This window comes from Erythrolamprus reginae, chromosome 3, assembly GCF_031021105.1.
Source record: "Erythrolamprus reginae isolate rEryReg1 chromosome 3, rEryReg1.hap1, whole genome shotgun sequence".
Lineage (NCBI taxonomy): Eukaryota > Metazoa > Chordata > Lepidosauria > Squamata > Dipsadidae > Erythrolamprus > Erythrolamprus reginae.
The window spans coordinates 22,019,630-22,091,718 of record NC_091952.1 but is presented as its reverse complement, the minus strand read 5'-3'; the positions used below and the strand labels follow the sequence as shown (position 1 = coordinate 22,091,718).

The 72,089-nt window shown below is 40.6% G+C and overlaps 1 protein-coding gene across 1 annotated transcript; it reads right to left on the bottom strand.

Moving 5' to 3' along the window:
* Nucleotides 1–27,849: 27,849 nt before the first annotated feature.
* CYP24A1 (cytochrome P450 family 24 subfamily A member 1) lies at nt 27,850–60,682 on the bottom strand. The gene is made up of 12 exons (XM_070748801.1): nt 60,152–60,682; nt 59,036–59,226; nt 57,146–57,239; nt 53,030–53,126; nt 49,516–49,607; nt 47,089–47,200; nt 46,063–46,208; nt 39,416–39,582; nt 37,606–37,684; nt 33,948–34,139; nt 30,896–31,007; nt 27,850–29,672 (listed from the first exon to the last, which is right to left on the bottom strand). The coding sequence occupies exons 1-11, from the start codon at nt 60,407–60,409 to the stop codon at nt 30,897–30,899; spliced, it is 1,539 nt and encodes a 512-aa protein (XP_070604902.1). The 5' UTR covers nt 60,410–60,682; the 3' UTR covers nt 27,850–29,672; nt 30,896.
* Nucleotides 60,683–72,089: the final 11,407 nt, after the last annotated feature.

Here is a 72,089-nt window from a genome sequence, read left to right as displayed (position 1 = left end):
CATTAACTACTCAGTTACAAAAGTCGTATTTCCTGCGGTCGAGTTTAAAGCAGTTTACTTTAAGTTTGTATCTGTTGTGTGCTCGTGCATTGTTGTGGTTGAAGCTGAATTAGTCATTGACAGGAAGGACATTTTAGCAGATTATTTTATGGGCTATGCTTAGGTCATGTTTAAGGCAACATAGTTCTAAGCTTTCTAAACCTAGGATTATAAGTCTAGTTGCGTAGGGTATTCTGTTCCGAGTGGAGGAGTGGAGGGCTATTATAGTAAAGTATCTCTGGACATTTTCTAGAGTGTTTATGTCCGAATTGTGGTGTGGGTTCCAGACAGATGAGTTGTATTCAAGGATTGGTCTAGCAAATGTTTTGTATGCTCTGGTTAGTAGTGTGAGATTACTGGAGCAGAAGCTACGTAGGATTAGGTTAACAACTCTTGAAGCCTTTTTAGCAATATTGTTGCAATGAGTTTTGGCATTTAGTCATTTGATACAAATATTCCAAGGTCTTTTATAGAATGAGGGTTCTCTGTAAGGTCTTGTTTACTCAGCTTGTATTTGGTGTTCTGATTCTTTTTGCCAATGTGTAGGACAGAGCATTTTTTGATTGAGGTTTGGAGTTGCCAGATGTTTGACCATTCAGACACAAAGTCAAGGTCTTTTTGGAGGGTAGCTGTGGTTTGGAGCTAGGGTAAGTAAGAGGAGCTCATCAGGTCTTGAACTCAAACTGTCAGTTTTATAGCTGACAAGCTCAGCGTCTTAAATTACTGAGCCATTATGCTCTCTAATATAAGGTTACAATTAGCAGAATATTGGAAATCTGAAATTGCATTTTTCCCACTAGTCGTTACCTTTATAATTCTTTTGCATGCTAAACTGCCTCTGATCTGACCATTCCCTCGTCTGTGAGTTTTCATACTGCCATCAAAGGACATTCCCTCTTACCATTATATCTGGCGTGGCTTGTTCAGATATGTTGAGACTAAATATTTTTAAAGAACTTAAACCAGAAGAATTCCTGGAAGTAGTTACCGAAAAAGAACTCCAGCTTTTCCAAAAAGTTGAATACTAACATAGATGGATGGATGTGACCTTATGGAGATTACATTTTTGTATTTTTTGAAAGGTTCCTCATTGAGGTTACTCATTGAGGTTACTCATCAAAGCCTCTTAAGTAAATTTAGTGATCATGGGATAAGAGGCCAGATTTTTTTATGGATTGATAATTGTTTTAAAACAGATAATAAATGAGGAGAGATAAATATACAATGTTCTTTATGGATGGAAGTTAAATCTTCCAAAGAACTGTTTGGATTAATGTCTTATACACAAATTCTTGAACTGATTGTTCTTCCGTTCTATAAATTGTTACTTTAAAGGGCTAGAAGTTGTTATCTTTATAATCGGATGAGGAATAAACAAAAAGTGACTATTCTCCCAAATGTTTAATGTTTCCATGGTGTAGAAAACATGGTCGGAAATAAGGATAGAAGAACCAACTGTTTAATTGTTTATTTCTTTGAATTATAGTCTGCTTCGATCACAATTCAGAGAACATTCCACTTGATTAGCTGTTAACAGAATCCAGGGACATCTGGAAATTGGGTCAATTAAAACTTTTATGGAGAATGTATTAAATGACCTAGAAGGCAGTTTGCTTGTGTAACAGGTCTGTGAAATCCTTCAAAATCCCCCAGATTTTAGTAACTGAGAATATGTTACTAAACATATTTCTCTTGCTCCCAGCAATTATAGTATGAATCATGCAGGCATTGGAAGTAATTTATCCCTCAGCAAGTGGGTAAAATGACAGTGATTAACTCTAATGAGGAAATGTAACATGGGGATTGCTGTTCTTGAGCAGTTATTGATCCAAGAGTGACTTGCATTGACTTGTAACCTGACCTGCTTCAAGTGGTTAAGTGGGAATTGGCCACATACGATAGGCAGGATGCGAGAATTATGTCATAAACATGGGAGATGATCTTTTAAGTATGACTGTTTTGGCTGTTTTATATGGCAAGAGGCTGCTCCACTAAAATAGCAGCACTATAGCATGGTAAATATGCCTGCTCTTTAAACTCTGGTTATATTACATGTCAACAGAACCCTAATTGAATTAAGTAGCACACTTCATTTGCCAAAGATTGGTTTCTTGTTGATATCAGGATGTATTTTCAAAATGGATGAAGGTTGACGATAAATTTCTCCTGTCACCAGACTGAAAACAACAGCAGCAATCACAATTTTAAAAAATATAGTTCTAAATATTAACTATTCTATTGTCACTTTGGCATGATGCTCTATGTTGGCCATAACAGCCTTTGGCAGAGTTGAAGACGACCAAGGTTATAGTTTAAACATTATTGCTTGTCTGTAATATTTGCTCAGATTCTAATCAATATATATCAACCTATATCTCATATATCTTCTCTTCTATCCCTTCTATCTTTTCTATCTCTCCTATCTCTTATATCTTTTCTTCTATTCTCCCTAGTTATATTTTACTCCTATATTTTCTCTTCTATACTCTCTTTGATACATTCTACTCAAATATATCCTCTATAACCTTCATTGTGTATTATTGTGTATTGGACAAAACAAACAAATAAAATAAATAAAATAAGGAACCTTAGAGATCAAATGGGGAGAAATTTCAAGCAAATAATTGGCAGATTAATACCACACACACGTTTCAACCATACCTTGTTTTGTAATCATCAGCTGACTTCAGTGAATTTCTTGTAATCAATTAATTACAACAAATTAAAATTTCCCATTTATTTGCCTGTTGACCATACTGGGATGATGCATCAGGAATCATATTCCAAAAAGTGGACTGAGCCATTCTAAATTCAAATTTTAGATAGATTTGATCTAATGAGTACAAACAAGATTAACAAGGATGATTAGGAGACTGGAGGCTAAAATGTATAAAAAAAGTTGCTGCAATTTTGGTATGTCTTGTCTAATGAAAACAAGGACTAGGGGTGATATGATAGCAGTGCTCCAATATCTAAGGGGCTGCCACAAAGAAGAAGGAATGAACTCAATCTGTATAGTCTGGAGGACAGAAGGAAAAGGGGGGACATGATCGAAACATTTAAATATATTAAAGGGTTAAATAAGGTCCAGGAGGGAAGTGTTTTTAATAGGAAAGTGAACACAAGAACAAGGGGACACAATCTCAAGTTAGTTGGGGGAAAGATCAAAAGCAACATGAGAAAATATTATTTTACTGAAAGAGTAGTAGATCCTTGGAACAAACTTCCAGCAGACGTGGTAGATAAATCCACAGTAACTGAATTTAAACATGCCTGGGATAAACATATATCCATCCTAAGATAAAATACAGAAAATAGTATAAGGGCAGACTAGATGGACCATGAGGTCTTTTTCTGCCGTCAGACTTCTATGTTTCTATGTTTCTAAGGAGTCAAGTTAATCTCCAAAGCACCTGAGGACATGGCAAGCAATACATGGAAACTAATCAAGGAGAGAAGCAACCTAGAACAAAGGAGAAAATTCCCTACAGAACAATTAATCAGTGGAGTGACATACCTCCAGAAATTGTGGGTGCTCCAACACTTGATGCTAACCAGTGAGTAAACGACAATCTTTAGGGAGAATATACCAAACTCATTTTTCATTCAATTAATGCCACAGAAAGAAGAAAAGTTCATAAATAAGCAGAATGAAGAATGAAAGTTAATTCTTTCCTTTAGTATAGGATCTCTTATTCCCCTTAAAACCAAAGTTAGGTTGAAATTGAGAATATTGAATTCAGTGGGTTTACTTCCAAGTAGAGAATATATTAATTTCTGTTGCATGGAGACTTAGCTCTAAGTTAAATAAGTTTTGGAACTGCCCAGATGTAACTCAAGTTTGTTAAATAAATGGTATTTGTTTTACTCTGTTCTTGTACTTTAATGGCCAAAGCCAAACATTCCTGTGCTTTTTACTCACCAGAAAGCAAACAAATAATTTAACATATTGCAATAAATCACGGTCTTCCTTGACTCAGGAATGAATCACAGCATGAAAGTAACATAATCCCAATTTCACTTTTTTCCCCTCCAGAATGAACTCAATGACTTTGTAGTATTTCAATTAAATACTTCAACTGTAAACATTTCAACATTCTGTTTCTTTCTCATTATTCTCTATTGCACTCTGAGTATATTGACATTCCCTTTGAATCAATAGACATAGGCACATTCAATCAATAAAATCTTTAATTCTTAATTTCCTACAGAATACTTGTACACATAGTTCACATTTCCACAGAAATGTTAGCAATTTCTTATGAACCACTTGATGGATTTATAATTTGATTAGCTATTCATCTGAATCCATCTTTCCTTTCTATTTCACCCGAATAAGAACATGTAATATTTCATGATCACACATCAAAGCATTGCTCAGATTCAATCCTAATGTTATAATTTTTATATAAGGACTCTGATGACTCTTTAGTAAATGACTTTTTCATATAGCCAATATTTCACAAGCAGTGCTTAGTGGTAAATTGCTTGAGTTTTTCTAAGATCACTATGCAATTTCTGGTAGAAAATTTGGTGAAACTGTCCCCAGGTTGGTGTCCTCCAAGTGTGACTAGAATAGAATAGAATAGGGTAGGGTAGGGTAGGGTAGGGTAGAGTAGAGTAGAGTAGAGTAGAGTAGAGTAGAGTAGAGTAGAGTAGAGTAGAATAGAACAGAACAGAACAGAACAGAATATAATAGAATAGAATAGAATAGAATTATTTATTAGCCAAGTGTGATTGGACACACAAGGAATTTGTCTTGGTGCATGTTCTGTCTGGGTGCCCCCAGACTTCAACACCAACTGGAAAAAACAGCCAGACATGCTGGTAAAAACAAAGGCACTTTATAGTTTGAAAAATAAGCACAGAGAAAAACCTGTTCTTCCCAACAGGCAGGCTATGAGACTTCACAGCAGAGTCCTGACGGCCAGACAATACAGCAGACTTCTTGCTGGCACACCCACCACTGTAGAGAATAAGACCCACACCTTTCCCCCCCAAGGTTTCAGTATTCAAAGTCACAAACCAGAATTCCAAGACGCCAAAGATCACAGCCAGGTCCCAGGACTCCCAAAGATAATACTCCACAAGCCGGGAAGGGTGGGTCTGCCTTTTCAGCCTTTCCAGAGAGCACCACACCCAAACCCAGCTGTTGCCTCTTTAGTGCTGAAAGTACCTGGCTAATTGTCCCCTTCGTTGTGTTGCTCTTCTCTGCCGGAGATCGATGATTGCTTGTGCATTTTCATCTAAGGAATCCAGGCTGCTCGCTGGGGAGAGCTCCCCCTCGGGGGACTCCGGCTGTCCTCCCTCTCCCTCAGCCAAGATTCCTCCTCCCCGTCTGCCTGAACCTCCTGTTCCTCATCCTCCCCCTCTGAGCAGGAAGCCGGCAGAGGATCAGCCGTTCCCTGAGGGGCCTCAGACGGAATCACAACAGGTGCATATGCTCTCAGTGTACATAAAAGAAAATATAATGTCTCAGATGGTCCAATCATTGACCACACAAGTCAGAAGGACATCCGGGGGATGGCAAGTCTGAGAAGCCAGACCTAAGACTTTTAGAAACTGCAATACTTATAAACAATCTAAGAATAGGCAGGTCATAATCATAATCTAAAAATACACGGCACTTCTTACTCAATGAAACAAGAATTATCTATTGAATGTAGATTAATTTATCATTGCATTATTTTGTGAATCTGATTGTTTACTCCTCTTTTTTAAACTCCCCCATTCATCAATACATTTTGCTTTGCAGAATTGATCAGCTTATATACACTATATTGTTGTATACCCAAATATGGGAGGAAACATACTGCTTCATTTTGCCTTTCAGGGCTTGCGATACAGGTCCTCCATGGAAGGCAGGTTGGTAGCAATTGTTTTTTTCTGAAGTTCTAATTATCCGTTGATGTCTGTGTCTACCTTAATATAGTTGATTTTATACACTTGGAAAATTAGATCCCATTGCTAGTTCCCAAAGAACCTGTGAATGAAAATAAAAATGGATCTTCTTGTTTTTCATCCTTCAAGCTATCCAGGGAATTATATAACATTTGCCAATTGTGCAACATTTTCTTATTGAGCTGGAAAATCTAGCGTGCTTCTTGATTTAGCCCTTAATGATTAAAATGCTCTTTGTGCTGTGCCAACTTCTTGTACATTCATTATGGGTGAGGTTGCTTTTGTCTGCCAACAATTGTTTAATAACAGGCTTAAGGTGACCAATTAGTGGAGAGCAATAAAGCAGCATGATTTTTTAATGAACTGCAAGATAGCTCATGCTTGGCTTTTTGGAGTGCCCTTTTGAAGGTTTATCCTGTTCTTTCAAATTTAGAGAATGGATTCGTATAATAGGTACTATTTAATGCTCCTGTGGGGCATCCAAAGAGAAGGCGGACTGTAGAGGAAAAAGAGGACGGGTTGCAAGAACTGAAGAACTGTGGAATCCAAACAAAAGTTTATCACTTTTTATGTATGTATGTATGTATGTATGTATGTATGTATGTATGTATGTATGTATGTATGTATTCATTCATTCATTCATTCATTCATTCATTCATTCATTCATTCATTCATTCATTCTGCTTGGCTGCATAGCTAGAGGTGAAACAAGCAGGAAGAGGGAGATTCTGATCCCCTTATATAGAGCGCTGGTGAGACCACATTTGGAATACTGTGTTCAGTTCTGGTGACCTCACCTACAAAAAGATATTGACAAAATTGAACGGGTCCAAAGACGGGCTACAAGAATGGTGGAAGGTCTTAAGCATAAAACATATCAGGAAAGACTTAATGAACTCAATCTGTATAGTCTGGAGGACAGAAGGAAAAGGGGGGACATGATCGAAACATTTAAATATGTTAAAGGGTTCAATAAGGTCCAGGAGGGAAGTGTTTTTAATAGGAAAGTGAACACAAGAACAAGGGGACACAATCTGAAGTTAGTTGGAGGAAAGATCAAAAACAACGTGAGAAAATATTATTTCACTGAAAGAGTAGTAGATTCTTGGAACAAACTTCCAGCAGACGTGGTTGGTAAATCCACAGTAACAGAATTTAAACATGCCTGGGATAAACATATATCCATTGTAAGATAAAATACAGGAAATAGTATAAGGGCAGACTAGATGGACCATGAGGTCTTTTTCTGCCATCAGTCTTCTATGTTTCTATTCATTCATTCATTCATTCATTTTTTAATGCCGCCCTTCTCCTTAGACTCAATTCGAATCTCAGGGGGAGTTGATTCAAGAGGGCCGGGGCCGCCACAGAGAAGGCTCTTCCCCTGGGGCCCACCAGACAACATTGTTTAGTCGACGGGACCCAGAGAAGGCCAACTCTGTGGGACCTAATCGGCCGCTGGGATTTGTGCAGCAGAAGGCAGTCCCGTAGGTATTATCTATTTTGCAGATGGAGGCTGCACTTACCGCCCCCTAACGGTATGCTCTCCAGGATTGGCAGGGGTGCATGGGGGCCCAGCTGGTGTGTGCGTGCCCGTTGATGCATGATTTGGCTTCTGTGGCATGCAGAGCAAGTGAAATCTCACACAAGGACATTTTGAGAGATTTTGCCAGTGTTTGGCAATTTCTTTGGTTGCTTCCGTGCTTGCACAGAAGCAAAAAACCACCATGAGAGCATCGCCATGCCAGATTTTGCTTGCTGCACATGCACAGAATCTCATGCTGGCACGTGCGCACACATGTCGGGAGCGCGGAGGTGTGTGCACATCTCAATTTTCTCCACCGGAACCTCGATCCCAGCCATACCGGCTTCAACCCATTACTGCTATTTTGATTGGTGATGGTTCTTCAGTATCTTAAGCAAGAGACTTTCGTGGTCTTCTCGTAACACTGAAACAGAAATCTTTTGCATTGGCTTAAACCTGGTGCATTTAGGTCCTTCGTTATTCATGGCTATAAATTTTGTATACTACTGAATAAAAACAGGAACAGGTTTTAAAAGTTTTTAAAAACTTTTTAAAAAGTTCGGGTTCGGCATGCCGAACACTGCAAAGTTGGGCACGAGCCCAAACTTTGCAAGTTCAGTTCGCCCAACACTAGTTGTGGGTGGTCCACTTGGTTACAGGTCAGCCTTACAATTCCCAAGAGTTTGGGGCAAAATATCTAAAGATGCAACCTGGCAACTTTTTAGACCATAGCGAATTCTTTTCCCAGAAGGATTCATTCAGACTTTGTTTGGCATGAGAAATCATACAATAAAGGAAGGTCGGGATAAAACACCAACATTTCATATATACTGTATTTCAACGATTCATATCTAATGAGAAGAACCAATTCTTTACTGGAGGGCCTATTTAATTGCTTGAGGCAATGATATGCAAGAAGAAAGTTGCATTCTTTGTGCTTTTGTTGTACGCAGATCCTGGAGCAAGGCCGGGAAACCAAATGGTCTTGGCAAGGATGAGGGAAGTAGATGAAGTCAGGACAATGGATAAAATGAATGGATGGGATTTTGGATCTTACTGGAATAGCTCTGGAAAATCAGGATGTTTCCGGGGACTGACTGAAATAGTAGACATTTGTCCACGTGGCCACAAAGAATAGACCCAACTTAATGATAACTCACTAATTATATCAAGACAGACTTAGGCTTAGATATTACATAGTATATTTGTCTGGAAATGTTGACCAACTAGTGAGTCAAAAAAGGATGTTCATCTCTTTATACTTATGATTTATACACTTGCATCTCTGTGCAAGTATATAAATCACAATATACTACCTTTGTGGCAACCACAACTCCAATTTAAAGTGTAGTGAAACTCTTATTTTCACCATTTTGTCTGATTGACATTTCCAGGCTTCTTCTTTTTTAAAAAAATTATTTATATTTTATATAATTTTAAATATTTATTAGAAGGGTCTGAAATGGACTTCTGACAATTTGAGATAGATGATCCATTCATCAATCAGATGCTTGCTTATTTATTTATTTATTTATTTATTTATTTATTTATTCATTCATTCATTCATTCATTCATTCATTCATTCATTCATTCATTCATTCATTTATTTATTGGATTTGTATGCCGCCCCTCTCCGAAGACTCGGGGCAGCTAACAGCAATAATAAGACAGCATATAATAATAATCCAATACTAAAAACAATTAAAAACCCATTATAATAAAAACCAAACAGACATACAGACATACCATGCATAAATTGTAATGGCCTAGCGGGAAAGAGTATCTCAGTTCCCCCATGCCTGGTGGCAGAGGTGAGTTTTAAGTAGCTTACGAAAGGCAAGGAGGGTGGGGGCAATTCTAATCTCTGGGGGGAGTTGGTTCCAGAGGGCCGGGGCCACCACAGAGAAGGCTCTTCCCCTGGGTCCCGCCAAGCGGCATTGTTTAGTTAACGGGACCCGGAGAACACCCACTCTGTAGGACCTAACTGGTCACTGGGATTCGTGCTGCAGAAGGCGGTCCCGGAGATAATCTGGTCCGGTGCCATGATCTAACATACTCCATCTGCTCCATTTTTATCCATGTTACTCTCTTTAATTTAGCAGTTTAATGTCAAGATGTTCCAACTTGTCAGCAGGCATATGTCCAAGAACATAGGTTTTCCAGATAAGAATCCACATTCCTTTCTTTTAATGTTCTGAGTATGTCTTCAAGCAATACTTTTAGATTTAACAAGTGAAACTATTTGTGGTAGAAGTGCTGCGATCGCTAGAGCTGAAAAATGAGAAATGAGTTCTGAAGTTGATCATAGGTTTTCAATCTACCCAGGAATGACCTGTAGGCCAAATATATTTATCATATATTTTTGTATTTATCAGGAGATGAATGGGGGAGGGGAGCAGGAAGTCAATGCATGTGCCATTATATAATCTACTCACTGTACAATGATGTAACAAATTATTTTAACACAATCTTATTTAAAAAACTTGTGGAATGAAGAATGAATGGGTGGCTTGTTTGGTCTTTTTAACCGGAAGATTTCACATTGACACCAACAATGCACAGAGATGCCAGGGCAATATGCATTCTAATAAAAGCTTCGGGTATGCATTTATTCACTGCCTGTCTCTCCATGGTGCTATTCCAGGTGGCTTAAAATAATCAAATTGCAATTTTAATGTGAACAAGAGGAGTATATCTATGTCTATGTCTATGTCTATGTCTATGTCTATGTCTATGTCTATGTCTATGTCTATGTCTATGTCTATGTCTATCCATCTATGCGTCTATGTATTTATCTACCTACCCATCCCTCCCTCCCTCCCTGTATCTATATCTATATCTATATCTATATCTATATCTATATCTATATCTATATCTATATCTATATCTATATCTATATCTATATCTATATCTATATCTATATCTATATCTATATCTATATCTATATCTATATCTATCTATCTATCTATCTATCTATCTATCTATCTATCTATCTATCTATCTATCTATCTCTATCTATCTCTATCTATCTCTATCTATCTCTATCTCTATCTCTATCTCTATCTATATCTATATCTATATCTATATCTCTAATCTATATCTATATCCATCCATCCATCTATAAATTTGTTTGTGTGTGTGTGTGTGTGTGTGTGTGTGTAAGACTGACATCTGCACAATATTTCATTTTTTGTGTGTGGAATGGAGATTAATGTGTATGAAAGACGAGCTACAAGATCTCTAAATATAAATCAATTCAGTTGAATCCTTGCTGTTTCTTTGTGCTGCCCTGCCTATTAAATGCATGCTTTATTTTCTCAAAGGGACATGCTTCTACATTTCAGATTTTCAGATAACTGGGGGGGGGGGGGTTGGGGGGGAGGCAGAATCTTAGTGAATTCTGGGTCAATTTAATTTCTGAGGATGGAACCATTCTTCCAATTGTCAGCTCAGGGAAATAAGGGGAGTGCATGTGTAATCAAAACAAGTTGACACAGATTAGTTACTTATTAATATTCTTTAAACTACCTCTTCCTCCTCCTGGTTCTATTAGTACTCAAGGCTATTAGAAAGTGTTAAAACAACAGTGTCTTCTTTCCTCCTGCATATTAAAAACATATTTACAGGGCAAGGTTCTGCTTTTTATTGCCTGGAGTATTTTACTCCGATGACAAATGATAAACAGCATTATTTGTTGAGGAGGAGCACAGTCACATTTTAAGATTTTGTACTGAACCCACAAAGTTCAGTATGATAACAGATTAGGCAAGTAGCTCAATTTTCTTTAATTGCTATAAAAGTTCAGTTCTAGATAATGATTAAAATGATTAAAGCGTTTATGAGTAAAAACATACCATTTAATTATTTCCTATTTTAAAGTAATTAAGGATCATACTAAGGTACTAGAAAAAGAAGGACAATTAAAAACAATTTTCAATAAATAGTGCATAAACTTACTACCCTCTCTGCATCCTCCCCATGGGGGCAGAAGCCCATTACTGCCCTAAGGTAACCAAAATTAATGCTCAATAGCTCTTCGTACAGTTGGGTATACAAAGCATCATTGGTGTTCTATTAAACCAAGGCTTTTTTAACCCTTCTGTTCTGTTCGGGCCTGTGAGACCCGAAATCAAAGTTTGAGACCCTGTAAAAAAGTTTCCCTGCATATCTGAAATTTGAAATTTCATGACTTTTCATCATCTCAGGGGTTCTCTCTATGAGAATTTTTTTTGGGGGGTGGGGGGTTTCTTTCTTGCTGAAAAGAAAAATAGTCCCTAGAGGTCTGTTCCCAGGTCACCCTGACCCGGACTGAAAATTCTTCATTTGAAGTGCTTATGTTTGGTCAATTTGAAAACTTTTTTCACTTGGAAAGTAGTCTGAACATTTCTGCACACAATGATATGAAAACTAAACTGAAAAGAATTATGCATATTGCTTTATTTTGATTATAAAAGGCAGACCCCCCCCTTTATTTGTGAAGTTTTTTTCAATTTATAGATAGTTTAGCTTGCAAAATTTGTTCAATTTTACTAAAGTTGGTGTGGGATTAGTAGTTTGAACATTTCTGAACATAAGAAAAATATAAATGAACTGAAAGAAATGATGGTTATTGGTTTTTTTAAAATAAGAAATAAGGCCTCCCTCCCCCCCTGGCTGCTTGCAACCATTTTCACTTTATATTTTTTTAGGCTCCAAATCCGAAATATTTTTAATATCTTTGTGTAGTAAAGCAGTGTTTCCCACCCTTGGCAACTTGAAGATATCTGGACTTCAATTCCCAGAATTCCCCAGCCAGCATTCGCTGGCTGGGGAATTCTTGAAGTCCAAATATCTTCAAGTTGCCAAGGTTGGGAAACACTGTAGTAAAGCAGATTCTATTTCTGGAGAGAGGCAGTATTGTACAGTGGTGAAGATGCCGGCCCAGAAACCAGGAGACTGGGCATTCTAGTCCTGCTTAGGTATGAAATGGAGTTTCCGGCACTGCGTGTGTGTCGCCATCTTGGTTTTGGCTTTTTTTGGGGGGGGGGGGGGCGTTATTTTTTAGCACTGTGCATGAGTTGTGGCCACGTGGTGCGAGAGGAAGCAAACTGGCAGCGAGGTGAGTTAAAACCCACCCTGTGTTGGTTATGAGCTATAAAGCCCTACATGGCATAGGACCAGATTATCTCCGAGACCGCCTTCTGTCACACGAATCCCAGCGACCGGTGAAGTTCCACAGAGTTGGTCTCCTTAGGGTCCCGTCGACCAAACAATGTCGGCTGGCGGGACCTAAGGAAAGAGCCTTCTCTGTGGGGGCTCCAGCCCTCTGGAATCAGCTCCCCCCAGAGATTCGTACTGCCCCCACCCTCCTCATCTTCCGAAAAAGTTTAAAAACTCATCTTTGCCACCAGGCCTGGGGTTCCTTGGATCTTCCCCCCGACCAATGAATGCTTTAGTTTGACTGTTGAATGAATTTAAGATTGTTTTTAAGGTATAAATTGGATTGTTATTATTGTTTCCTGTTTTTCTGTACATGCTGTGAGCTGCCCCGAGTCCTCAGAGAGGGGCAGCATACAAATCCAATTAAATCTAAATCTAAATCTTGGTATGAAAACTAGCTGGATGACTTAGAATCAGTTACTCTCTCTTAGCTTACTCCATCTCAGAGAATTGTTTTGGGGAAAACAGGAGGAGGAAAAAGTACAAATTGTCCTCAACTTACAAAAAATTAATTGATCACATGACTGACCTGCTTTATGATTATGGTGGGCAGGTCAAAATTATGATAACTGTGATCATAACTTGAGGACTGCCTGTATTATATACATTTGCTGCATTGAGTTATTTATAAATTTATGAAGGCAAGATAAAAATTTACTAACGAACTAATGAATCAACTAATTGCCGGCAGGCTTGGGGTCATTGAAATTTTGACATCTTGCCCCACCCAATGAATGGATGTTGGATGTGTGATGTGTAAATTTGTTTGTTTAGTTTTAACTGCGGTTTTTTGTATACAGTGTTAGAAACATAGAAACATATGAGTTCCGAGACCTCCAGCGAAAGTCGAATTTCCGCAAAGTAGAGATGCGGAAGTAAATACACTATTTTTGGCTATGAACAGTATCTCAAGCCTTCCCTTAACACTTTAAATCCCTAGATTACAATTTCCCATTCCCTTAGCAACCATTTAGATTATTACTCATCATGTTTATTTATTAAAGTTTATTTAAAAAATATTTATTAAAGGCAGATAAAAGTTTGGTGATGACATATGACGTCATCGGGCAGGAAAAAATGTGGTATAGGTGGGAAAAAACGCGAAGTATTTTTTAATTAATATTTTTGAAAAACCGTGGTATAGACTTTTTGCGAAGTTCAAACCTGCGAAAATCAAGGGAACACTGTACTGTTTTTATGTAGATTTCTAACATATTGTAAGCCGCCATGATTCTTAAGAGAAGGGCGACATAGAAATCGAATGAATAAACTAACTAACTAACTAACTAACTAACTAACTAACTAACTAACTAACTAACTAACACAATTGACAACTGTTGAATTGGCTCCCCTCACTCCATGCATCCACATATCGGATCTTCTATTCAGGTTTAGTAAACCCAAATAAGTTGAAAGTGATTTTGCAATTTATTATATTACTATAATCATGCTAACTATAATCTTGACAGATTTTGCTGAATCATATCTCTGAATGTGATTCTGTGCACTCAATAACCTATTGCAATCTTTGGTATTTTTTTAAAGGAGAGGGAATACGTGTTTTATTATCATCTGTGCCAACTGACACAGAGTTTGAGAATAGCTGGGTTTTCCTCTCTGTTTCTCAGGGGACAGCCTTTGGAAAATAGGAAAAACTTAAAAGGAGTTTGAGTTCAATTTCATGATGGTGTTTGAAAAGGATAACGTCCAAGTCTCATTGTCTGGAATTCATCAGAAAATCATGTATCTGGCTCAAATAAGCCTCCAAAGTCAAACAACACCCCCTCCGCCTCCATCCAAGCATCCTGTTGCAGACCAATGTGAGATATGACCTTTCTGGAAATGGTGTAAATCTATTACAACATTGTTTGGCTAAAATTGTTATAGGGAAGAAGATGAGAGGAGGGATGCCTCGAAGACGCTGACGAAGAGTGGGTTGGCTTGCGATCATTAGTCTTTCATCTCTCAATCCAACTCCTGCAATCAGAACAAATTGCCAAGGTTTTTCTTTGTATGAAAAATGTTGAAGTCCGTTTACTGGAAGGGGAGTGAGTTGCCAAAAGTTTGAGATATGGAGGTTGTGCTATCCAGAGGCGAACAGAACCAACTGTCCTGTGGCAAAAACATCATGAATGCCTTCTCTGAGGATGTATCATTGATTCTCCTAGAGCAATTAAATCAGTCATGAAGAATTAATATCTAAATTGCCTTGTTTCCTTATTCCCTCCCCTTTTTTGTTACATTCACACAGTATGTCTAGCTATTACGGACCTAGTAGCTCCATTTGTACAATGTGCTAAGCTTGGTTCATATTAACCTTGGCTTGATCTTGATATTTTGTGACTTAGTAATTTGTGTGAACTCAGGCTCTTTGGTTCATTTTTGATTCAATGAATTGTACAAATCCAAACTCTCTGGATCATTTGTATGGTAGTACAATAGTACATTTGTACAGTAGTACAGTAGAACTGCAGAAAAAACAGTTGCTGCCAACCTGCCTTCCATGGAGGACCTGTATCAAATCAAAAAGAGGTTGGTGAAAATATTTACTGACTCTCACATCCTGGACACAAACTGTTTCAACTCCTACCCTCGAAATGTCGCTACAGAGCACTGCACACCAAGACAACTAAACACAAGAACAGTTTTTCCCCGAACGCCATCACTCTACTAAACAAATAATTCCCTCCACACTGTCAAACTTTTTACTAAGTCTGCACTTCTATTTCTACTAGTTTTTTCTCATCCTTCCTATCATCCTTTTCCTCCCACTTAGGACTGTATGACTGTAACTTGCTGCTTGTATCCTAAGATTTTTATTAATATTGATTGTTTCTTCATTGCTTATTTGACCCCTTTGATAATCATTAAGTATTGTGCCACATGTTTCTTGACAAATCTATATTTTATTTTATGTATACTGAGAGCATATGCACAAAGACAAATTCCTTGTGTGTCCACACACACTTGGCCAATAAAGAATTCTATTCTATTCTATTCTATTCTATTCTATTCTATGCTATGCTATGCTATGCTGTGCTATCCTATGCTATCCTATGCTATCCTATTCTATTCTAGTGCCAATAAAGGGGAATATTTGTAGCTCTGGGTAGAAATTAGGATCCTTGTTGCTGTCTAACCTTGGTTGTTTTCTTCCAAAAATGGCATTACCCAAGCTAGTTGATGCCGTCAGTGCAAGCAAGCTCCTTAAAACCCATCTCTGTTGTCAGGCATGGGGGAATTGAAAATTTTTTCTCCCTTCCCCCTAGACTTATAGAATTTATACATGGTATGTTTGTTGGTATGATTGGTCTCTTAAATTGGGGTTTTTTAGATTACTTTTTAATATTAGATTTGTTACATTGTTTTTTAGTCTTCGGAGAGGGGCGGCATACAAATCTAACTAAACTAAACTAAACTAAACTAAAACATCCAAGCTCAGAGAGCACCAAGGACTCTTCAGATGGTAGGGTTAACTAGGGTCCATCATGGCCGACTACTCTGAGGAGTAGTGAGTAAATATTTGGTTAAAGATATTCCTAGAAAGTGGATGATTAGAACATGGGGAAATATGACCGCAAAAATTAGTTTGGGGTATTTGGTGCTTTACTCAACAAAATTAGGAAATCAATTTGACCTTTTAATTCAGTGCTTGAGCAATTAATGTCAAAAGGAATTAAGCCAAAATAGAGACATGTTGAATCAAGGATCAACAAGGTTGGTAGAATTACTGCTTTTCCAGAAATTTACTTTTACTTATTACTTACCTACCTTACATACTTATTTTCCCCATTTCTTAACCACCCATATCTCTCAGAGATGCATATGAACACATTGTATGAGTAAAGTGTACTAAAGAAAATTTTGTGATATTTTATTACTTAGGTAGACGGAAAAGAAAAAGAAAATAATAAAATAAAACCAATATACTAAAATAAAACTATACGCTAAAAAGAAAATCTGCATATCTATCTATCTATCTATCTGTCTGTCTGTCTGTCTGTCTGTCTGTCTGTCTGTCTGTCTACCTACCTACCTACCTACCTACCTACCTATCTATCTATCTATCTATCTATCTATCTATCTATCTATCTTGGGGATTCACCTGTTCATGCTTCTATCAGCCCATCTTAGTTCTGTCTCTGCCCCCCCCCCAGCAAATAGGTGCATTTCTTTCTAAGACTTTCAGATGCTCCTAATGTATTCTGAAGAATAAAGATGATACTACATTAAATGGTTGTCAACATTCCTTCTCTCTCATCCTCCCTCACTCCCACCTTCCCTCCCCCCTCTCTCTTTCTCTGATTTCCTTTGCCTTTTTTAATTTTCCAGCTCCTGGGATCTATCATTTCTAGTCCTTATTAGTGTATTGCATTTTAAGGAATAATTGGAAATGTTATTTTCAAATGCAGATGAACAATTTTTTTTTTTAAAAAAAAAATCAAAGTAAGGTATTTCTTACATTGAGATTTTTAATTTAATCATTTTAGCAATAATTATGACAAAGTTTATGGTAAAAAACAAAAGTCAGAGAAGGAAGAGATGATCACATGACATCTGGTTATTATTGATTGATTGATTGATTTCTTCAATTTCTATGCCACCCAACTCCTTAAGCACTCTTGGTGGCTCACAGAGAAATATAAAACATCAATAATAGTACTAAAACTTCTAAAAACAGTTTAAAAGCAATTTTCAATACAACAATTAAACCCCTGCATACTGTTCATGGCCGAATTTTGCTGGATACCACCATAGGATCAACAGCCTCATGCTGCTTTCTGCTTTCCAGAAGATCAATAGGGTGAGAGTAATCCAGATCCCAGGAGGTAACTGGTTCCAGAGAGCCGGAGCAGTCACAGAGAAGGCCCTCCCTCATGGACCCGCCAGCCGACACTGTTTAGCTGATGGGACCTGGAGAAAACCAACTCTGTGCACCCTTACCGGTCGCTGAGAGCTACATGGTAGAAGGCGGTCTCAAAGATAGTCTGGCCCTAAGCCATGTAGGGATTTAAAGGTAATGACCAACACTTAACCTTTAAAGTGTATAAAATCATGCATGGGATAGAAAAGGTGGATAGAGATAAAAATATTTTCTCTATCACACAATACTAGGACAAGGGGGTACTGCCTAAAGCTCATAGGTAAGAAAATGAAGACAAATAAAGGGAAATAATTCTTCATCCAGAAGGTCATTGGTTTATGGAATTCACTTCCAGACGAGGTCATGAGAGCTGTCAGCCTGGATAGCTTCAAGGCAGGATTAGACAGATTCATGGATGCCAAGTGTATCGGTGGTTATTGAAACGGATGTCCAAGTGCTGCCTCTATGTTGGTTGAGGCAGGCAGGATTCCCTTGAGTACCATTTGTTGGGGGTCAAGGGGAAGGGAGGGTCTTGCCTTCTCTTTCTGCTCAAGATTCCCATGTACAATTGGTGGGCCACTGTATGACACAGAATGCTGGACTCGATGGGCTTTGGCCTGATTCAGCATGGCTCTTCTTATGTTCTTATGTTGATGACCACATAGTTAGATTTTCTACATCAAAATCTATCTCTAACCTGATCTATCAACTCTTCCAATATGCACTCTGTTCTGCTCTGGCCTACACAGATTGGAGCAAAGGGAGAATCCACAAGCTGAGATTTCAAATCAAACACTTTTATATGAAAAGCAGGATTTGTACAAGCAAATTCAAGTGTTTCAGTCTCTCTTGGAAGCTTTCCCTGTTAAATTGGCTAAGAGATAAAGGTCCAGGCAGCAGCTGAGAGTCAAAGCTAATGACACATTCCTCAGTGAGATAATGTTTCTTCGGTCACACATACACACTCACAACTCTCCAGGTTCCTCACACAGCTGCATCTGCTCGATGAATTTAGAAGAATAATAGCAGGTTTCCAGTGAGGCATTTCTGGAACCCCGAATCTAGGATTGCTACCATTATGAACGTTGGAACACCACACCCCTTTACCCAGAAATCCTCCTTTATATACTGTCTGGGTGTGGACAACTGTTTCCTAGAGATATAACTGCCTAGACTTTCTTTCACAATGTCACCTTCTGAACTTTTTTCCATAAAGATATTCCTGTCTGCTTCGTGATCTTCTGACCCAGGCATCTAATAGGGGCTCCTGATCTCCCATGTCTCCCTCCTCCTCTGACTCAGACATTACCACCATTGGGGTTTCTACAGTCTCTGGAAGTTCCTCACGTTCCAACTCTCCCTTACTCTCACTATCTGACTCAGTTGTCAAAAACACTGGCCTAGGGGTACCAAGATGGACCCGGTTCATCCTCCTCAGAATCTGTGACTAACTGACCCAGCCATGGACAACTCACAACACACCCATCACCACTGTAACTGAGCAATCCATGCTGCTGCTGTTGCCCTTTTCTATCATTTCCTTCCATCTTTCCCAGCATGAAACCTTTCCCTAGAGAAGTTCTTCACATAATAAATCTGAAGTCGGACAATTTGAGCCTGGTCATTTGTATCTTAAGTGAGAGCACTGGGTCGATTTGCTATATTTTCAGTTTGTTTGTTTTCTTGACAGACTCCTTTATCTTTAGCACCAAAATCTTTTCTTCTCTCACTTCCCCTGCCCATTTGTGATAGCATCTCTCAGAAATGCTATTGGACACGAATCCATAGGAACCTTTATTTGGTATCCATGACTACATGGACACAGTGCATACAGATTTGGGAGTTTAAAGTCCATGTTCTAAGGCTATAAAACTGAGAAATAGTTCCCACTTGAATAATCAGCTAAAGTTGGAGTATTGACAAAATTAAGGCAAGACATAACCATTGAGAAGCAAGAGAGAAATGGAAACATAATCTAGAATTACCAGGAAAATGTTTTAGAAATTAAGCTTTAAGGGCAAAGTTTTCTGCTGATTATGTGCTATCAAGTTGGCATTGACTTTTAGTGATTCCATGGTTAGATACCGGATATTTCTCCATGGTGTTCTGTCCCCTATCTGGTCTTTCAGGTCACAATAACCTCAAATGAATAATAGAATATTGATTATCAGTCACAAAGAATGTCCTGCTTGACTTCTTAGATTCTCCAGTTGTATTGCTCATATAATACTTCAACTGTCCTTTGGCCTGATGGGCTAAGCTACTATAAGGTGTTTTTAAAAACAAGCCATGGCTAGTTTTGCAGGCGATCAGGTGGAAGTGCCAACTATTGCAACAGAAGTGGCCATCTTGCTTGGTAAGTAAAATGTTATAAATAGATCCAAAGGGTATAAAAGGTTCAACTCTGCAGTTTTTGGGGCAGAGGTTCAGTCTTGCTATGAGGATCAAAGGTGAGAAAGTAAGGTGAATATTTAAAATGCTCCAGGTTGTAATTCCATCTAGATACATTCTGACTATTTTAATGAGCCTAGCTCTTTGTGTGTGTGTGTATGGGAGGAGGGGTAGGGGGACAGAGAAAGCCTACATTTTGGAATGATTCCATTCCATTCCATTTTGGAATGATTCTCCAGTAAAAATCTAAGCAGCCTTTAAAAAAATTGATCTTCAAGATTTGGTACAGTATATAGTTAAGTTGCTTGGTAGAAATTTTCTTCTGTGAAGTCATTTAGAAGGCAAGTATTGCACCCAACAAGGATTGGAATAACATGCTAACTATTATTACTGGATAGAGAAAGACTAAGTCTTTTCACAAAAGCTTATGGAAGAGGTAGCCCATATCCTATCTATCTTCTGGACTATTACTATCTGCTTTAAAAATGTCCTTTATTTTAAATAAAAGTAAGTATCAGGGATTTTTACAAGAATGTCTTTGGGGTACACAGAAGTCCCATTAGGATGGAAGAAACATTCTTGGCCACTAGATTGGGATCTGATAAACCTTTGGGGCCTACTCATGACTACTACTACTGCTACTGCTACTGCTGCTGCTGCTGCTGCTGCTACTACTACTACTACTACTACTACTACTACTACTACTACTACTTCTCCTCCTCCTTCTTCCTCCTCGTGCAGGGCCTGCTTTCTGGTCTTGACCATTATGATAGCTATTGTTTTTAGAGACAACCAGGAAGCCATTTTGTGAATACAATCTACCACATCCTCTCAAAAGTCTACAAGTTGTTTGTGTGTGGCTTGTTTTTTCTCTAGTCATACCTTAATCGTCACTCTGAATATTAGGCAAGAATCTACTGCAACATTTCTTAGAATCAGCAACTTAGTAGTAGCCATTAAAGCCATCACATCCAGCCCCCTCAGTATATTATTTATTTTATTATTTTATTATTTGGATTTGTATGCCGCCCCTCTCCGAAGACTCGGGGCGGCTCACAACAAGTGAAAAACAATCCAATACAATCCAATTAATTAAAATATTATGAGTTTAAGAAAATCCCCTATACTAACATACACACATACAGGCATACCATATATAACTTCAACGTGCCCAGGGGAGATGTTTAGTTTCCCCATGCCTGACGGCAAAGGTGGGTTTTGAGGAGTTTACGGAAGGCAGGAAGAGTAGGGGCAGTTCTGATCTCCGGGGGGAGTTGGTTCCAGAGGGCCGGTGCCGCCACAGAGAAGGCTCTCCCCCTGGGGCCTGCCAACCGGCATTGTTTAGTTGACGGGACCCGGAGGAGGCCCACTCTGTGGGACCGAATCGGTCGCTGGGATTCGTGCGGCAGAAGGCGGTCTCGGAGATATTCTGGTCCAGTGCCATGAAGGGCTTTAAAGGTCATAACCAACACTTTGAATTGTGACCGGAAACTGATCGGCAGCCAATGCAGACTGCGGAGTGATGGTGAAACATGGGCATACCTGGGTAAGCCCATGACTGCTCTCGCAGCTGCATTCTGCACGATCTGAAGTTTCCGAACACTTTTCAAAGGTAGCCCCATGTAGAGAGCATTACAGTAGTCGAACCTCGAGGTGATGAGGGCATGAGTGACTCTGAGTAATGAGTCCCGGTCCAGATAGGGCCGCAACTGGTGCACCAGGCGAACCTGGGCAAACGCCCCCCTCGCCACAGCTGAAAGGTGGTTCTCTAATGTGAGCTGTGGATCGAGGAGGACGCCCAAGTTGCGGACCCTCTCTGAGGGGGTCAATGATTCCCCCCCCAGGGTAATGGACGGACAGATGGGATTGTCCTTGGGAGGCAAAACCCACAGCCACTCCGTCTTATCCGGGTTGAGCCTGAGTCTGTTGACACCCATCCAGGCCCCAACAGCCTCCAGGCACCGGCACATCACTTCCACCGCTTCGTTGACTGGGCATGGGGTGGAGATGTAAAGCTGGGTATCATCAGCATATTGATGATACCTCACCCCATGTCCTTGGATGATCTCACCCAGCGGTTTCATGTAGATGTTAAATAGCAAGGGGGAGAGGACCGACCCCTGAGGCACCCCACAAGGGAGAGACCTCGGAGTCGACCTCTGACCCCCCACTAACACCGACTGCGACCGGCCAGAGAGGTAGGAGGAGAACCACTGAAGCACAGTGCCTCCCACCCCCAACCCCTCCAACCGGTGCAGAAGGATACCATGGTCGATGGTATCGAAAGACGCTGAGAGATCGAGGAGCACCAGGACAGAGGATAAACCCCTGTCCCGGGCCCGCCAGAGATCATCCATCAACGCGACCAAAGCGGTTTCCGTGCTGTAACCGGGCCTGAAGCCCGACTGCTGGGGACCTAGATAATCGGCTTCTTCCAAGGACCGCTGGAGCTGGAGTGCCACCACCTTCTCGACAACCTTCCCCATGAAGGGAAGGTTGGAGACTGGACGGTAGTTGTTGAGTACTGCTGGGTCCAGGGAAGGCTTCTTGAGGAGGGGGCGCACAAGCGCTTCTTTATAGAGTGATGGAAAAACTCCCCTCCCCAAGGAAGTGTTGGTAATCTCCTGGGCCCAGCTCCGTGTCACCTCCCTGCTGGCCGAGACCAACCAGGAGGGACACGGATCCAGTAAACAGGTGGCGGAACTCACAGCTCCAATGGCCTTGTCCACTTCATCAGGTGTCACCAGAATTCATATAAGAATTCAAATGAAAACATAATTGATAAATGGCTACCCAGTGTCTGCTCGAATACACTCAGTATGGGGAATTCATCAACCATCTGGAAAATTGGTCCCTCTCCCAAATTATTTTTACTTTCAGAAAGCTTTTTTTAAAAAATCGCCAACATTCGGTGGGAATCTGCTTTCTTGTAATTTATTTATTTTTATTTCATATCTTATACAGTGATCCCCCGGTTATTGCGTCCCCGACCATTGCGAACAGGCTAATTTGCGATTTTTCAACCTGGAAGTCAAAACACCATCTGCGCATGCGTGCCCTTTTTTCTATGGGCACGCATGCGTAGATGGCGCCGGGCAGATCAGCTGCTGGGCGGCTTCCCTGGGTCTTCCCCCTCTTGCTGGCTGGAGGGCGAGCGGCGGGCATCAGCAAGGAGTTTCCCCACCACCCACGCAAACTCCTCGCTGCCGCCCGCCCTTCGCCCGCCCACGCCGTTCATTCTCGCCGCTTCCCAGCTGAGTCCTGAAGTGAATTCACTTCAGGACTCAGCTGGGAAGCGCGAGCGAGCGGCGCCAGCAAACGGCTTGTCTGCCGCCTGCCTGCCCGCTAGCGAGGAGCCGAAGATTGGGGGCGGCGCGGCTGTTTTAAAACATCGCCGCCAGCATGGGGGGCTTGCCAGCACTCCCCGGACCCCCAACCTGGGTTTGGGGGGCTGCTAGGAAGCCCCCCATGCTGGCGGCAATGTTTTAAAACAGCCACGCAGCTTCCCAATGAGTCCCGAAGACAAACGCGGAAGTTCGCCTTTGACGTTTGTCTTCGGGACTCAGTTGGGAAGCCGCGTGGCTGTTTTAAAACATCGCCGCCGGCATGGGGGGCTTCCTAGCAGCCCCCCAAACCCGGGTTGGGGGTCCGGGGGGTGCTGGCAAGCCCCCCATGCCGGCGGCGATGTTTTAAAACAGCCGCGCCGCCCCCAATCTTCGGCTCCTTGCTAGCACTGCGGAAGTAAAAACACCATCTGCGCATGCGCAGATGGTGTTTTTACTTCCGCAGCGCTACTTCGCGAAAACCCGCTCGTTGCGGGGGGTCCTGGAACGGAACCCTCGCAATGATCGGGGGATCACTGTACTCCTATATGTTTGAGCCTATATCCTATATTTTGGTTTTCTTTTTACAACCCTGCAATCTCTTTTATTGGGGTGGATTCAGGGCAATTGGACAGAGCTAAACATGTGATGTGAAACTTTTCAACACCACTGATAACACACACACTCTCCAAAAAGACCTGGACTTTGTCTCAGATTGGTCTAACACCTGGCAACTTCAAATATCAACCAACAAATGCTCTACCCTCCACATCGGCAAAAAGAATCCAAACCGCACATACGAACTGAATAAACAATCACTCACTGCTAACCCACACTCAGTAAAATACCTTGGAATACTAATATCGAATGACCTAAGTGCTAAAGCCCACTGCAACTATATCGCCAAAAAAGCTTCTAGAGTTATTAACCTGATCCTACGCAGCTTCTGCTCAGGCAATCTCACACTACTCACAAGAGCCTACAAAACTTTTGCCAGACCCATCTTAGACTACTGCTCATCTGTCCGGAACCCATACCACATCTCAGACATCAACACCCTTGAAAATGTCCAAAGATATTTCACCAGAAGAGCCCTTCACTCCTCCACTCGAAACAGAATATCCTACGAAAATAGACAAAAAATCCTGGGCCTAGAAAGCCTAGAACTACGGCGCCTAAAACACGATTTGAGTATTGCCCACAAGATCATATGCTGCAATGTCCTACCGGTCAATGACTACTTCAGCTTCAACTGCAACAACACAAGAGCATGCAACAGATTCAAACTTAATACGAACCGCTCCAAACTTGACTGTAAAAAATATGATTTCAACAATCGAGTTATTGAAGCATGGAACTCATTACCGGACTCAATTGTGTCAACCCCTAACCCCCAACACTTCTCCCTTAGACTCTCCATGATTGACCTCTTCAGGTTCCTAAGAGGCCAGAAAGGGGGGGTAAATAAGTGCACTGGAGTGCCTTTCGTCCCCTGTCCAATTGTCTTTCCCCTCTTTCACCTATCATATATATTCTCTTCCTTTCATATATCCTCTCCTCTAAGTCCACTTTTACCCTTATATATATATATAAAAGACACATGTCTTTTTTTTGCTTCCTATGTATTTGTGTATTGGACAAATGAATAAAATAAAAATAAAAAATAAAATGTAGTAGCCTATATGGATTTCACAGCAGATATTTTCTCTTTGCACCTTGATAGAGAAACATCTGTCACTGCCTAGGATTCAACTCTCAATCTTTTGAGTGGGAGGTGAGCAATTTCAACTCTAGACCACTGTGCCATTTGTCCTATATTCCAGAATCAAAGATAATTATTTTCTGTGAAACACACTTTCAGGAATTAGAAAATTGCTATTATATCCCTTGCTTCTTCAACTTCTCTTCCTCTTTGGTTCCTGATCATGTTTGCTGCCTTTTCCAAGTGTTCCAGAAATGTGATGTACAGAAATGGTCAGAGTACTTGAGGTGGAATCTAATCAAAGCTAAGTCAATAGGCAATGTATATAGCTGAAACTCAAAAAAAATTGGGCTGTTGTACAAAAGTTCATTTATTTCAGTAATGCAATTTAAAAGGTGAAACTAATATATGAGAGAGACTCATTACATGCAAAGCAAGATAGTTCAAGCCATGATTTGTCATAATAGTGATGATGATGGGGTACAGCTCATGTAAACCCCAAGTTCACAATCTCAGAAAATTAGAATATTGTGAAAAGGTGTAATATTCCAGGCTCAAAGTGTCCCACTCTAATCATCATGCTCAGTAGCTATTATAATTTGTGGATTACCACCATTATTCCATTCTATGGTTTCCATATACCAGTGATGGAGAAGCGTTTTTTTTTCCTTGGGGGCCGAAAGTGTGTGCACCAGCACCCATAATTCAATACCTTTCACACCCCACTCCGCTGCGCATGAATGTGTGACCTCCCTCTTTTTCTTTCTTTCTTTCTTTCCTTTCCTTTCTTTCTTCCCTTTCTTTCTTCCTTCCTTTCTTCTCTTTCCTTCCTCCCTTTCTCTTTCTTTCTTTCTTTCCTCCCTCCCTCCCTCCCTCCTTTTTTCTTTCTTCCTTTCTGCTTCTCCCTCTCCTCCCTCCCTCCCCTTTCTTTCTTTCCTTCTTTCCTTCCTTTCTTCCTTCCTTTCTTCTCTTTCCTTCCTTCCTTTCTCTTTCTTTCTTTCCTTCCTTCCTTCCTTTCTTCTCTTTCCTTCCTTCCTTTCTCTTTCTTTCTTTCCTCCCTCCCTCCTTTTTTCTTCCTTCCTTTCTTCTTCTCCCTCTCCTTCCTTCCTCCCTCCCTCCCTTCTCTTTCTTTCTTTCTTTTTTTCTTTCTTTCTTAGCACCCCCCAGTAAAGGTGGGTTTCTGTCAGTTTGAACCAGATCGCCCAAACCGGTAGTGACCCGCTGGTGATGTCACAATGGTGTCACGGATCTGGTTCAGTCAGTGTCAGTCCCCACCATCTTTTTAATGGATTTTTTTTCTGAATTTCTTTACTGTTTTGACATTTTTCTCTGCTGCTGCTTGAAAAAGGGCCCTCCTGCCCACCCCTGTGTTTATAATTTTCTTTTTTTTGCCTGAGGCCCAGTTGATCAGCTCCTCAGCTGTGATTCAAGCTGGTTAGGTGAGGTAAAGAAATAGCTTGGATCATCACAAAATTTACAATAGATGCATATTGGATTCAGGACAATCCTAAATCTGAACCCAATTGAACAGATCTGGACAGATTTTTTGGATGTGCTAATTGAAGGAGGATTATTTTAAAACAAATCAAGACTAAACTTCTGATTTTCCAAAACCTCCGAGATTCATAAAGATGCAAAAAGATAGAATGGCATAGAAAGCCTACATTTCTCCTGATTTTTCCAAATGTTCATTAAATGAAAACTCGAGGATGGGGTGCAATTTTATGCCTGAGAACTTTAACTCCTACTCAAAGAATTTTATCTTTGATAGGGTTGTGCTAACAAAGAGTTTTAGGAAGTGCTTGGCTTCTTCTTTTCCCCAACTTTTCCCCACTTCTATCCCCTACTCCAAATTTGGTTATTCTCTTTCTCAAGCATACAATACTAAGAGTATTTTTCTGATTATTTATTTATATATAAAATGTATTGGCCACTCATAGGGTAACTCTGGGCAGCTTCCAGTCATAAATAATTAACTCAAGCAAGCAAGCCAACTGGCACAAAAACGTCTGAGTAGAATAGAATGGAGTGGAGTGGCATGGTATGGCATAGAATGGAATGGAATAGAGTAGAATAGATATACGAAGAGAGGTTGGTGGAACTGGGCATGAATAGTCTAGCAAAAAGGAGGGCCAGAGGGAACATGATAGCAGTATACAGATATTTGAAGGGTTGCCACAGAGAGGAGGGGTCACACTATTTTCCAGGTCACCAGAGGGCCAGACCAGGAAACTGACCAAAGAGAGATTCAACCTGGAAATAAGGAAGAACTTTCTAATGGTGAGAGTAAAGGTTCTGAACCCTCCATCACTCAACACATTCAAAAGGAAATTGGACTGCCATCTGGTTGGGGTGGTGTAGGGTTTCCTGCTTGAGTAGGGGGTTGGACTTGATGACCTATAAGGTCCCTTTAAACTCTAATAATAAAGAATAGAATTCTTTATTGGCCAAGTGTGATTGGGCACACAAGGAATTTGTCATTGGTGCATATGCTTTAGGCACTTGCAAATGGATAGGAAGGTTGGGGCCAACCTCACATCAGTGGACAAAATATTCCAGTGATGCATAATTAATATACAGTATAATGATGTATTATTTCAATTATACAAAGTGGAGAAACAGTTTCAATTTTGGGTGGTGTGTGTGTGTTATGCCGACTAATTGATTTTTGAAATGAGATTTGGATTTGTGAAAGGTGACTGCGTTCCAGTTCAGATTTAGAGAAAACATTTTAAAAAGAAATTGCAACCTCATAATACTGTACAAACCTTGCATTCGGTGCAAAGCCATTTTGAATAGAAGAAAGTAGCACAACTACAAGCAATTTCCATTAAAAATCTTTGTAAAATCTGCTAACTTTAAAAATACTGGATTACATTCAATGCAAATTTTAAAAACAATCATATCCACAAATTCTTTTTATTACAAAATTCTCAGAACAGTGGGTTTAAATATCAACAATGAAATGGATTTTAAAATAAGCTATGAAAAACTCTTTAAAATACAGAGGTCTTAAAAAACACATTTACTTTAAAAACACACACAAATACAATTAAAAACACGTAAAAACAAAATAACAAGGAAACTATATCAAAAGGAATACAAGAATATACCTGGGAACTATAACCCTTATGTTCTATGGAATGCTGTAAGGCTGATGTTCCATTGTGCATAATTGTGACATATTAGTGTAAATTTGGAAACTTAAGTGAAACTTTGCTGGACTGATTGTCTAAACAGAGTAGCATCCTATTTCCAACAGTGGCTGTTCACAGAAATGAAAGTCAGGTGCAAAATGGACCCCAACTTGTTGCTCTCCATACAAATGAACAACCTGTAATGAACTCTTACTACAACATTGTACCCTAGAACTTGTCTACTCTAGTTTTAAAGGCATGGTGATCACAAGATTGATTACTCTTGTTTGAAAAGATCATGGTCATCACATCTGACAAATCCAAGTTTATTTGTGGCAAAAGACAAGATAACAGCTCATCTCCCTCTGCTACCATCCGTACATGAAAGCTGATAAACAGCTTGAAAGGTGCAGGACAGGTTGTATGAGTGTCTATACTGGAGAGACAGGAATACTTAGACTTGTCATTGCTCCCCATAATATCTGCCATTTAAGTTGCATCTAAAGATGGTCTCAATTCTTCAGTTAGCAAGAGGAAAAAGTTACAGGAAAAGTTTGTTGGACTGCTACAAATAATTTAGGAGCTGGCTTTGATTTGTTGGGAAATAAATTGCCCTGGTCTGCTTGTATGATCTTATTTGCATCATAAATGGAGTCATCAAGTTTACAGCTCACTGTGTCCAAGCATAAATTATTTGTTCTGGTCTCCAAAGTATGCATCACCTTGAAGGGCTCATAGCAGCTTGGGTGGTCTGCATTCTGGAGTGTGACTCAATGTTCTGTCTGCCTGAAAGCTTTTTGTGAGTACGTGTGTGTTTGTATGTATGATATGTCTCCGTTTATGGTTGCTGAGTTTGCTCAAGGCGGCAGTAGTTGTAACAATGCAACATCAGGGAGAACCAGATTGACTTTGTTTTTCAAATACAGCCCTTCAGCATTTCTACAAACTCAGCATTCATTCCAGATTGCTTGCCACCGTAGACTAACAGAGCCCTCCAAGTACTTCTAGTACTACCTTCTTTACCTTTATGGACCTCTAACACATTCCACCCCTCTAGAATACTTTCCATCCCTTTGCAATCATGTTCACCCTCCTGCAGATAAAGGTCTTCATTTAAAGTTCCATCAGGACTTGGGGGACAGGCAAAACAAAATATCTCCTCCAGCGTTTCCATCCCGAGGTCAAGAGTGAACCCAGAAACTCAGTCATTCCATCACTTTGCGATTATTGTTTTCCTACAAACATTAACAGCAATGGTTGAGAACTGTACATTTCACAGCAGCAGATGAAGAAGAATGAGCCTTTCTTTCATCCCAGGTTTAGATGAAAAGAACTGCCAACTGTTTAATTCTGCCGTTCTTCCACCGTATACCTTTGGAACGGGCATAGATTTTACAATAATGTGAAGTGACTGCTTAGGTGTGCTCAATACAGCTTGGACTGATTTGCCTTCAAGCTAGCTTTGGATTCCTGCTGTTCGGTCCTTGCTGTTAACACACATTGCTCAAAATATAACTAGATTGCAGGATCTGGGAATCCAAAATTCAAGAATGCTGTCTAACAAAAATGTCAGCTGTTCCTCTAGTAGAATCTATGGGAAAACAAAGAGACAACTTAATAAATTATTCAGTTCAGGAAGGAAAAGGGAAACGGTTATACAGTACTAGTATTTTTGATTACCTGTATATTTATGAAAGGCTTTAGTAGACAAATTTTAAAAATAACCGATGAAAATAGAACTTTAAAATGTCCTGTTGATTTCATTCCTAGCACATGTGTATATGCACAAGGAACCTTCAGACCATATATCACATTTAAGTAATTTAAATATTTTAATTATTCAATTAGTGCACTTGGAGAGCGATTCTGTACGTGACAAAATAGATGTCTATCATGGCCCAAATGTTTATCCGTGTTTGCATAGGCTTTCAAAATGTTGGATATTAACAAATTGCATTGTTTTCCTTCTTTCTTTTCTTTCACCATCTCTCTGAAATCGCCAGGGCTAGAAATTTCCTTTTCAAAAGCATGCAAATAGAATTACTCTTAACAGCTTCCAGCCATCCTCATTTCTAGTGTTGGGCGAACCCAACGAAATCCGGGTTCGGCGGGTTCGTGTGAACTTGGCGGCTGGTTCAGGCAAGTTCGCGGAACCTGAACCCAAACCCGCCGAATCCTTCCAGGGGTGGGGCTTTGATGTCATAGAGACGTCACTTCCTGGCTTTTGGTGTGGAGGCTGGGGGAGTGGGGGCGGGGGATACCCCTCTGCCTGCCACCGCCCCCCTCCCCTTTGATGTCGGAAGGAGGATGGGCGTGCACAGTGTGTATCAGGACCGTTACTCCATTGGGAAAGTAAGACAGTGGAATGTTTCTCGGCGGGGACCACCTCGGCGGCAACTTTAACACACCAAGAAATTTGCCACCATCTTACTTTCCCAATGGAGAAACGCTCCCCACACACACCGTGTGTGCCCATCCTCCTTCCGATGTCAAAGGGAGGGGGGGCAGGCAGAGGGGAATCCTCCACCCCTACTCCCCCAGCCTCCCCATGATGGGATTCTGGGGACGGGGCTTTGACGTCATGGAGACAACACTTCCTGGCCAGCCGAGGCGACCAAATGCCAAACGCAACCCCGAACTTTGCCCAAAGCTTTAAAAAAATTCGTGTTCGTGTTCAGCAGGGACCCGAATTGTGCGAGTTCGGTTCTCCCAACACTACTCATTTCATCTCAGCTATGAAGAGTCTCTATCTTTTGACCTTTAAAGATCACCTTAAACATATAATTAACTCCATAATGGAACACTAATTTTTACCTTAGCGTTGTTTGAACGCAATCGGAAGTTCTCGGTTGGGAATGAGGATTCCTAAGTGAAGAGCTTCTACCGGCTTGTCGTCAGTAGCTACAATCTGATATTTCCGTATAAGCTGTAATACAAAGGGGGGGGGGAGAAATGAAGTTCATCAGAGCCTCCCAAACCTGTAATCAAAATTTATTCTGAGCTGGAGAACCTGTAAGTGCCTGTGTCCAAGTTTAACCCCACAGGCAGTAATGGCAGGAAAATATGATACAGGAAAGTTTGTAAGGCTTTGAAAAGTTCATCCCTTTCAGTAAGAGAAATAAGTTTACATGTATGTATGTGTGTATGCAGTATATATACATACACATACACATATATACATCCAGTACATACATATATAAGAAGAAAGAAAGGGTGTGGGCCTATTACACTTGCAATAATTAAATTGAGTGGCATTACATAAAAGCAAGCATTTCTTTAATGGAGATTTTACACTCTGATGAAGTCAGCAGGGGCTAACAAAAGCTTAGCAGTTTTAAATACATTTTTGAAACGTTCCAGAGATTGTGATGTCTATCACTTCTCTCTCTCTCTCTCTCTCTCTTCTATCTATCTATCTATCTATCTATCTATCTATCTATCTATCTATCTATCTATCTTCTATCTATCTTCTATCTATCTATCATCTATCTATCTATCTATCTATCTATCTATCTATCTATCTATCTATCTATCTATCTATCTATCTTTATCTATCTATCTATCTATCTATCTATCTTCTATCTATCTATCTATCTATCTTCTATCTATCTATCTTCTATCTATCTATCTTTCTATCTATCTATCTATCTATCTATCTATCTTCTATCTATCTATATATCTTCTATCTATCTATCTATCTATCTATCTTCTATCTATCATCTATCTATCTATCTATCTATCTATCTATCTATCTATCTTCTATCTATCTATCTATCTATCTATCTATCTTCTATCTATCTATCTATCTATCTATCTATCTATCTATCTATCTATCTTCTATCTATCTATCTATCTATCTTCTATCTATCTATCTTCTATCTATCTATCTTTCTATCTATCTATCTATCTATCTATCTATCTATCTATCTATCTTCTATCTATCTATATATCTTCTATCTTCTATCTATCTATCTTTCTATCTATCTATCTATCTATCTATCTATCTATCTTCTATCTTCTATCTATCTTCTATCTATCTATCTATCTATCTATCTATCTATCTATCTATCTATCTATCCATCCATCTACTCTCTGTCTGTCTGTCTGTCTGTCTGTCTGTCTGTCTGTCTATCTATCTATCTATCTATCTATCTATCTATCTATCTATCTATCTATCTATCTATCATCCACCCACCCACCCACCTATATGTAAGTGTACATGTATATGTGTATGTATGTATATGTGTGTGTGTGTGCGCACGTGTGTAATCCATTTGAGGGAACTTAAGCCTTGGAGTTTTCTTTCATTGGGGGTGTTACTTGGACCCTGACAGCATCTCTGATAGATGACTATCCAGCCTCTGTTTGAAGATCTTTTGCAAAGAGAATCAACCTCCTGGATTTAATGAAAATTGGAAGTTTATCTTGTCAAAAAGAAAATTCACCCTCCAGTAGTGGGTTTCAATCACCATCTCTTCCAGTTTGCTATTGGAAGCAGGTGCACATGCACACATGGACAGCGCTTCTGGACATGTTCAGAGACATCCTGATATGAAGGCATAAATAACCTATATGGTTGTCAACTCTTCTAGGTAAACCAGATGAGAAATTAACTAGAAGAGTTAATTCCACAGTCATGTAAGACTACTTTAACAGACTACTGCCAGTGTGATAGTACAAACTTCCCTCCATTGCTTTTAATTCATCTTTCTTAATTTTTTCTCTCTCTGACCATTAAGTGACTGTGGGCTCTTTCCTCTCTTGTCTGATCGTTCCCTAGGTAGCATCTCTTTCCCTCATTTTCAAAGATCATCCCTACATTCCATTACAATGGAATACATTTCTTCTGCCATAGAATCAGTAGTGGGTTTCACTTATCTTTGCTACCGGTTTGGAAATGGGAATGCGCAGGAGTGTGTGCACGCACAAAACATGTGTGTGATGCTTCTGCGCATGTGCAGAAACTCCATGATGATTTTTGGCTGGTTGGGTGGAGCCTCCCGCCAGTGCTGCTACCGGTTTGTCTGAACCTGGCGGAACCGGTAGGAACCCCCCACTGCATAGAATGGTTTATCTTTTGTATAGATTAATGCAAACTCCGCAGTCTGCATTGGTTGCTGATCAGTTTCCGGTCACAATTCAAAGTGTTGGTTATGACCTATAAAGCCCTTCATGGCACCGGACCAGATTATCTCAGGGACCGCCTTCTGCTGCACGAATCCCAGGGACCAGTTGGGTCCCACAGAATGGGTCTTCTCCGGGTCCTGTCAACTAAACAATGCCGCTTGGCGGGACCCAGGGGAAGAGCCTTCTTTGTGGCGGCCCTGGCCCTCTGGAACCAATTAATTTTAAAATTAATTTAAATATTGGATTTGTTTACATTGTATGGCAATTGCTGTGAGCCGCCCCGAGTCTGCGGAGAGGGGCGGCATACAAATCTGATTAATAAATAAATAAATAAATAAATAAATAACTCCCCCCAGAGATTAGAATTGCCCCCACCCTCCTTGCCTTTCGTAAACTACTTAAAACCCACCTCTGCCGCCAGGCATGGGGGAATTGAGATACCCTTTCCCCCTAGGCCTTTACAATTTTATGCATGGTATGTATGTCTGTTTGGTTTTTATTATAATGGGTTTTTAATTGTTTTTAATATTGGATTATTATTATATGCTGTCTTATTATTGCTGTTAGCCGCCCCAAGTCTCCGGAGAGGGGCGGCATACAAATCCAATAAATAAATAAATGAATGAATGAACAAACGAACGAACAAACAAACAAACAAACAAACAAACAAACAAACAAACAAACAAACAAACAAACAAACAAACAAACAAACATATATCTAAAATAACAGAATGCTTACCCAACAGAGAGCTAGCTGAATTTGCAGCTCTGCCAGTCGGCGCCCAACGCACATTCTTTTTCCAATGCCAAATGGAGCATGGGAAAATGGATGGATGGTTTTTTGCAACCAACGCTCTGGCTGAAATTCGCTCCAGTTACTGAAATATTCTTCATTGCATCCCAGAGCATAAGTGTTAAGCATCAACACAGTCTGTAAATGCAAACAAAAAAAAGTGTTATTTACCAAGCAGTGAGAAAAATGTCAAATTAATATAACATAGATATATTTTGGTTTGGGGCCAGGGGGAACTCGAGGAAATTGCCTATATCGAAACATTGATGCTGAACCTAGACATGTATACAATCCAAAGGAATTTTCTTACTTAACAACAATTTTCTTACTTAATGACAAGAATTTTCAAAACTTCTTTCAATGAAGCTATATTTCCAGTGAATTATAAAAAAGGCAGAATTTTAATTCTTTGGAGAAATGGCATTCTTAGGGAGAAAAATATTGGGTTATTTCCCCTTTTTAAAGATTAGTTAAATAAGATTTAATTTGACTAGGAATCAGAATTCAAGCATGTTATGTAATGCTACAGAAACCAGATCTTTCCAGACCTCTAAGAGATCAGGACCAGGCCTTATAATTTAAGATAAAAATTTTAAGAAAGCCAATGATGTGAAACTATGTTTTATTATTTAACTGGGCAGTTTGCTGAATTATCGCTGAATTATCAACAAATTATTTTCTTCTGCCCAGTAACTTTACTACATTGGGGTTCAGGGAGGGGCTGGACTGGTTGTATATTATTATTATTTGATTTGTATGCCACCCCTCTCTGTAGACTTGGGGCAGCTCACAGCACAATAAAACAATTCATAACAAATCTAATAATTTACAATTTAAAATATTTTAAAACCCCCATTATTAAGCAAACATACATACAGTCATACCATACATAAATTGTATAGGCCCGGGGGAGATGTTTCAATTCCCCCATGCCTGATCACAAAGGTGGGTTTTGAGGAGTTTACGAAAGGCAAGGAGGGTTCTAATCTCTGGGGGGAGCTGGTTCCAGAGAGTCGGGGCCGCCACAGAGAAGGCTCTTCCCCTGGGGCCCGCCAACCGGCATTGTTTAGTTGACGGGACCCGGAGAAGGCCCACTCTGTGGGACCTAATCGGTCGCTGGGATTCATGCAGCAGAAGGCGGTCTCGGAGATATTCTGGTCCGATGCCATGAAGGGCTTTATAGGTCATAACCAACACTTTGAATTGTGATCATGTTCATATGGGATAATTAATCTGCTTACTGAATTAACTTATTTTTGAATTCATTCAATGTCTTGAATTTAATTAAACAAACCTAGCTTGCGTAAGGTAAAAAATAATTATATTCATCAAGTTAACTCTAACCAGGTAGAATGTTGTTGATAAGTTCTTGAATAAACTAGTTAAGGATATTATGTAAACACAGCCACTATAAAGTAACATGGATATCAAGGCAGCTGGCATTATTCAATTTCCCCCTAAAAAACCACAATGATACATGAATGCTGGCTGAGCAGAATTTAAAATAAATAAAATATCCTGAAGGATATGTCACAGTTTGCTCAGTGGCAAAGTCTTAGTAAAGTCTTTGAAGCCACAAATATGTGATGGAGACAATTTTTGGTTTATGCTGAGTAATGATTATATAATTTTCTCTTTGTTGTTCTATTTCATCTTTTCTATTTTTTAAAAAATGTACTTTTATTATTGTTCATATTGTTAGCCACCCAGAGTCTTCTGCTTGAGATAGGGTGGCCTAATAAATCTAATAAATCAGTGTTTTTCAACCAGTGTACCTTGGCACACTAGTGTGCCGCAAGACATGGTCAGGTGTGCCGCGAAGAAGGAAGCTCAGGTTCTGGTCTCACAACTTTTTGCTGAGAGAGAGAGAGAGAGAAAGCAAGAGAGAGAGAAAGAGAAAGAGAGAGAGAGAGAGAGAGAGAAAGAAAGCAAGAGAGAGAGAAAGAGATAGAAAGCAAGAGAGAGAGAGAGAGGAGAGGCAGGGAGAGAGAGAGAAATGAGCAAAAAGGGGAGGAAAAAAGAGAAATGAGAAAAGGATTGAGGCAGAGAATGAGAGGAAAGAGAGAGAAACAAAAGAGAGAGAGAGAAGTGACTCTTGATTTAAAGCATATGATAAAAAGCACCCAAAAAATAAGAGAGAAAACCCCCCAGCCCTCACCTGTTTTTGGAAATGGTTCAAGAGTATGTATACACACACACACACACACAAGAGGGGGAGGAGACAGGGATGGAAAAAGAGAGGAGAGTGTCTTACAGTGTCGTTTTGTGTCATTTTGGTTGGTGGTGTGCCCCAGGATTTTGTAAATGTAAAAAATGTGCCGCGGTTCAAAAAAGGTTGAAAATCACTGTAATAAATAAATCCATGTCAGAGAAAATTGCTGTTATCTGATCGAAAAAAGCTGAATATTATATATTTTTTGATAGCAAGAAGCCACAGACAATATTTTGAGTAAAATATGAGTAAAGGCTGAAATGGGTAAGACTGGGTGTCATACATATGGACAGAATAAAGAGAATCTTTTCTGCATTTTGGGGAGTGAGGGAGATAAAAGGAAGGGATTTTTCTTCTTTCACTTAATCCATCTTAATCTTACATTATAGTTTGCATGTATTCCTAGATCAGAATGGAAAGCAATCATGTGAGAAAGTGCTACAAGGAAATGTAAAAATGTTTTGGGATATTTAAGGCCTACAACTTTGAGTCACTACCTATGTATCTACGGTAAGAGGTATGTCATTCCACTGTTGAAGTCTGAATCTGAGATGGAAGATGAATAGTTGACAGAGTGGGAGAGTGTCTCCATTGGCTGTAGAGAAAATTGGGGAAGGGCAAAGCAGGGAAGAGGTAGAACAAGGGAGAAAGGGTTCAGGTGAAAACCAAGGCCCAATCTCTCCTCATCCTAAGATGTCCAGGGAAGAACAATGTGGGTTGCATGGCTTATGAGGAAAGAAAGGACCCTGATTCCCTTCACAAGGCACACCTGGGGATGGAATTTAAAGGAGAGGCAGTTGGGTGGGGCGTTTGTTGGGAACAAATGCTGAATTCATATAGTATTAAGAGCTGTGACGTGCATTCCTGACATTCCTTCTGACTGTTTAAATTATTATCATACTTCTGTGTGCTTGTGCTTATCTTGTCTTGCTAGAATTATTGTTGTGAATTCTTGCTCTGCGACTTATTATCTTGCCCTGCTGGAGTAAATGATTGCAGCATTTGCACTGGAGTATCTGCAATCAGAAGCTGGGAGAGCTCTTCTCCAGACCGGAGAGTAAACGGGATGTTGGGGGCAAAGATGATGCCAATAAAGGGACACATACTGGTTCTGTAGCTGTGTTGCCTTTGTGCTACGCCACGGGTCATCACAAGGTGTTTGAGATTTTAAAAGCAATTGCAACACTATGCTTGGCATTTATCAAGACATAAAGAAGATCAAGCATTTTATATGCTAAATTATGCTAAATGATGTGCAAAAGCTCTCCCAACCATTGTCAGGCCAGTCACATTTTATAAAAGTGCTGTTGTTGGTTGAAAAACAGGTTATGCATTCAACCATTTAATCAAAAATAAATGGAGCATTTACAGTATGTGGTGGAAGTCACTTACCCCTTTCGGAAGAGCATAATCCCCAAGGACTGTTTCTTTGTCAAGAGTCCGAGTGGTAAATGGCACAGAAGGTGTTAACCTGCAATAAAATGGAAATGTGCAATTTATTTTGGGGGTGCAAACATATCTATCAATGGGGACACACATCATCGGCTGGACTATAGCACTTGCATAGCAGTTAGACTTGTATACCACTTCACAGTGCTTTAAAGTCCTATCTAAGTGCTTTAGCACGTCAGATTATTGCCCCAACAATTTGGATCCTCATTTTACCAACCTCAGAAGGAAGGAAGGCTGAGTCAACCTTGAGCCGATGAGATTTGAACTGTCAAACTGCTAGCAGCCAGCAGTCAGCAGAAACAGCCTGCAGTATTGCATCCTAACCACTGTACCATCACTATATAAAACATTCAGACGTAACCAAAGTGACTTTCTAAACCTGTTGCTCGGAGCACCATGAATGTTTAGTTTAGTTTAATTGGATTTTTATGCAGCCCCTCTCCGAGGACTTGGGGCGGCTCACAACATATATAAAAGACATAGTAATACAATTGATCCAATTAATATAATTAAAAATCTTAAAAAATTCTAACTTTAAAACATTCATTAACATTCACTCAATAAATCACACTAAAAACACTCGGTGGTCAGGGGAAAAGATCTAATGACCCCGGGCCTGGCAACAAAGATGAGTTTTTAAACTCTTTCGGAAGGCAAGGAGGGTGGGGGCAATGCGAATCTCCAGGGGGAGCTGATTTCAGAGGGATGGGGCCCACACAAAGAAGACTCTTCCCCTAGGTTCCACCAGCCAGCATTGTTTGGTTGCTGGGACCATGAGAAGACTAACTCCATTGGACCAGAATACCTCCAGAACCACCTTCTACCACACGAATCCCAGCGGACGATAAGGTACCACAGAGTTAGACTTCTCCGGGTCCTGTCAACCAAACAATGTTGTTTGGCGGGCCCCAGGGGAAGAGCCTTCTCTGTGGCGGCCCCGGCCCTCTGGAACCAACTCCCCATGGAGATTAGAATGGCCCCCACCCTCCTTGTCTTTCGCAAGTTACTCAAGACCCACCTGTATCGCCAGGCATGGGGGAAGTAAGACATCTCCCCCAGGCTTTTTATATTTCATGTTTGGTATGTATGTGCTGTATGGTTTTTAATTGTTGGGGTTTTTATATAATTTTTATTATTAGATTTGTCCCATTGTTACACTGTTTTTTATTACTGTTGTGAGCCGCCCCGAGTCTTTGGAGAGGGGCGGCATACAAATGTAATAAATAATAATAATAATAATAATAATAATAATAATAATAATAACAACAATAATAATAATAATAATAACAACAACAACAACAACAACAACAACAACAACAACTCCTCTGTGGAACCTCACCGGATGCTGGAATTTGTGCAGCAGAAGGCGATCTCGGATATAATCTGGTCCTATGCCTCATCATACAAAGGTTTGGTATAACCATTTCAAAATTCTTTTTGTTTCTCTCTCTTCACAGCAAAGAAGACCCTTCCCTATCCACCCGTGGGCTATGCTATCTCTTATCTGACCATTCCCTAGACAGCATCTCTTTCCCCTATCTCCCAAGTTCTTCTACACATACCACTACACCCTGCTCTTTGTCCTCAAACAAGAAGAAAAAGGTGGCCCAAGTGAAATTTCAGCCTGCTCTATTTATGTCTTACATCGGTCTTCCTTTGAGCTATTGATATTTACTTGAATTTGGTGCTTTACAGCTGCCAATTCAAGGGAAAGTAATAGTTTTATTCTTAGATGTGTGGATCAGTTTACCTCATTGACTCCTTCAGGCATGCCTTCAAATAGGGCATTTTTTTCAGGTGTTCACAATTTGGGTCTTCTCCAGGTGAAATCACATTCTGTATCTCTTCAAATAGCTTTTCCTGGACATCTGGCTTGCTTGAGATGTTGTACAGAGCCCAAAGTAAACTGTTGGCAGTCTTAAAAAACAACAGAAACCTCTCTGAATTATTATACTTAGTAGAAACCTAAACACATTCTATCCCCCAAAATTGTTTTTGTTCTTTTTAAAATGTGTTTATTAAATTTTTATGTTAAAAACATGTGCATACATATTCATATTTCTCATTTCTGTGACATTGACAATTATTTAGTTATTTCTGTATGTTATTCCATCACATTTATATTATGAGTAATATATTACTCATAATATATATTTATATTTATATAAATATATATTTTTATTTATATTATATTATATTTATATTTATATAAATATAATATAAATATAATATATTTATATTTATAAATATTTATAAATATATATTTATATTTATATTTATATTATATTAATTATTTATATTTATATAAATAATTAATTATTTTTCTTATTTCTAACCAGGTGTAAAACTTTTTCCATATCACATAGTATTCCCCCCCCCCCGCAATTTTGTAATTCTAACATCAATTTCACAATTTCTGCACAATCTATTATTTTTATTATCAAAATTTGAAAAAAAAAAGTTTTTGTTCTATAGGCAACTTTGGAAAGTAAAAAGCCCGAACTTGCTCTTATCCTAGGAATTATTCTGTAAAAAAAAAAAGTGAAGACACTTAAAAATATTAGGCTTCACAATTTGGCGAAACGTCTATGACCCTACAATTTGGAGATTTAGCACCTGATGTAAACGAGAGATGGATAATCTGAAGTCCTGAGGCCAAATGAGCTTCTAAAAGCCTCAAGTATCAAATTATAAATTTGAATTGCAGCAGAAAGAAATATTGATACATGTGTAATTGGATGGTGACCATATTAACTATTTAATTTTAATTAAGAAAGACAATACAATTGCATATTTTTTTTGCCCAGATCCCATGCATTATTGCTTCTGATGTGGTTCTTGACAAACATTCGCTGCAATTTTTCAAAGCTTTGTGTATGCCTAATGTAATGAATTTCATTAATGAAATGCAGAAAATATTGGTTATTATAAGATTGCATCCTACTCATGTAGTCTCCAATGTGGATAAGTAAAGTCTGGTCTCCCTAATGCAATTTCAGAGCATCTGTAGCAAGCAGGCAAAAAGTGAAACACAAGTAAAATACTGTATATCTACTGTTGCCCCATCTCCAGTAAACTGATAAGCTGCTTCCCTTTCAGGTCTCTCAGTTAAGTGACAATGTTCCAATAAAGGCCCAATTCACAACTTTGTTGCTTCAAAACAGGCCGGTAAAAGCTATCTAAGACTTGATCATAGTCACCCGATTTTGGGTGTTTGGCCACTGACTCACTTTTATGGCTGTTTGCAGTACCTCATTCCTAAATGTGATTTTTGATGAGCCTTTTTTTTTTTGTCATTTTCCACCATTTATTTGTAGTTTCCAGCCAAACCCCCCATCCACTAGATAAAATATATTTGCCCTAACAACCACAGGATTTCCTTAATGACTGTGGCCAAAATTGCCAAAAAGGATGCCTTGACTTACAACTCTAACAGTTTACAACCATAATTCTGGCATCAATTTAAGGATTACCTATAGAGTGGTATCTCTACTTATGAACTTAATTCATTCCATGATCAGGTTCTTAAGTAGAAAAGTTTGTAAGAAGAAGCAATCTTTCCCATAGGAATCAATGTAAAAGCAAATAATGCATGTGATTGGAGAAACCACAGGGAGGGTAGAGGCCCTGTTTCCTCCCAGGAGATTCCTAGAAAGGCCCTACAGAGGCTTCTCCCCACCTTTTCCGGCCCTGTTTCCTCCCAGGAGATTCCTAGAGAGGCCCTACAGAGGCTTCTCGCCACCTTTTCTGGCCCTGTTTCCTCCCAGGAGATTCCTAGAGAGGCCCCACAGAGGCTTCTCTCTGCCTTTTTCGGTTACAGTTTCGGAGGCTCGGGTTTGTAAGTGGAAAATGGTTCTTGAGAAGAGGCAAAAAAACCTTGAACACCCGGTTCTTATCTAAAAACGTTCGTAAGTAGAGGTACCACTGTACTTGTATGTTGCAAGATGTATTACAGAGCTTTGAACTTCTGTCCAAAACTTTTACTGCCCCTTTTGAAGGACAACAAGGTCACAGTAGGGCCATTCTGCTTTCAACTTTTATAGGAGCAACTGTCTCTTCTTTCCCATTTCTCAATGCCAGGATTAAATTCTTCTATGCTCTTTTCTAAATTTTCTGCTTGTTGTGCATGTGAATGTAACGTCTTATTATGTCCAAATTGTAACTGATTCTGTATGCATGTTTGTGTATTTGGATAGTTCATTGGGATTTATTATGGATTTTACTGTCCTTATCAACTAATATCTGACTTTGTTTATTGTTGTGTATTATTTGTTGTTGTAAGCCGCCCTAAGTCCCATTGGGATTGGGTGGCATAGAAATCAAATTAATTAAATTAATTAAATTAAATTGAAATGTTCTTAAGATTTCTCTAGAATTCAACGTTAACACTCTCTCTCACACACACACACCATTCAGTTCTTCAGACTTGGATGGATGGCTTGGTACCATTAATCCTATCAGAATATGATCATCTTTGAGAGGGATGAAGACTCTGTCCCACAGATCTTTAATATCATGCTAAAAACACTCTTCCAAAACATAACGATAAATGTAGGTTCAGAATGAAAGCCAAATTACATTTAATCAAAATGAAATTAAATACTTTCCCCCCTTGCTTCCACATTAAAAATTTGAACTTTTAAACAATATTTCCAATGGCTTGAAGCACTAGTTCACACCAGATGTGAAATTCAATTTTTTGCCTTACTGGTTCAGTGGGCATGGCTTGATGGGCATGGTAGGGGAAGGATACTGGAATGTCTCAATTCCCATCCCACTCCAGGGGAAGAATACTGCAAAATCTCCATTCCTTTCCCAATCCTGGGCAAAATCCCCATTCCCTTCCCACTCCGGGGCCAGACAGAGGTGATATTGGCCAGCTTTCCAAACTACTCAAAATTTCCACTACTGGTTCTCCAGAACCTGTTGGAACCTGATGAATTTCACTCGTGGTTCACATTCTTTGTGTTACCTACATTCATGCAATTGTGTAATTTCTAATTAATTATACTTGCAACTGATTATTATCCGGTAGGATGCTATTATATTTTACATCCTGTGCAAGGGCAACAAATCCAGAACTTTCCCATCCCAGAAGATTTTACTGCAGATAGACATTTGTATGCAACACAGCCCAGCAGATATGTCAGGCCCAACCCAAGAATGACATAGAAATTGAACTGAGCTAGCCAAAGTTCAGTTTTTATTATTATTATTATTTATTAGATTTGTATGCCGCCCCTTTCCGTGGACTCGGGGCGGCTCACAGTTCCTCATTTGCTAATTAATATATAGACAGAATCTTGCCGGACTAAACCTATATCCTAATGGACATACCCTAGGACAATGATGGGGAACTTTTTCCCCCTAGGCATCAAAAGAGGGTGCAGATGTGCTAACACGCATGCACGAGTGCCCACACCCATAATTCAATGCCTGGGGAGGGCAAAAAGAGCTCTCCCCACTCCTCTGGAGGCTGGAAATGGCCACTTTCCCAACTTCTGGTGGGCCCAGTAGGCTTGTGTTTTGCCCTCCCCAGGCTCCAAAGGCTTCCCTAGAGATGGGCAAGGGTAAAATTGCCCCCCATCCTCCTGGAGGCTCTCTGGAAGCCAAAAATGCCCTCCAAGAGCCTCTGTGTGAGCCAAAATTCAGCTGGCTAGCACACACAGGTATGTTGGAGCTGAGCTAGGGCAATGGATTGCGTGCCAGCAGATATGGCTCCATGTGCTACCTGTGGCACCCGTGCCGTAGGTTTGCCATCACTGCCCTAGGAGATTCTAGGGAGTGGCTATCTTAAATCTCTTCCTCTGTCTCCTATCCAGCTTTGTGTTATGTTGTGTCTTGTCTCACTCCCTTCCTTGGAATGTGGTTTCTCCTTCCTGCAAAACTGCAGCTTCACCATTAGTCCATTCCACCACCTCTCCCTTCAAAGGTGTACATTCCATCACCTCTGAGAATGAAAAACTAAACTCCAGGGCTGTACAGAATTTTGGATTCTGTCTAGAGACAGAAAAAAGAGCACATGGAGCCCAAATGCAATATCTTAAAGTTGTGACCTCTTTTCCTAGATGTGCATAGCTACCTTCCACCACTATTGTACAAACCTTGGAAACGATGCAGTTGTTTTAAATGTGTTTTAAACTAAGGTGCTGCATTTTCAGTAATGTAAGCATAACATTATTATGTGAATATTATTCAGAGACTGAATCGGAAATGCAGCACATTTGTAATATATACTGCAATGACACAAAGTTGTGTGTATGGCTAGATTGCTGCAGAAGCTATCCCACAATTATTTAGTGCTAGATGACAACTGCCAAGCAAGCATTTATGTCCTTGTGTTTTTATCACAAGGACATAAATTGTGTTTTTCTGTCTGGGAAAAAAAATAATCATTTCCTTAACTGCAGATGACTTCACGAACTTGTCTAAATAGTCATCTAGTTTATCAAGCTTTGTGTGACTTCATGTTGAGAAACAGCCAGATAAGCAAGGAGGCAACATCAAGAGAGGAATTAGCCTTGAGTTGTTCCTCAATCACAAGAGATCTAGGGCTGACATTCCCCATTGCCCCCAAATATCATGGGACCTTATCTGTTTGTTCCAGTGATGGGTTCCACTTACCGTCCCTACTGGTTCACATTGTGTCAGAAGTGCACGTTTTGCAAGGGCACCAGGCAAGGGTTCCCCCTCACTGGTGCTCTTGGTGTGCTCCCGGTGACCAGCGCGGGTGAGTGCATGTCCAGTGGGTGTGCATGTGTGTATTGGCATACTCAAGACCCACCTTTATCGCCAGGCATGGGGGAGTTGAGATATTCCTTCCCCCTAGGCCATTACAAGTTATGCATGGTATATTTGTGTGTATGTTTGTTTTTTATAATAAGGGTTTTTAGTTGTTTTATTAATTGGATTGTACATGCTGTTTTTATCGTTGTTATTAGCTGCCCCGAGTCTGCGGAGAGGGGCGGCATACAAATCCAATAAATAATAATAATAATAATAATAATAATAATAATAATAATAATAATAATAATAATAATAATGAGATTCGGTTTCTGCACATCTTGCAAAAAGATGCTCATGCATGTGAGATTTCACAGATTTCCAGCATTTTTTGCTTCACGGAAGCAAAAAAATTCCAAAAACCAGAGAAATCTCTCTTGCACAAGTGTCCTCGCACAAGATTTGGTTTCCTGTGCATGCGCAGAAGCCAAACCTCCTATGGATGTAGGTGCACATGTGTCAGGGATGTGGAGCTCCATTTTCCCTACCGGGATGCTGTATTGGGCCATAGGGGCTGCAACCTGCTTCTGAAGGGCATGCACGTTTCGCTCGCACAAGCACTTGTGTCATGTTGGGAAACTGTCCCTGTGCGCATATGCAAAGCCTTTGCGCATGCCCAGAGGGTTCTTTGCCAGTCACTTTCAAGGAGCAGTGACTGGAGGACCAGTTCGGTGGCGTAGCCAGTCAGCCATCATTGGCAGTTCAGGGAGCAGGGGTAAATTTCCGCCACCAGTTTGGACGAAGCGGTCTGAACTGGCAGCAACTCACCACTGTTTGTTCCCTAGAGAAGGTACATATTCTGGAGAGATTCCTGTAGTATAGGCAGAATACAATAAAGTAGCTAGCTTGAACCTTACACATACGGATCTAGTTGCTTGCACCAACCAGCTTTGCAAAGCAACTACCAATGGTAATGAGTATTAGTTACAGATTATCATTACCAGGGAATGATACCAAATAATGGACAATTAGGTTTAAGATAGTTCACAAGGCTCCTTCAACCTGGAGCTATCCACAGCTTTTCCACAATAATTCCGTTCAAGACTAACATTTGCGTGCAATATGAGGTATAGGAGATATTTCTGGTGGTGATTGCCCTGAAAGCATGATCATAGGGAAAAAAAGCAAAACAACTACAGCAGCATTGCATCTTACAGCCAAATGGAATGTAGAAACCAGGGCCATCGCTGTGTTAAAATCCCTTATTCAGTGCTAACTATAAAAACGCAATCTAAAAGAATAAGCTCCAATTGAAGGAAGAGGTGAAAAAGCCTTTGCAACAGTGGTGGGCTGCTGCTGGTTTGGGCTGGTTCTTTACAACCTTAGCAGAAATTTACCCCTGCTCACCGAACCACAAAGATGACCAGCGGCCCATGCTCCTGAACTGGTCCTCTGGTCACTGCAGCTTGCAAAAAAAACCCCTCCTCTGTGCATGCACAGAGAGTCATTCTGGGTGTTTTGTGGGGCGTAAAACACATCACGGTGGAAGTGTGTATTGCACTTCCATTGTGATGCAAACTGGTAGGGAAGGTAACTAGAACTCACCCCAGGTCTGTGGTGTGCGGCAGGTTATCAGAAATCTGAAATCAGTGAAAAGAAGCTAACAGTATTTACCGTTTCAACCCCAGCAATCTGAAGCTCTGTAATTGCGGCATAGAGTTCTTTCTTTGAAAGCTGGCTCCCAAAGTAGATGTCACAGAGGAAGTCTTCCGAGGGATTTGCAGAGTGTTTTTTCAGCCTGCTATCGATGGAGCATTTCACTGCAGGAGAGAAGAGAAAGTGATGATTAAACAATAATATTATGGCATGGAAACCTCAAAGATCTATTATACACCAGATGTGGATTCCTCCCAGTTCTGACCAATTCGCCCAAACTGTTAGCAAACCGCTGGTGACATCACGATGATGTCATGGAACTGATTCGGTCATAAAGTGTCTGATATAGAAGCATTTTTGTTATTACGTTAATTCTGATATGTAGATTACTGTTTTCTTAATGTTGCCAGTATATTTCCTATACCTTATAATAATGATGCTTTTCCATGAAAACTGTACCTGCTACAGAAAACTATATACATTTTTGAAATCAGAACAAAAAACTGATTCAGAAAAGTACAAGGTCAACTGCGATGATTACAAAAATATTTTTTGTAGACCTGTGTTATAGGGGAAACACGGTATTTTTAATCATTCCATGGTGAGCTTAAGCCATACAATCAAGTATTCATTCCAACTGTAACTAATAGCAGAAAAAAGGTTAAATATCCATTTTAGATTGTTGGTGATTCGGTTGAACTTTGCTTAGGGAGATTTAAGAAAAAAGGTTTGTTCAACCACGGAGCTTAGTGATTTGACAAATATTTGCATTCTCTCATCGTCCAACACAGTCTTTTTTAAACTTGGTAACTTTTAAGATGTGTGGATTTCAACTCCCAGAATTCTGACTGGAGAGTTCAGTCCTTGCATCCTACGGCTGCCAAGTTTTAAAAACACTTATCTAATCTATTCCATGGAAAGTTCAGGAAAATAAATGAATTCCAGATAGTCAGGATGGATTCTTGATGCAAGATGCAAAATCCGTCGCCCAACCTAACATGCAAATGCACATTTTGCAAAATATTTTCAGTGTCCTTTAGTTACCTGTCTTAAATATATTATCCCATGCATTTGTATGAGCTTGCCAAACTTTCGTATTTAGACCTCTATGGAGTTCAACTGGTGTCACCATCATCTTCCCAAAAGTGCTCATCATCTGTAGTATATAATGAAAAGAACAAACCCCATTATTAAATATAATATATAATAATATAAGAACAGAGTTGGAAGGGACCTTGGAGGTCTTCTAGTCCAACCCCTACACCACTTCAGACAAATGGTTATCCCACATCTTCTTAAAAATTTCCAGTATGGCGCATTCACAGCTTCTGGAGGCAAGCTATTCCACTGATTAATTGTTCTAAGTGTCATGAAATTTCTCGTGAGTTCTAAGTTGCTTCTCTCCTTGATTAGTTTCCACCCATTGCTACTTGTCCTAGTCTGAGGTGCTTTGGAGAATACACTCTCTTCTTTAATGGCAACCCCTGAACTATTGGAACACTGCTATCATGTCTCCCCTAGTCCTTCTTTTAATTAAACTAGACATACCCAGTGTCTGCAACTGTACTTCATATGTTTTAGCCTCCAGTCCCCTAATCATCTTTGTTGTTCTTCTCTACACTCTCTATAGAGTCTACACATCTTTAAAGTATTTTAAAGTACATTAAAGTATTGGGGTAAGTTCAAAATAACACATATTTTACTGTTAGAGAAAGGATTAACTTAGTTTCAATAAACTGATCTATCCTTGGGCTTTAAACCAGAATATCAAGTAGAAGCTGTTCCATGCAGACCAGAGATAATAGTAATCATTTTACACATTTCAGTGTACTGTTCAAAATGTTAACTTGAATCCCAAATTACCCCATTCTCAGAATTCAGACAATATATATAATTATCACTTGCCCAATGAGTGGGGTTTACACAACACACCAAGCCTTGCTTCCCAAATTAACAAGATTAAAATTAACCAAGCTTTCATTATTGCACTAGGGACTTTCATTTATCTGATTAAGGGTTTTGTGGGAACATAGTCCGCGTCCACCATTTTGAGGGCAACTATCTGAAGTTTTTCTGGAGGGTTACCACTCAAAAATTGAAATGCCTGCTCCAGTCTCCAGGGCATCTTCATAAAAGATGGCGGGGGAAAAAATTCCTGGCACCTGTAGAGCAACTAATTATTAAACAGTGACCCAGCCTCCTATAGCGCATTACACTATATTGCTGGGATTATTCCTTTCATCTTATATTCTTATTGAGCATCAAGGCTTTTCCCCTTTATTTAGGTCAAGGAACCTCAATCAATGGAAACTACTAAGAAGGCCTAACTGGAGCATCTCTGTGTATGAACTATGCAGAGATGCTCCAATTGGATCTTGTCAGTAGTTCCCATTGATTGAGATCCTTGACCTAAATAAATAAGGTTTATAGAGAGAACAGAATAGAATGACAGAGTTGGAAGGGACCTTGGAGGTCTTCTAGTCCAACCCCCTGCTTAGGCAGGAAACCCTACACCACTGCAGACAAATGGTTATCCAACATCTTTTTAAAAATGTCCAGTGTTGAAGCATTCACAACTTCGGGAGGCAAGTTGTCCCACAGATTAATTGTTCTAACTGTCAGGAAATTTCTCCTTGGTTCTAGGTTGCTTCTCTTCTTGATTAATTTCCACTCATTGCTTTTTGTCCTGCCCTCAAGTACTTTGGGGAATAGTCTGACTCTCTCTTCTCTATGGCAACCCCTGGGATATTGGAACACTGCTAGCATGTCTCCCCTAGTCCTTCTTTTCATTAAACTAGACATAGCCAGTTCCTGCAACTGTTCTTCATGTTTTAGCCTCCAGTCCCCTAATCATTCATTCATTCATTCATTCATTCATTCATTCATTCATTCATTCATTCATTCATTCATTCATTCATTCATTCATTTGACTTTCTATGCTGCCCAATCCGGAAGGACCCAAGTTAAAACCCACAACTCAGCACAACACAACATACATATCATTCAATACAATTTGGCCATGAAATATGTACAATTCATGGCCCCCAGAATCATCTTGGTTGCTCTTCTCTGCACTCTTTCTAAAGTCTCAGCATCGCCTTTGCATCATGGTGACCAAAACTGAATGCAGTATTCTGATGATACATCCCAGAATCAATTCCATGCTGGAAATGCATAACTGAATAATTGCAGGGAAGGCTGGAGTTGCAATAGCAAAGTAAATAGGTCCCTGGACTGCAACTCCTACAGAAGCAGATATGGTGTCAGCCATAGCCTCCAGGGCTATTGCTATACATTGCTATTGCTCCTCCCAGCCTGACATATGGCTGACTTGCTAATATCTCTGTATGCTACCCAGAGTCCGCAAGGAGTTGGGCGGTTTAAAATTCAATAAATTAAATTAAATTAAACTAAACTAAATTAAATCTTACAGAAAATCAGTTGGCTATCATGCACGTAGCATTTTCATACCGTTTTTACAGCCTTGATAAAGTTCAAACTTTCCTCCTCTACATCTTGCCGCAGAAGTCCAAACCTTTTCCCATACAGCACCAGGCAAATACCTAGTGTAAAAAAATAAATTAAAAAATCATAGCTAAAGCATTTCCCAGAATCTTGACTACATTTTCTCTCTGAGAACTTTAAATGATGCCTGATCCTCTCCTTTTGATGCAATTAATATATACTGCTCAAAAAAAATATAAAGGGAACACTCAACACATCCTAGATTTGAATGAATGAAATATTATCATTTGCACAACTATTCCATTTGCACAACAGCATGTGAAATTGACTGTCAATCAGTGTTGCTTCCTAAATGGACAGTTTGATTTCACAGAAGTTTGATTTACTTGAAGTTATATTCTGTTTTTAAGTGTTCTCTTTAATTTTTGTTTGAGTAATGTATCATGTACAGTATTCGTAATACTGCTTATAAGGCTCCAAGGACAAAGTATTCAGTAATAAACAACTGGTCAGAGTGATGGAGAAAGTGTATTTATTTAAGAAGTTTATCCCATCTGTTAGTACATGGTACTCACCAGTATTTGGGGTTGCCATGTATGTAAACTACCAATTGTAGTTTGTACCTTTATAGATGCAATATACCTTTAAGGACTTTGGATGGTTCGCCATAAGAGGGCGCCAGCACTCTCTCCTGATGATGATGCTGGATAGCTCATTCATTCTTTGCCTTTGCTTGGGGGGGGGGGAGTATATTCTGCTTCATGCTGCTATGTGCAGTTTGTTGTTTATTTATTTCTACCCACCAAAAATGAGCCGAGGTGGCGCAGTGGGTAGAGTGCAGTACTGCAGGCCACTAAAGCTGACTGCTAGATCTACAGGTCAGTGGTTCAAATCTTATCACCGGCTCAAGGTTGATTCAGCCTTCCATCCTTCCAAGGTGGGTAAAATGAGGACCCGGATTTTGGGGGCAATATGCTGGCTTTGTTAAAAAGTGCTATTGCTAACATGTTGTGAGTCTAAGGAGAAGGGTGGCATTTAAAAAAATCAAATAAATAAATAAACAAACATACAAACAAAATAAAATCTTGTGCAAGGGAGCGTCCTTATGTGAGATTTCACTTCTCCAAATCTTTCTTGTGCATCTCCATTTACGCTAATGGGTCGCCAATCCCACCCATACCAGGTGCAACCCGCTACTGGTTGGATTGAAAGAGAATGATTGGCCCAAAGCCACCCAGGCAGGTTCCATGCCTACAGTAGAGCTTGAACTCATGGTCACCTGGTATTTAGGCCAGCAATTGAACCACTACACCAAACCGGTTCTTCACCTGATCTTCACCCGGTGCCTTTCAGTTCTATTGGGAGGGAAAATCCCAGAATTTTTAGCCAACGTGGCCATCCTGGTTAAGGCATTCTGAGAACTCCATGGTGGGGGAACCGAACTTACATGTATATTCACTGCTCAAAAAAAGGGGAGGACGACACTTAAACTGTCACGCTGTGGGTTGACAGCCTCCAAAGACATTAAGAAACATCCTGTAGTTAAATGGTTAACTCTGTTTGTTAATGTAGCTCCTCCCTCTCTATGATGTAACACTGCTTTGCTCACTTCCTTTCTTACACAGGAAGAGACGCTGGCAGACATCTTTCTCTCTTAGTAGTTAAGATGTGAAGACATGTTTTTATGCCGCTATGGCAATATAATCTTTTTTTTACTTTTTACAATAAAAGTTAACTTCGTTTAATAATGAATGCTTGTAGCTTTAATTCCTCGACCTCCGGAAAGCCTCAGTGGGACTCTCTTTCCGTCATAAACAATACAATATAACTCCAAGTAAATCAAACATCTGTGAAATCAAGCTTTCCACTTAGGAAGCAACCCTGTGTCAGCATTCTAAATAGCATCTGAGAAATAAAACAAGTCCCAGCCCATTTCTCTCAATCAGAGCTTGATTTATTAACAGAACCATGTTAGCTACGCCATTGTCATTCCGATTCTGAGTGCTTCCCAGAATCCCAGAATCCCTAGGTTAAGGTTCATCTTACATCCCCCACACCCACAAGTTCATCACGAGAGCCAGTGTGTGTGCAGGATCTTATCAACTTCCTCTTCAAAGTGTTGGTTATGACCTATAAAGCCCTTCATGGCACCGGACCAGAATATCTTCGGGACCGCCTCCTGCCGCACGAATCCCAGCGACCGGTTAGGTCCCACAGTCGGCCTTCTTCGGGTCCCGTCGACTAAACAATGTCGTCTGGCGGGACCCAGGGGAAGAGCCTTCTCTGTGGGGGCCCCAACCCTCTGGAACCAGCTCCCCCCTGAGATTAGGATTGCCCCCACCCTCCCTGCCTTTCATAAACTCCTTAAGACCCACCTCTGCCGTCAGGCATGGGGGAACTAAAACACCTCCCCCTTGCCCATGTTGTTTTGTTGATTGATTGACTGTGTGCCTGTTTTTTTATATATATTGGGATTGTTTTATGAAATTACTAATTTTAAATTGTAATTAGATTGGTGGGCATTGGATTTTTATTAGGTACTGTTTTTTTATAGAGCACTGGTGAGACCCCATTTGGAATACTGTGTTCAGTTCTGGAGACCTCACCTACAAAAAGATATTGACAAAATTGAACGGGTCCAAAGACGGGCTACAAGAATGGTGGAAGGTCTTAAGCATAAAACGTATCAGGAAAGACTTAATGAACTCAATCTGTATAGTCTGGAGGACAGAAGGAAAAGGGGGGACATGATTGAAACATTTAAATATGTTAAAGGGTTAAATAAGGTCCAGGAGGGAAGTGTTTTTAATAGGAAAGTGAACACAAGAACAAGGCGACACAATCTGAAGTTAGTTGGGGGAATGATCAAAGGCAACATGAGAAAATATTATTTTACTGAAAGAGTAGTAGATCCTTGGAACAAACTTCCAGCAGACGTGGTAGATAAATCCACAGTAACTGAATTTAAACATGCCTGGGATAAACACATATCCATCCTAAGATAAAATACAGAAAATAGTATAAGGGCAGACTGGATGGACCATGAGGTCTTTTTCTGCCGTCAGACTTCTATGTTTCTATGTTTCTATGTTTATTATTGTTGTGAGCCGCCCCGAGTTTGCGGAGAGGGGCAGCATATAAATCCAATAAATCTAATCTAATGTAATCTAATCTTCTCTTCAGTTGAGGCAGAACAAACGGTGTCCTTGGCATGGAGAAAGGAATCTTTGGAATCTTTCCCCTCTAACTACTCACTACCCCTCCCATCCCCCCTTGTGTTGTGTCAGGCTGAACTCTCTAAACTCCACATGAAAACTCAGGCCTGACACCCTGATTGACATTCAATTTCACATGCTGTGGCGCACATTCAACTTTGTATAGAGCAAAGTATACAATGAGAATATTTCATTCATTCAGATCTAGGATTGGTTATTTGAGTGTTCCCTTTTTTTTTTAAAGCAGTATATTTTAATGTAGAGAAAAAGCAGCAATGATCTCAGAATAAAGGGCAAAAACTTACTTTCAAATGACCACTTGTTCAGCGTAGAATATAAATCTTCTATTTCTCCGTTCTTGTTACAGAGTGTGTCTATCTGATGCATAAAGTCAGCTAAGACCTGTGGAAGAGATTGAAACGATCCCTTAGTGTTCTGCATCAGAAAAATAAAAGGTCACTAGGAAGGGAGTCAAATTTTAAAATATTAATGTCATGAGGTCATGATGGCGAACCTGTGGCACGTGTAGCCATATCTGAAGGCACATGAGCAGGGGTGGGCAGCAGGCAGGACGGGGTGGAACGCAGTTCCACAGGTGGAAATGAGGATGTATCCAGAGCTCCAGCTGATGGCCGGCTGTCACTTCCTGGATTACTGGTCTTGGCTCAGCTCTCCTTTTTTCCCCTGCTGCTGCTGCTGTGTATGCACTCCTTGCTTTTTTCCTCTTTCCTCCTTCCTGGCCTTGGACGAGCTTCCCTCTCTCCTGCCTGGCTCCCCTCTAGCCTCACACAGCCACCTCCCACCTGAGGTGCAAGCAGAAGGTGTTGGTGGAAGCAGTGCTGGCAGCATTTATGCTTCTGGCAGCATCCATTCGCCTAGCTACCCAGCCTGAGGTGGGGGGGGGGGACCCAGGAAGCAGAGCGTGGGAAGCGCAAAACAAATTGTCACCCTAGCGAACAACACTGGTAAGGTTGTAAGTCGAGGAGTTAACAGTTCATTTGAACAATCATGATCGTTCAAACCACTCCCACGTGGTTACATAGCCAGCAAGCCACTCCTACCCAGTCGAATGACCATTAAGCCACACCCACAAAATAAGCCACACCCACAGTGGCAGTAAAAAATTTGGCTGCCCAGTACTGCACACGAGGCATTGCCATATGTCAGCTCCAGCAGGCATGTGCATGCTGGACAGCCAATTATCTGTCTTCCAGAGGGGGGGGGAGGCTATTTTTGCCCTCCCCAGGATTCAGGAAAGGCAAAAAGCAGATGAACGGGCCAACTGGAAGTCCAGAGGCTTCAGTGAGGTCTCTGCACGTGAACAGGGGGGAGGGGGCAGTAGGGGTGTGTGCATGAAAGTGCAGGGGGAAGGGTACTACTTTATGGGTGTGGCACATGTGTGCCCACTATTGTATGCACACACAGTCTTTTGACACCCGAGCAAAAAAAAAAAAGGTTTGCCATCACTGTCATAAGGCTTTCAAGTCTATGGTGTGTTAATTCTACACTTGGAACATCATGTACAGTTCTGATCAGTGCATCACAAAACAGACGCTGCGGAAAACATACAGAAAAAGGGGGATCAAAATCATTGCAGGGCTGAAAAAGCTCTTTTTATATGGTAACATATAGAGTGCATGAGCCAAAAAGAGGGCTGTGAAAATATTTACTAGCCCCTCGCATCCTGGACATAAACTATTTCAACTCCTACCCTCAAAACGTCGTTACAGAGCACTGCACACCAAGACAACTAGGCACAAGAACAGTTTTTTCCTGAATGCCATCACTCTGCTAAACAAATATCTCCCTCAACACTGTCAAACTATTTACTAAGTCTGCAAGTTTTTTTCTCATCAATTTTTTTACCCATTTCCTCTCACTTATGACTGTATGACTATAACTTTATTTATTTTATTTATTTATTTAGTCCAATACACAATGAGAGTTTTAGTGTGTGTGTGTGTGTGTGTGTGTGTATATATATACACACACACACACACACACACATACAATAGGAAAATATATCTATGAAAGAATAGAAAAGAAGATATAGTAATAGAACATATCAATGAAAGAATAGAAGAAGAGATATAGGAATAGAAGAAAGGAATAGGAGATATAGGAGAGCAATAGGACGGGGGAGGGAAGGCACTCTAGTGCACTTGTACTCGCCCCTTAATGACCTCTTAGGAATCTGGAAAGGTCAACCGTAGATAATCTAAGGGTAAAGTGTTGAGGGTTTGGGGATGACACTATGGAGTCCGGTAATGATTTCCACGCTTCGACAACTTGGTTACTGAAGTCATATTTTTTACAGTCAAGTTTGGAGCGGTTAATATTAAGTTTAAATCTGTTGTGTGGTCTTGTGTTGTTGTGGTTGAAGCTGAAGTAGTCGCCGACAGGCATGACGTTGCAGCATATGATCCTTTGGGCAATACTTAGATCTTGTTTAAGGCATCTTAGTTCTAGGCTTTCTAGGCCCAGGATTGAAAGTCTAGTCTTGTAGGGTATTTTATTTTGAGTGGAGGAAAGAAGGGCTCTTCTGGTGAAGTATCTTTGGACATTTTCAAGGGTGTTAATGTCTGAGATGCTTGTATCCTTAAGATTGTATCCTTAAGATTGTTGCTTGTATCCTTAAGATTTTATTAATATTGTTTCCTGATTGCTTATTTGACCCCTAGGACAACTATTAAGTGTTGTACCTCATGATTCTTGACAGATGTATGTTTTCTTTTACGCACACTGAGAGCATATGCACCAAAGACAAATTCCTTGTGTGTCCAATCACACTAGGCCAATAAAGAATTCTATATTCTATAAGATCAAAATTATCTCAGGGCTGGAAAAGCTCTTTTTATGTGGCAACTTTAACTAAGTCAGAAGTGAAAAATATATAATTAATACCTGAGAGGGGTGGTCTGCTGGAGGTTATCCCGGAGTTCAGATAACCTCTAGTTAAGATTCTGTGCAGTTCGGAGAATCCCCAAATCCTACCACTCCTGGCTGGTCCTGCCTTGCTGCCCCTCCCCTCTCAGGATTCCCCACATGGCCTGTTTTGAATGCCGGCTATGTATGGAGGCTCGGGGTGGTGGTAGTGGAATGGGCCTACCGGAGGTTCAAGGAGGACATTTTTGCCCTCCCTGAGGCTCGAGAAAAGCTTCCGGAGCCCAAGGAGGGCAACCTCTCCCCTACGGTGCAGGAGGGTGTCCCTCTGACCTTCTTGCCAATCAGCTTAAAGCTCTGGATTCGCACTAGTTTTATGGTTGTGGGGTCACCCCAACATAAGGAACTGTATTAAGTGGTCATGGCATTAAAAAGGTTGAGAACTACTGATAGATATTAGTGGGGCTACCTTTGAAAAGTGTTTGGAAACTTCAGATCGTGCAGAATGCAGCTGCGAGAGCAGTCATGGGCTTCCCCAAATATGCCCATGTCACACCAACACTCCGCAGTCTACATTGGTTGCCGATCAGTTTCCGGTCACAATTCAAAGTGTTGGTTATGACCTATAAAGCCCTTCATGGCACCAGAGCAGATTATCTCAGGGACCGTCTTCTGCTGCACGAATCCCAGCGACCAGTTAGGTCCCACAGAGTGGGCCTTCTCCGGGTCCCGTCAACTAAACAATGTCGGTTGGCGGGACCCAGGGGAAGAGCCTTCTCTGTGGCGGTCCCGGCCCTTTGGAACCAACTCCCCCCCAGAGATTAGAATTGCTCCCACCCTCCTTGCCTTTCGTAAACTTCTTAAAACCCACCTCTGCCGTCAGGCATGGGGGAACTGAGATATTCTTTCCCCCTAGGCTTCTACAATTTACGCATGGTATGTCTGTATGTATGTTTGGTTTTTACAATAAGGGTTTTTTTTAGTTATTTTAGTATTGGATTGGATTGTTACATGTTTTTATCATTGTTGTTAGCCGCCCTGAGTCTACGGAGAGGGGTGGCATACAAATCCAATCAATCAATCAATCAATCAATCAATCAATCAACAAACAAACAAACAAACAAGTAAGTAAGTAAGTAAGTAAAAAATAAATAAAATAAAAAATAAAATAAAATAGAAATTAAGTAAAACTTTTAAACCATTTGCAACTGAAGGCTAGATAGGAAAATTTGCCCCTCACTCTAATATTTCCTCTATTTCTCTATAGAGAAATTTGGCACGCTTAGAAGGAAGTTGCAGCCTTCAATTTGCTCTCATGTGGTACATTTCTACATGACAGCTAAAGCCATGAGTTGCACACAATATTGTTGTTTCATAGATTCCCAGCTGGCACGAGTTAAGAAAGATTTCACATGATATCTGGAAAGATAATTTTCTAATTTCTCCCCTCCCTCTTTTAAATCAGTGCACATAATAATAAGAGTGTTCCAAATTACAAATTACACCCGTGTCTGGGTCAAACTTTTCTTATGCGATACCTCATTGATTTTAGTGTCCAGCTTCACAATTTCCATGGGTTTCATTAATTTCTTCTGAAATGCACTTCTCACTCTCTGCCAGTCCTTCCCTTCTCTGTGAAAAGCAAACATTCAAGGGATTAAAATAAATTTAACATTTCCTGGTTAAAATGAAAGGTCTATGAGGAAATGTTAAAACAATATTAAATCTGGGTAGTTTTTTTGTAAGTGAATGCTAATATAGTTTAAGATAAGATAACAAGCAGACTAATCAAGATTGACAATATGCAAAATTGCTTTGCATCCGAATATATTATTTGTTTTCTTTTTTAAATTTTTTTTTTACATAAATCATAAAACAAACATACAAATAGACAAATAAAAACAAAACAGCAAATGGAACAAAACATATAAATACAGACATTTGGGGAAAATAATTTGTAGAAGCCAATTGTAGAAGTTTCCCCATATCTTATAATATTCTGTGTCTTCTTTTCCTTCCAATGTTTTGGACATTCTGTCCATCTCTGCACATTCTAGTATCTTTTTAATAATTGTACCTTCTTCCGGTATTCTCTCGACTTTCCATTGCTGGGCGTAAGCTATCGTAGCAGCTGTTAAAATATGGATGGCCAAATACCTAATTTCTTTTTTAATTTTTGTATTGAAGATGCCCAATAAATATAGTTCTGGTTTTTTTTTTCCAAATTCTTGCGATGTTATTTCTTTTAACCAATCTGCTATATTATTTATTTTCAATACATTAAAGACAAAATTTCCCTTCAATCAAGCTTGAACCCTGGGCATCAGTGTTCCCTCTAATTTTTTGGGGGGGTAGGCGGAAAAGTATAGTGTCTGAGCGGCAGTCCCTTCGGGACTGGGCGGCACAGAAATAATAAATAAATAAACAAACAAACCTCAGAGAATGTTTTGCCTCAGAGAATTTCAAAATAAAATACTGTACTGTGTGTCTATAACAGTGAGCTCATAATAGGGCAACTCTATCAATATCAAAATGCCACTTAAATAGTTGAGCTAGTTTCAAACTAGATTTTGATTTTCTTTCTCTCTTCCTTACTCCCATTCTTTTTCTTTTCCTTCCTCTCTTTTTTCTATCTGTTTCTCTCTCTCCCTCTCTTCCTCTCTCTCTCCTTCCCTCTCACTCTTTCCCTCTCGGCTTCTGGGCAGGTTTGGAAAACTCTGAGTTGATGATGATTTTTAAGTGAGCGATTGCTCACTGCTCAGCTTAGAGGGAACTATGCTGGGCATACATGGAAATGAACCTTATGCATGTGGTTTTCTGCTGCTTTTTACTGGAATTCTTCTTATTTAATCTCATCTAAAACTTTGAGAGTCCCGTTTATCTTTGGGGAAGATGTATCCGATACTTCCTCCATTGCCACTGATCTTTGGAGGAAATCACTGAAAGAGGTCAGTGATCCCTTACTTTTACTAAGCTAAATTACCATTATACAGCATTCTTCACATTCTGCAATATTACCCTTCTAGCTTGAATGTTATCTTATGTGCATTAGATCTAAAACTGCCTTTTTTGTCCTGCTGCAATTTTTCCATTCTAATGTTGCCAGAAGGGCTAGGTCCAAGTTAACCAGAGACAATGCTGCAAATTGCTTCTTTACAAATTGCTTCACTATGATAACCTTGCTTGCTTTCAGGGTAAAAGAGCAGAACATGGTATCCACCACCTACAAATGGGACTTTGGCTTTTCTCCTATGATCATTTAATATTTATAAATAATGAAACTATTTCCAAAGACTCAAACGTTATTTATGAAACAGCAATCTGAACTAGTTGCTTTTAGCATCCCTTGTGTTTCAACCTCAAGCCAAACATAAGCACAGGGCATTCTCAGCACAAAGTGGCATGCATCCTTCCACATCTTTACTCACAGGATAAGTAGCCCATAGCCCTCTTTACGGTAGTCTCGATAGGCTTTCCAGGGCTTAATCTCCAATCGCTGGGGATACGCACTCTCTTTCCTGTAGAGAGACTCTAGCAGACAGGGTGACCCTATATGAACCGAGTCAAAACTCCCAAGTTTCATGCGGAAGATTTTGCCAAATCTCTGGTGGTACTCAGCCTTGAAGAAAAAGAAAAAGAAAGGAAGAGGGGAGGTTACACCGGGTAGCTAAGCACTCTGTCAACTCCTTGCAAAGAAGAGTCACAGAACACACAACATTCAGTTCACACACTGGCTGTTTAGTATTCTATAAGACACGTTTCCTGCAGACAAAAGATGGACCAGCACAAATCTGTTCAAATTGTGGCGGAGGTGGTGAGAGGCTTATATTAAGCATTTGATTAAGAACTTCCTAGTGTCATGAGGCACAATCTGAGGTTAGTTGAGGGAAAGATCAGAAGTAACGTGAGAAAATATGATTTGACTGAAAGAGTAGTAGATGCTTGGAACAAACTTCCAGCAGACGTGGTTGTTAAATCCACAGTAACTGAATTTAAACATGCCTGGGATAAACATAGATCCATCCTAAGATAAAATACAGGAAATGGTATAAAGGCAGACTAGATGGACCATGAGGTCTTTTTCTGCCGTCAGTCTTCTATGTTTCTATGTTTCAATCTTCTGTGACATAAGAACATGTTGTCAGACAAAATGCTTAATTCTTCTTCCTTAAGGAATTTTTTAAAAAATCACCACAAGATGCAGGAATGGCAACCTGTTGTTAAGGATGCCCCAGTACACTTGAAGACTGACTGGATTAACGTAATCCAATTTGTAGGGAATGATGCTATCTGGGAATTTGGCAATCGGGGCGTCCAATTAAGAGATGCTGAACTAAGATGATCTTGGAAATACTTTCCAAACTCTTTTTAAGAGATTATTTCTCAATCCTGCCATTTAAAACCTCAAGGTCAGAGAGAGTTAGCAGTTGCTTTAGACTACCTATTCTACCATACATGATCCTCAACAGTCAGCCAAACAACTAGCTTTGGGGTGAAGGATCTATTGGGAAGGGGGAGGAGAGGAAACATGGGTTATTACTCACCAGCGTCTGGTGCTGTTTCTTGAGGCCCCCTTTCCAGAGGATGTCTAAGAGGCTACCCAGCAGAGGCCATTTGACCGGACCGGGCAAAGCAGAGAGTGAATGGGGAGCGTGCATGGGGCAAGAAGGCACCTGAGCTTTGGGCTCCAAGGCGCACACGGACGAAGTGGGCAGCTGCTGCTGCAAAGCAGGTGCGCTCCCAGGACCTCGCAGCTTGAGGAGAGAGCTGAGCAAGGGGGCTCGCTTCAAAGGGGAACTCATGATTCTGGTACTAAGATGGGTGGGTGGATGTTTCAAACGCCGGCGAACCTCCAGCTACGGGAGGGCTGTACCCCCAAAAGTCAGAAGAGCTATGAAGGGAACTTAGAACGGCGGCGATCTAGCTCCGGGCAGTCGGGATTCCTAGCGAATGAAAGAAACTTTCCCCCCCTTTCGTGTCGGTGGTGTCGGATGAGGGGAGATTGTCTCCTTTCACGCAAAGGAGGTCTGCAGTGCGGCGGGATGAGGATGCTGCGCTCTCTGCGCTCGGGTCCCATAGCGCGGCGCAAAGAGGGCTATACGTATAAGCGTTCAGGGGCCGGTCTGCCGGGCTTTGCCAATTGGAAGGCAGGGGAGGAGAGCGGAGAGCGCTGGGTGGGGCGGGGGTAAGGCGAGGGCGGCGGCCTCCGGGGAAGCCTCTGCGGAGACGGAGCGAGTAACCGCTCGGGCGAAGGCGCCTGCCTTTCCACGCCTCCCTACTGCCCGAACGGAGCTTTCGGGGACTCCCCGGGAAGGCAGGGAGGTTTTTGCGGCTATCTGGCTGCGTTCCTCCCGGGGACGACTCATCCTGGCACCGGCGAGCTCTCCTCTTCCTCTTGGTTTCTGGCGAGCCCTTTTCCTCCGGGAGCCCAGCGAGTCAGGCGCCGGCGAGAGAAAGAGAGAGAGAAAGAGAGTGAGTGAGTGTGTGAGAGAGAGACACACAGAGAGAAAGTGAGTGAGTGTGAGAGAGAGACAGACAGACAGAGAGAGAGAGAGGAGAGAGAAAGAAAGGGAGAGAGAGAGAGAGAGAGGAGAAAGAAAGAGAGAGAGGAAAGGGAGAAAAAGAGCGAGAGAGCGAAAGAGAGATAGAGACAGAGAGAGAGAAGGAGAGAAAGAAAGAGAGATAGAAAGAGAGATAGAAAGAGAGAAAGACAGAGACAGAGAAAAAGAAAGAGAGAAAGTGTGTGTGTGAGAAAAAGAGTGAGTGAGAGAGTGAGAGAGATCTCCTGCCTGGGATAGCGGTCGCTGCACTTCGCAGAGTCAGGTGGAAGCCGGCCGCCGGGCCGTAGATCTAGGAGAGGAACCGGGGAAATGAAAGGCGCGGCATATCTTTAAACTCTTTAATCTAGTGTAGCGCGCTCCTTAGTTCTGGGGAAGCCTCAAGACAGATGTGGTCACTAAAAAACGGCGAGAGGATCTCCGAGCTGAGCGGGACGGACAAATGATTTCTTGCGATGATCTGCCCCGTTTCCCCTTGCTGGAAGGGACCCTAGAGGTCTTCTAGTCTGCACACACACACACACACCCCCCCAAAGCGGGAGAACCTATCCTATACCATCTCAGACAAGTTTAAACTGTCCAGTTAAATCTCCCCTTCTTTCCCAGTTGCGGTGAGGGAAAATAAAAATCTGTGAAATTAAAATCACGCTTTAAATCTGATTTGACGGACCGAGTTAGGCAACAGCAGCACAGGTGCTTGTCTATAGTTCCCAGCCGACCGGTTTTTTGAATATCGCCTGTCTGGGGTGTATGGTTTTAGCAGATCTGGTGCAGGAAAACATGAGCTAGAATATTGTTCTGTAAACTTCTTGGGTTTGCTTGAAAAGCAATGCGTGTTCTTAAGGAATAGAATATAAATATTTATTGCCCAAGTGTGATTGCAAACACAAGGAATTTGTCTTTGGTACATATGGGAATCATTAGCATAATCCCATCATTACGGTAGGGATATAGGCTTTGTTGTTGCTATTGCAGCCACCTAGGGAGAGATCCTGTCCTATTAATGTTGGTGGGAAGTGTTTTGAGGACGGTGATTGGTTGACAGATAAGCCAATGGCTTGTCTTTCCCAGTCTAAATTACAACCTCCCCTCCCCTCCCTTCTCACTCCACCCCTGAAATTTACCAATGACTGGGCAAACTGGTTGGGTCACATAAATACACTTCCTTTATAAGGACCATCCCTGGTGATGAGGAAGATAAAGTTTACACACCATGGCTCAGTGTCAGGTTGTTTAAACAGAGGCTGGGAGGGAAAAAGCATTCAAAGATATAATAATATTTATAATAATATAAATACATACCAGTAAAGGAAAAACATTAGGACAGGGGAGGGAAGGCATTTAGTTTACTTTGAGTTTCAATCTGTTGTATGCGTGTATATTGACGTTGTAGCAGATGATTTGATGGGCTATGTTTAGGTCGTGTTTGTGGTGAAATAGTTCTAATCTTTCTAAGCCTAGGATTTCAAGTCTGGCTGTGTAGGGTATACTGTTGCGAGTAGAGGGTTGATCCAACTCCTTAACCAGTGCTCACTTTTCATATCTCAAGACCTAAAATGGTCACCTAACATCAAAAACATCATCAAAAAAGCACAACAAAGAATGTTCTTTCTGCGCCAGCTCAGGAAGCTCAAACTGCCCAAGGAGCTGCTGATACAGTTCTACAGAGGAATCATTGAATTTGTCATCTGCACCTCTCTATAACTGTCTGGTTTGGTGCTGCAACCCAACAGGACCGACACAGACTTCAGAGGACAATCAGAACTGCAGAAAAAGCAATTGCTGCCAACCTGCCTTCCATTGAGGACCTGTATACTGCACGAGTCAAAAAGAGGGCGGGGAAAATATTTACTGACCCCTCACATCCTGGACACAAATTGTTTCAACTCCTACCCTCAAAACGTCGCTGCAGAGCACTGCACACCAAGACAACTAGACACAAGAACAGTTTTTTTCCGAACGCCATCACTCTACTAAACAAATAATTCCCTCAACACTGTCAGACTTTCTACTAAATCTGCAGTTCTATTCTACTAGTTTTTCTCATCATTCCTTTCACCCATTTCCTCCCATGTTGACTGTATGACTGTAACTTGTTGCTTATATCCTAAGATTTTTTATTAATATTGCTTCTTCATTGCTTATTTGACCCCTATGACAATCATTAAGTGTTGTACCACATGATTCTTGACAAATGTATATTTTATTTTATGTACACTGAGAGCATATGCACCAAGACAAATTCCTTGTGTGTCCAATCACATTTGGCCAATAAAAATTCTATTCTATTCTATTCTATTCTATTCTATAAGCTTTTTTTTTTTGAAGTCTGGATAGGAAAGGAGCATTTATGTCAGCCACATAGTGCCGATATAGCAGGAAGGCAAAAGAAAGAACTGCACTTCCTTAGCTTAGTAATGAGACCTAAATCACAGTGATTTAAGTGAACATCTCAAGTAAACATTTATGTCAGACATTCTCTACCTGTCCTCGGTTTTAAATGAGCCATTCTGACATATGCTCTATTTCTAGCCAGGACAGATGGGGGGGAAATGAGTTTGTTAGACTCAGTAACATGTTGTTGTCAAGGTTAAAGGAGTGCTGAAACATCAAATATGATTCTAATTCTACTGCCAAAAGCCAAGTATTATATCACTTGCAGGGAATATGATAACACTTATTAAATAACTGAGGGGATATCAAGGTGAAGGAAGCCCCACTTCCCCAGAATAAAATATTATTTATTCTTTATATTAAAAACAGGCAGAATAAAATATTTGCCCTGATGGAGAAGAGGAAAGACAGAAAGGTAGAAAGCAGCCCAATCTTCCTGCTATATGAAAACAGCCTCAAGTAGAAGCATGAAGAGGCTAATCTTTAGGAATGGAGATTTTGTATCTATTCAGAAAGAATCTATTCATAAGCAAAGAGCAACCAGAAACTCCAAATAAACAATAAAATAGGCAAAGATTCAAAGCTGTCAAGATTAGCTCAGACAAACTTTTTCTTTTTTAATTTTTTTAATTGAATTTTAAAAACAAACACAAAACAACAACATTAAACTTTAAATAAATTTGTACAGACATAATAGATGCTAGCAAAGTGAAAAACAAAACAGAAAAAGGAAAAAACAAAAACAGTGGAAAAGAAAAAACAAACATAAATAAAACATACATTTGGGATGTTTACGTCCCCTTCTCATTCAGAATTATGACCAGAGATATGTGCGCATTTCCCTATTTTTGTTAAAGTATTTGCTTTCATATTTACATACTTGTGTACTTTTCTACAAACTTGGATTCTAATCTTTTGGACTATCTTTCTTTATAGTTTTTTTTCTTTTATCCTTTGTTTCTTTTAACCAATTATAAAAGTTCTCCCATATGCTGCAACGTCCTTCCGGTCAATGACTACTTCAGCTTCAACTGCAACAACACAAGAGCACACAACAGATTCAAACTCAATACTTACCGCTCCAAACTTGACTAAAAAATACGACTTTAACAATCGAGTCGTCAAAGCGTGGAACTCATTACTGGACTCAATAGTGTCAACCCCTAACCCCCAACATTTCTCCCTTAGACTATCCACAATTGACCTCTCCAGGTTCCTAAGAGGCCAGTAAGGGGCGTACATAAGTGCACTAGCCTGCCTTTCGTCCCCTGTCCAATTGCCTTTCCTTATATCATATATCATATATATTTTTTCTCTCTCTCTCTCTCTCTCTCTCTCTCTCTCTCTCTCTCTCTATATATATATATATATATATATATATATATATATATATATATATGTTTTTCTTAAGTCATATATATATATATGTAGATTGTTCTGAGTTCGGGTTTTGCCCTGTGTAATGTTTTGCATGTCTATGCGACGTTTCGGTGAAATCACATTCACCATCATCAGGCTGGAGTTCCAATCTTTGTGTTTTTGCAAATGAATATTAGCAACTGACATTTCTTCTTAGCATGTAGTGTGGGGGTGGAGATTTGCTTTGAATGTAGCAAATAGATTGGGTGACTATGCTTCCGTGATCTGATTGGTTGGTGTAATCATGGTTATAGAAGGAATGGCATGAAGATTATGAAGTGTTTTGTTTAAGTCTGATTTCCAAATATAAAATTCTAAAATATATATATATATATCTTCTCTCCCTATCTCTTATATCATATATATTCTCTCCCTCCCATCTACTTCTCTTCTTTTTTACTTTCTATCTTTATATATATTACTTAATGTCTATTCTCTTCCATATGTATTATATATTGGACAAAGAATAAAATAAATAGAATAAATAAATGTGCACTTTTCCCTATTTTTGTTAAAGTATTTGCTTTCATATTTACATACTTGTGTACTTTTCTACAAACTTGGATTCTAATCTTTTGGCCTGTCTTTCTGTATACCGGTAGTTTTTTCTTTTAACCAATTATAAAAGTTCTCCCATATTTTGTAGTAGCCCAAATCTTTCTTCCCTTCTAGTTTTCTTGATAGCATATCCATCTCTGCACAAAGGTGCTTTTTCAAGAGGAAACAGGTTTTTCTGGTTTTTCTTTGAAGACCTTTTTTTTTCATCCAAGAAACTTCTTCAGCTCTTGACTGGATGGACAAATCCAATTTTGTCAGCCACCCCAAAAACATGTCTGGCATAGAGATTTCCTTTCCTGAAAGCTGCCTCCATTTTATTTCCAGCGTCTTTCTCATGGCATAGAACTGGACTGAATTTTTCTTCCAACAAAAGAAAAGACAGACAAAATGTTTTCTCTATCAACCTAGAACGCAGAACCTAGAACCTAAGATATGGAGGGCAGCTTCCCACTGAATACTTTCCAGATTCAATAATGTCTATTATTAAGAGCAGTTTAAGAGTTGGAAACATTTGCCTAGAGAGACTGGTGGACATGCATGGGTGATAATATGTGTGCGCTGCTGTAATCATATTAATACCTGGGCTTAGTAGGTTTGTGTCTGATGTAATATTTGTGTGATTATATTACTGCAAGTATGTTTTCTTGCCATCACTGCAGTTTAATGCAGATGGCATTGATGGTGAGCTTAGTTGGTCATGGATGTTTTAATTTCAATTACTATACTTGACAAGGTTTTTGGACTATTAGCCCTCTTTCTAATCAATGATTCTATCATTCAATCAGGCCTCTGCCTTTATTTAATGGGATAACCGCAAATGATTGATTCGTTTTTCCCATCTCATGATAATCAGAAGACTTCTTGTTCCACAACCAGCTGATGAATAATATTTTTATTTTCTCCTCCTTTAACCAACCTAGATTTCTGGTTGACAATCAAGGACACAACAGCAAAATGCTTTAAAAAGGGGCAGAGCAATATTTTCATTGTGTTTGAGAAAAGTAGAAAAATAAAAATCTCTTTGACTAAAAAAAAAATGCTGCTTGCATAGGAAATCTGAGAATGCTGTTGTAACCCTAGAAAAGTTAGGCCAATTTCAAATCTTACTGGGCAACTGTCAATTATACAGGACAATCATGCTTGCTGAATATAACTTCTTGCATTTAAAAGCGTGTCCAGACCTTTCACTAAGCTCTGGAAATTACTACTCAGAGACATTCAAGCTATCTTTAACTGATTTTGCATTTGCTTTCATGCTGGAACAAGCTTGCAAATTGTTGCCATTAAAGGGTATCTGTGAATCTAAAGGAGAAATCCAAGAAAGGGGTGTTTTTTTTCCTTGCAATGCTCAATTTTAGAATGTTCAAATAGATATGGATATAAATACTGATAAATGGTTAAATAAATCAGCAATTATTGGGTAAGGATGCTAGGGAGAGTTAAAAGAAATATGTTGTTGATGACCAAACTGGAATGCAGTATTCCACATTTAGAATATTGCATCCAGTTTGGGTTGCCATAATTTTAAAATATGTTGAGACTCTAGAAAGAGTTCAGAGAAAAGCAACAAAGATGATTATGAGGACAGGTTGCAGGACCTGGGCATGGCTAGTCTAGGAAAGAGGAGGACCAGGAGAGATATGATAGCAGTGTTCCAATACCTGAGGGGCTACCACAGAGATGAGGGGGGTCAGGCTGCTTTTCAAAGCACCAGAAGGCCAGACTAGGAATAATGGATGGAAGCTGACCAAAGAGAGATTCAATCTGGAAATAAGGAGGAATTTTCTCACAGTGAGAGCGATCAACCAGTGGAACAGCTTGCCTGTGGAGGTTGTGAGCACTCCAACACCTGAGATTTTCAAGGGGAGATTGGACTGTCATTTGTCCAAAATGGCATAGGGATTCCTGCGTGAGGAGGGGGATGGACTAGATGACCTACAAGGCCCCTTCCAACTCAAATAGATAGATAGATAGTTCAAGCCCTTGCCCGCACACCCAGAAATCCATCATATTGTCCAATCTCCATTTGCCATGCTGGCAGAGTCCACCCATCTTCTTTTGTGAAGGTGCAGAAGTGCAGAGACAAAAGATGACCTTTGCTTCTTAGGAAAACAATTGTTATGGCTACAGACTAGCAACCTCATATAATCCCCGCTTCCATTTTCCCACAGTAGAAAATGCATAGTGAAATTGTATAAACTGTGGCAGGCTAAAGATCCCAATAAAATGGCATTGGTCTGACACTCAGGGGCTACCACAAAGAAGAGAGAGTCAAGCTATTCTCGAAGGCACCTAAAGGCAAGACAAGAAACAATGGATGGAAACTAATAGAGGAAAGAAGCAACCAAGAACTAAGGAGAAATTTCCTGTTAGAACAAATGATCAGAACAACTTGCCTCCAGAGGTTGTGACTGCTTCAACACAGGAAGTTTTTAAGAGGAGACTGGAGAACCGTTTGTCTGAAATAATATAGGGCTTCCTGCCTGAGCAGGGAGTTGAACTGGAAGACCTCCAAGATCCCTTCCAACTCTATTATTCTGTTATATCACATGAAATATCTTTGGAGGCTGTAGGTGGTGGAGTTATAGTGCAACACCTCAGGAGGCTAATAGAATAGGAAAGGCTGCCTCAAGGGAACAAATCTTTGAGCACAGTTCAATTAATGTTGCATTGTCGTAGGTTTCTGTTATTGCTAACAGGTGGTATCTCTCCTGACTTCCCTGGGACCTATTTCTGAACATCTGGATACCACTGGGGACTTTATAAGATGTTTCCTTGTTGGAAGGGAAATAGTTCTGCCCGTGTCTGTAGCTAGCATAGATGAATAGAACAATAATTGAATCAAGAAATAAATAAAGAAAAATATGCCCCAAACAATTTTCTAATACAGAGAGCTTCTTTTTTTATTAGATTATTTTGTCCTGCCTTTATTACTTTTTATAGAGAACTCAAGGCAGCAATATACCCAATGGTATTTCCTACTGTCCCCACAACAGCAGCCCTTTGAGTTGAGTCAGGCTGAAAGAGAGTGATTGTCCAAAATCAGCCAGATGGCCTAAGGTGGAACTAGAACACACAGTCTCCTGGTTTCTAAGCCAGCATTTTAACTACTACAGCAAAATTGCCTTTCATCAGGAATAATTCCCCAGTTGTAGCACAGGAAAGAGAGGCTGCCTTCCTTTGTCTCTACCATCTTCCATCTGTCTGATATTCAAAGATTTGCAAACTCTATATAATTGAAGGTGCCAGGGAAGGAAAAGTAGGTATAATTTTATCCCCATTCTTTATGGGGGGAAATAACAAACCAAAACCATTTGTAGATGCATGTGATGCACCTACTCTAGACCCAAGTCCAATTATTTGTACCCCAGAGGATAGGCTCAAAATACAGAAAGATCTCGATAAACTAGTACTGTTCAATGTTGAGAAAAGCAAAATCCTACACCTAGACAAGAAAACCCCAAAACACACATTCAAACTGAGAGAAACCACACGTAACAGTAATGACTGTGTGAGAGATCTTGGAGTCTTGGTGGATCTTAAGCTGCATCAACAGAGGGATATACTCCAAGACCAGGGAGGTACTAATACCACTATATAATACCCTAGTTAGACCACACCTAGAGTACTGCATTCAATTTTGGTAACCCCACTACAAAAAGGACATTGAAACTCTAGAGCAGTGATTTTCAACCTTTTTTGAGCCGCAGCACATTTTTTACATTTACAAAATCCTGGGGCACACCACCAACCAAAATGACACAAATTAAATAAATAAATAAATAAATAAATAAATACATACATACATACATACATACATACATACATACATACATACATACATACATAACTCCCTCGTATATACAATCCCATGTAACATCCCCTTATAAATACAGTCAATCACCAATCATCCCTACTCAAATTTATATCTCATTTCTGGGTACTTCTCCTGTCTTTCCCCCTTTTCTCTCTCATGTTTGTCATTTCTCTCTCTTCCTCCCTTTTTCCCTCATTCCTTTTCCCTCTCACTTCTCCTCTTTTTCCATCCCTGTCTCTCCCCCCCCCCCCTTATGTGTGTGTGTGTATACACACTGGAACCATTTCCAAAACCAGTTGAGGGCTGGGTTTTTTTCTCTTTTATTCTTTTCAAAAAGAGGTGTGGGCTGGGGGGCATTTCTTATTATTTGGGTGCTTTTTACCATATGCTTCAAGAATCACCCCTCTCTCTCTCTTTTGTTTCTCTCTCCTCTCATTCTCTGCCTCAATCATTTCTCCCTTTTTCTCCCCTTTTTGTTCTCATTTCTCTCTCTCCTTTCCTCTCCCTATCTGTCTCTCTTGCTTTCTCTCTCTCTTGCTATCTCTTTTTCTCTTATTTTCTCTCTCTCTCTCTTGTTCTCTCTTATTTTCTTTCTCTCTCTCTTGTTCTTTCTCTCTCTCTCTTTCTCCCTCCCTCCCTCTTTCTCTCTTTTTCTCACTTTCTCTCTTGTTTTCTCTCTCTCTCTTGCTTTCTCTCTCTCTCTTGTTTTCTTTCTCACACTCTTTCTCTCTCTTGTTCTCTCTCTTGCTATTTCTTTCTCTCCCCCTTTCTCTCTCTCTCTTTCTCACTTTCTCTCTATCTTGCTGTCTGTTGCTGTCACTCACTCTCGTTCTCTCTCCGTTCTTCTCAGCGGAGGCCAGCGAAGGTGATATTCAATGTCGGGAGCGCGCGGGCGGTTGCGCGTGCTCCCTACCCCCCTGCTAGCCGCTCGGAATATTCAAAATAAGAAAAGCCTTCACCGGCGAAGGTTTTTCTTATTTTGAATATTCCGAGCGGCTAGCAGGGGGGTAGGGAGCGCGCGCAACCGCCCGCGCGCTCCCGACATTGAATATTACCTTCGCTGGCCTCCGCTGAGAATGGAGAGAGAACGAGAGTTGGGCCATTTTTTGTCTCCTGCGTTCCGGGTGCGGGAGGAGCCACGCCGAAAGGAAGGAGACAGCGGAGGAGGAGAGGGGGCGGGCGGGGGGCAGCACCGAAAGGCCGAGGGGGCCGGAGGCACCGTGGGGAGGCAGGGGCGGCCACGGCTCCCTTCCCTTCTGCTGCTGGCGCCTCCCCGCCCCCCCCGCGGGCTGGCAGGGAGATGAGGAGCGCACTTTCGGGGAAGCGACGGTGCTTTGGGGAAGCGACGAGAAGCCATGGGCGCGAGGGGGCCGACTTTCAAAGCAACCTTTGCCGGCCTCCCGTGGGAGGGTGCCAATAGCGGCGGCGGCGGCAGGGGGGCAATAGCGGGGGGGGCGAACCGCCTCGCGGCACACCTGACCATGTCTCGCAGCACACTAGTGTGCCGCGGCACACCGGTTGAAAAACACTGCTCTAGAGAAAGTATAGAAAAGAGCAACTAAAATGATAAAAGGACTGGAAACCAAGACATACGAGGAAAGATTGCAGGAACTGGGCATGGATAGTCTAGCGAAAAGGAGAACCAGGGGAGACATGATAGTAATATTCAGATACTTGACGGGTTGCCACAGAGAGGAGGGGGTCACATTATTTTCCAGGGCACCAAAAAGCCAGACGGATGGAAGCTGACCTAGGAGAGATTCAACCTGGAAATAAGGAAGAACTTTCTGATGGGGAGAGCGATCAACCAGTGGAATGGCTTGCCAGCAGAGGTTGTGAACGCCCTAACACTCAACACTTTCAAAAAGAGATTGGACTGCCATCTATCTAGAGTGGTGTAGAGTCTCCTGCTCAAGCAGGGGATTGGACTAGATGACCTGCAAGGTCCCTTCCCACTCTAATAATAAATAAATAAAATAAGTAAACTGTACAGTGATGATAGGATGGCATAAGAGAGCCCTTGGCTGTACCTAGCAGTCCTTATTCTTCACCTGTAGAAGTGACTCAGTAACACAGAATGCCTAGCCGGTGACTTAACGCCGGCCAGGATTTGCGGCAGGGCCAGGGAAACGCGGCCCTCGGCCTCAGCCACCATTTTGAATGGCCGGGATCTCATGAAATTTCGCGAGATCCCGGCCATGCCTTGTCATCGGCGCTTGTCGATGACGTTGCCGGGGCAGAGCCTGCCAGCCCTATATAAAGGGCTGCGCAGGCTCGGGGCCTCCTTTTTGCACCGGACAACGAGCAGGCAAACACCCGCCCACCCTCCCTATCTTTCAGTGTGCTACAAGGGTCGCCCTTAGTGGGCTGAATAGGAATTTTTGGCGGTCTCGGTATTTTCTGCAACCGTTTTTTCGTCTATTCCACACTGCGGTGCGGGACAGATGGTTAGGGGGTGCTTCGCTCCCCGATTAGTTCTAATTGGCTTACCTCTGGTCATTGGGTTGGCAGGTTAGGGGCGGAAATTGGGAGGTATTTAGCAACTGCGTGTTCTCCGTTGGGCATCTTTGGGGGTGATTGGCAGGCTCTCTCCAAGGGCTCATGGTGTGTTTTTAATTGGCCTGAGCAATTGGGGAGAACCTGCCTCTGGGTCTCACCCATTCCAATCCCCTTTCAGGGATTGGACGGTGAGACCTCCCACATGCATGGCATGGCTGGGATCCAGGTGAGGGCGCG

Bases quoted from the DNA above. Each gene is read 5' to 3' on its own strand.
- CYP24A1 (XM_070748801.1), bottom strand. From the start codon at position 60,409: ATGAGTTCCCCTTTGAAGCGAGCCCCCTTGCTCAGCTCTCTCCTCAAG. The intron at 49,608-53,029 runs GTAAGTTTTTGC...TTTTTACACTAG, and splicing joins GAACAAGTGGTCATTTGAAA to GTATTTGCCTGGTGCTGTAT. The intron at 31,008-33,947 runs GTAAGCATTCTG...TTTGTATTACAG, and splicing joins TTCAGCTAGCTCTCTGTTGG to CTTATACGGAAATATCAGAT.